Below are 72,089 nucleotides of genomic sequence, written 5' to 3' on the forward strand. Positions count from 1 at the left end.
ATTTCTGCACAAACTGTCAGAAACTGTCTCAGGGAAGCTCATCTGCATGCTCGTTGTCCTCATCGGGGTCTCGACCTGACTCCAGTTCGTTGTTGTAACCGACTTGAGTGGGCAAATGCTCACCTTCGTTGGCGTTTGACACGTTGGAGAGGTGTTCTCTTCAACTCTATGCGAAGGAGATGTGTTGCACTGCATGAGGCAAATGGTGGTCACACCAGATACTGACTGGTATCCCCCCCCAATAAAACAAAACTGCACCTTTCAGAGTGGCCTTTTATTGTGGGCAGTCTAAGGCACACCTGTGCACTAATCATGGTGTCTAATCAGCATCTTGGTATGGCACACCTGTGAGGTGGGATGGATTATCTCAGCAAAGGAGAAGTGCTCACTATCACAGATTTAGACTGGTTTGTGAACAATATTTGAGGGAAATGGTGATATTGTGTATGTGGAAAAAGTTTTAGATCTTTGAGTTCATCTCATACAAAATGGGAGCAAAACCAAAAGTGTTGCGTTTATATTTTTGTTGAGTGTATATTGAGTTGCTACAATTAAATGTATAATCTGTTTCCCATTTAAACAGCCAAAAAGTGTTCTTTCACCTTTTCACATACTCGATCAGTTAGAGAATGGAACCAACAACCTTTAAAAGCTGCACCCCCACGCTTGAGGCCACCACATTCACATTATAGCGTAAAAACAAGGCCAGCAGCAGTCGTCATGGAAAAGTGATCTTTATTTAACATCTTAATGCACATATTTCAAATGTACATATTTACATCTTTTGTACACTGATCTCATGTGTGTAACCTCTGCAGACTAACAGCCTCTAGGTTTTGTCACAACTACATAATTCACAGTGCAATATGAAGTTTGTGCACCCGTGTCAGTTTACATGTCGTGAATGTGTGACTCACTCCACATGTATGAAATAAAATAAATTGTCCTTCTGTGAGGAACAGTGTAGATTGTCGTAGAAATTCCGCAGATGATGAGAAATAAGGGAGAATTATTATTATTATTTTTAACTATTGTTATGCAAAACTTAAATGCACATGTCTCAGACAAGTCTGATTATTTAATGCCATTACAAGAAAAAGACACAAAAAACAAGTACCAATGTGAAACAGCCAGCTGCAGACCTACGGGTCTGTAAAGCTCGATGTTATTGAAACTGTGCTTCAGGATTGGAGATAAAAGCATCTTTCAGAAGCTTTCTTTCACTAACTGATGTCTGGTCTCCATGGATCTGCAGTTTGTTTGTTTTTTTTTGTTTTTTTTTAAAGGGGGGGGGGGTATAACAGGTGAAACTGTCTGAATAGATTCTTCCAGCCAAGGTCAGGTTCATTCTCTCTGCAGACACGCTGAAGTACTGAGTCATCAGCAGACAACCAACAACAAATATCGCCTGACTGCCGCTGATTCAGAGCCACTCAGTTTATGAAACACACAGATATGGGCACAACACGAACGCAACGCACGGTGACACAATGTTCCAAAAAGAACAGGACAGAATGGTTTCAGCTGTTCCACTTAAAAGTTTTCATGCATCTATTATTCAATTTGATGATCTCCTTATCTAGACGTCTGACACGTGAAATGGTTCTTATTGCAGTTGGTTTGTTTTCTCGCTGTGGATGCTGATTCCTCTGTTTTCTAAATGCATCAAACACATTAAATTGAAGGGATTCATCCAAAAGTAAGGGGACACGTTAGTAATGTAATCGCCCGTGTGGGTGCGTCTCGTGTATCAAGGTGCATCAAACTCTTCTAGGACTTTGTGATATGTGTTATAGAACACATATATGGAAGTAAATCTGTGCCAATGTGGTGGCTGCACTCTGTTATGACTCCGCCCATTTGCTCCCCTCGGGACGTGAAGTCATGATCTTCGGCATGGGAGTCAGACTCTCTAACCAGAAGGCTAAAACCCAGAGCTCTGGCCTTGTGACCAGAGAATCCTTTTGAGCTGTTGGGAGTGAGGTTTACTAACTACATATGCACAACGACACCTGCTGGTCTCCGTTACACCATCAGAGTTTGAAGTTGAATTTCTAAGGTTGAAGTTGTTTAGCATCAAAATATTGAGCCTCAAAAACTTCAACCTAAAATTAACAATGAAAAATAAAAATTCAACCTCAAAAAATAGAAAAGCAGGGAGAAGCAATCAATCCCTGTCTCAATCAGCCAACATTTACCCAATCACGTTTTGCTCCATTGGTCATGAGACACGAGACCAAATTGAAAGAAGACGTGATACACTGCTGAACATTGGCTGATTGAGACAGGGATCGATTGCTTCTCCCTGCTTTTCTATTTTTTGAGGTTGAATCTTTTTTAGGTTGAAGTTTTTGAGGCTGAATATTTTGATGCTTTAGAAATTCAACTTCAAACTCTGATTTTGGTGCTAAAAAAAAAATTCAACCTTAAAAATTCAAACTCTGGCACAGATTTACTTCCATACACATAGAACTGCAGGACATGAGGAAGTTTTTGCACAACTCGGCCTCCTTAAGCCAGACTTATTAGTGTTATTTTGTCTGTGGATAATTGGATTGTTATTGAATTTAACAATCCTGGAAGTCTGGTAGAACTGCTTTTTTTTCTTTCCTTTCTTTCTTTTTATTTTGAATGTGACTGGCAAACTCTCCTCCCACGTTCCTCTACGTCTTACACCAGTAACACTCCGCCTCTGTCAGCCTTCTGTGCGCGGTGTGAGATTTGTAAATGCGCTCCATTTGTCAGACGTTGCCAGTTTGGCAGCGAGACGCGTCGGTAGCATCTCACTGAGTGTGACACATCAGTCCCAGGCGAAGCGTCTTTCTCACTCTGCCTGCTGTGAGACATCAAGCCCGCGCGACGCCTTCCACTCGCCGCTCAGTGACTCAGCTGGTGTTGCCTCCAGGCTCGTCGGACAGCGAGAGGGGCAGCGTCCCAGCCTTTGTCGTGAGGTTAAGTTTCTCAGAATGCAATGAATGTACCTTGGAGAGATTTCTAACATGAATGATTTCTTTTAGCACCAAATGATTTCTAAACTGCACATATAGAGAAACACAATGAGTGACCATTGTGAACAATGCCCTTAGGAGGTAACACGTATCTGACAACACTATACAGTACAGTAAGTTTGTGTAGAAAGCTTGAGGGTGTGTGTGTGTGTTGACACAACAGTACACAAATGGAGTTCTAAAAAGTGCCAATGGGTTTTTAAAAAACAAAACTTATAGCAATGTTTTTTGTTGTTTGGTTTTTGGTCCTCATTCAGAAGAACAGAGTCCGTCAACAGAATAGATCGTCTTCTTCCTCCACGTCAAATGATGGCACAATCTGTTCTCCCGAGGTCCCTTCCTGTTCACCCGCCGCTGCTTCCTGTGGCGATGGCGGCTTGTGGAACCACGGGTGAGCGAGCAGCTCGCTTGCTGTGAGTCTCTCTCCCGGTTCCTTCCTCAGCAGGCTTTGCAGAAGACACTTGGCTTTGGGCGACAAGCCCTCTGGCAAACAGCACTGGCCTCTGCGGATTTTAGAGAACAGCGTGGCAGGGTCTGGGTCGTGGAAGGGGTAACGGCCCACCAGCATGGTGTACAGCATGACCCCCAGGCTCCACATGTCAGCCATCTTTCCAGAGTAAGGGGCGGAGCCACTCAGGATCTCTGGACTGACGTAGGCGGGGCAGCCGTGCGTGTCTGACATGGAGTCGTCATTTGGGTCTTCCAGGACCCGACAGTCCTCCAGGCTTTCTAGTCTCACCTGTGACCTGTAAAGGGCAGAGAAAAAAAAAGCAAGGTAAAGATTCAATCTGTCTGCAAAAAAACATGTGACAACCCCTGAAGCTGCCAATGAGGTCAAAATTACCCAAGAGCCACTGGGGAAGGTTCTGTCCTCCTTAGTAGTAGCTGAATGTATACTGGATGAGGGTCTACACACGCCACAGTTCATTCTTGAACATCTGCATGCATACTCTTACATACATATGTAACGGAGGCCAGCAGGTGTCGCTGTGCATATGTAGTTAGTAAACCTCACTCCCAACAGCTCAAAAGGATTCTCTCATCACAAGGCCATTGCCCTGGGTTTTAGCCTTCTGGTTCAAGAGTTCGACTCCCATGCCGAGGATTGAGAGTTTGCGCTCCGAAGGGAGGGAATGGGCAGAGTCATAACAACACAATGCAGGGTGCAGCTGCTACAGTGGTGCCGTAACCCGGATGGGAGTGAGTTTAAGTGGTGAGTGTAACGGAGGCCAGCAAGTGTCGCTGTGCATATGTAATTAGTAATCCCCACTCCCAATAGCTCAAAAGGATTCTCTGGTCACAAGGCCAGTGCCCTGGGTTTTAGCCTTCTGGATTTTGAGTTCCGACTCCCATGCTGAGGATCATGAGTTCACGTCCCAAGGGGAGCGAATGGGCGGAGTCATAACACAATGCAGAGTGCAGCTGCTACACATGTAGTTTCACTTACACATGTATATATTCGTCAGTGTTTACTGGTATAAGTATCAGGTCTGGGAGCTGTGCTGGTACCACGTGTTGTCACATCCACCGTACTGGGACTGCCCACCAGTCAGATGACTGCCAGTCCATCCCTACCTTCAGAAAGTGTCCAGGTACCACAGGCATCCCTTTGGCCTTTTTCATTTGCTGGGTTCCTCAATGCTGAGGAAAGTGTTGTAGTATTGCAAATAATATGCCTTGTTTGGTTTGCACTAGTACCCAGGGATTCTTCAGAAAAAACCTGGTATCAGACATTCTGTCATCAATTTAGGTCACTGATTACCATCAAAGTCCAACAATAATATACTAAATCAGGAAACACCAAGACTCTAAAGTTGTGAACCTTCTTTCTCCTGCAAAGGTATTGGCATTGTTAAACACCTCGTCTCATGGCTCTCACAACTCCATAAGTCTGTCAGGGTGATTCTTGAAGTCCCAGACACATCCCAGTCCATCTCTAGACTCTTACCATCAACGAATACACTTCTGATGGTTGAGTCAAATAAGTCATTGAAAGCCTGGGTTTTAGAGCTCCAAAAACCAAATTTGAGGCTAAATTCATATTATAAAAGTTAGTGGCTAGTCAACAGTGTTTCCACAGTAACATCATTAGCAGCTGTGGACAACTTGTTGACAAGTGCTGAATGGAACTAATAATGTTGTGTGGGCCGCCAGAAGAGGAGGTACTGCTGGCCCACCACCAGAGGGCGCAGCCGCCTCACAGGAGCAGCCAGGGTGACAGCTGTCACGCATCACCTGCAACAGCTGTTACCAATCATCTGATGGCAGGAGTATATCAGCAGGACGACGTCTCCACCTCTTTGCCGAGATATCGTTTCTACCGAGAAGGTAATAATCTCGGCTGACTGCTTGACAGTAACTTTTGTGATTTTTGTGAGTGATTGCAGAACTTTCCAACGAGAGGTGGAGGCAGCTTACCTGCCGTTCGGATTCCTGGGTGCGAACGCGCCCTCCTTTAATTGTTCTTTATTCCTCGCCAGCAGTACCAGGTCCGACACGCGGAGGCAGTGGCCACCTGGGAATTCGGGACTTGGCGGCTCCAGTATTCCCGGGGTCTGGTGGTGGAGGAAACCGTGTGGTTCCGGTTCTACTTTGGAGAGGCGTCTCCTATCTTCGAGCCTGCCCACACGACACCTGTGTGAATTTGACTTTGTCCATTATTGTAATCTGTTGTACTTGTTGTGCATATTCACAACAGTAAAGTGTGTTATTTGACCTACTCCATTGTCCGTTCATTTGCGCCCCCTGTTGTGGGTCCGTGTACTTACACTTTCCCAACAGGATATCTTGGCCAACGTCATGGATCCCGAGGGGCGTCAGCCGGCTGTTGAACGGCCAATGGAAGAACAGGGCGCACAGGCGTCCGCAGGAGGAATGGTCGGTGAGTTGCAGCGGATCCTCACCGCTTTCACGGCTCGGTTGGATTTAATAACCGAGCAGAACGTCCTCCTTAACCGCAGGGTGGAGGCTTTCGCCGCGCAGGTGGAAGCGCGCCCTCAGGGCACTGCTGCGGCTCTCCCTCCTGTCGACCCTGTGCGTAACAGTGACGTTCCACAGGTCGTTCAACGACCCCTCCCACCTTCCCCTGAAGCATACATAAGCCCTCCAGAGCCGTACGGGGGTTGTGTGGAGACATGCGCGGACTTTCTTATGCAGTGTTCGCTGGTCTTCGCACAACGTCCCGTCATGTACGCGACTGATGCTAGTAAGATAGCTTATGTAATTAATCTGCTTCGTGGCAAGGCACGCGCTTGGGCTACAGCACTTTGGGAGCAAAATTCACGGCTCCTTCTGACATATGATGGGTTTGTGAGGGAGTTCAGAACAGTGTTCGATCATCCAAATAGAGGAGAGACCGCTTCAGCCGTGCTGTTGTCAATGAGACAGGGGCGCCTGAGCGCAGCTGTTTATGCAGTCGACTTCCGCATCGCGGCTGCGAGGTCCGGCTGGAATAACACTGCCCTCCGCGCCGCCTTCGTAAACGGACTGTCGTTGGTCCTGAAGGAGCTCCTGGTGGCCAAGGACGAACCGCGGGATTTAGACGGGCTTATTGATCTCATTATATGATTAGACAATCGGTTAGAGGAACGCCGTCGGGAGCGAGGCGAAGGACGTGACCGGATACGCGCCGCCCCTCTCCCTTCCGGGTTCGAAAAGGGGCCGCCCTCCCCACGCTCCACAGCCGCAGCGCTTTGTGGGGCAACAGCTCCCCCTGTTGACGTTGTTAGGGAAACGCACAGGGCCAAAATGGGGAGGCTGATCCGTGGAGAGTGTTTTCTCTGCAGCTCAACAGAGCACACACAGAGAGACTGCCCCAAACGGCCAAAACGTCAACACTCGCCCTTAGAGACTGGGCTAAGGGGGGGTCAAGACATTCAAGTGAGACACACAAATTGCCACACGACTCCCAATCACAATCCTGAGCGGGGATTTAACCCTTCAAGCCCGAGCACTGGTGGACACGGGGTCAGAAGGGAATCTGCTAGACAGCAGATGGGCAAAGGAGGTAGGGCTCCCTCTGGTGGCGCTTCCTACGCCATTGCAGGTGCGGGCACTAGATGGCACCCTCCTCCCTTTACTCACACACAAGACACCACCAGTAACTCTGGTGGTGTCTGGAAACCACCGGGAGGAGATTGAGTTTTTTGTAACTCCTTCTACCTCCCGCGTGATTTTGGGCATCCCATGGATGTTAAAGCACAATCCCCGGATCGATTGGCCGTCTGGGGTGGTGGTTCAGTGGAGCGAAACCTGCCATCGGGTGTGTTTAGGATCCTCGGTTCCTCCCGGTTCCCAGGCTAAGGAGGAGGTCAAAGTCCCTCCCAATTTGACGGCAGTGCCGGTTGAGTACCACGATCTTGCTGACGTCTTCAGCAAGGATCTGGCACTCACCCTTCCCCCGCACCGTCCGTACGATTGTGCCATTGATTTTGTTCCAGGCGCTGAGTTCCCGTCCAGCAGGCTGTACAACCTCTCACGACCTGAGCGCGAATCAATGGAGACCTACATCCAGGACTCATTAGGTGCCGGGCTGATCCGGAACTCCACCTCCCCGATGGGGGCAGGTTTCTTTTTTGTGGGCAAGAAAGATGGCGGACTTCGTCCATGTATTGATTACAGGGGGCTGAATGAGATTACGGTTCGCAACCGATACCCGTTGCCATTATTAGATTCCGTGTTCACCCCCCTGCATGGAGCCAAAATCTTTACTAAGCTGGATCTTAGAAATGCGTATCACCTGGTTCGGATCCGGAAGGGAGACGAATGGAAGACGGCATTTAACACCCCGTTAGGTCACTTTGAGTACCTGGTCATGCCGTTCGGCCTCACAAACGCCCCCGCGACGTTCCAAGCATTGGTTAATGATGTCTTGCGGGATTTCCTGCACCGATTCGTCTTCGTATATCTAGACGATATCCTCATCTTTTCTCCGGATCCCGAGACTCATGTCCGGCATGTACGTCAGGTCCTGCAGCGGTTGTTGGAGAACCGGCTGTTTGTGAAGGGCGAGAAGTGCGAGTTTCACCGCACTTCTTTGTCCTTCCTGGGGTTCATCATCTCCCCCAACTCCGTCGCTCCTGATCCGGCCAAGGTTGCGGCGGTGAGAGACTGGCCCCAACCCACTAGCCGTAGGAAGCTGCAACAGTTCCTCGGCTTTGCAAATTTTTACAGGAGGTTCATTAAGGGGTATAGTCAGGTAGTTAGCCCCCTGACAGCCCTGACCTCATCAAAAGTCCCCTTCACCTGGTCAGATCATTGCGATGCCGCGTTCAAGGAGTTGAAACGACGCTTCTCGTCTGCACCCGTTCTGGTGCAGCCCGATCCTAGTCGCCAGTTAGTGGTTGAAGTGGACGCCTCGGACTCAGGGATAGGAGCTGTGCTTTCCCAGAGCGGGAGGACCGATAAGGTCCTTCACCCGTGTGCCTATTTTTCCCGCAGGTTGACCCCGGCCGAACGGAACTATGACGTCGGCAATCGAGAACTCCTTGCGGTGAAAGAGGCTCTTGAAGAGTGGAGACATCTGTTGGAGGGAACGTCCGTGCCATTCACGGTTTTCACTGACCACCGGAACCTGGAGTATATCAGGACCGCCAAGCGGCTGAACCCCAGGCAAGCCCGCTGGTCACTGTTCTTCGGCCGTTTTGACTTCCGGATCACCTACCGTCCCGGGACCAAGAACCAGAAATCGGATGCCTTGTCCCGGGTACATGAAGATGAAGTCAAAACGGAGTTGTCGGATCCACCGGAACCCATCATCCCGGAGTCCACTATCGTGGCCACCCTCACCTGGGACGTAGAGAGAACCGTCCGGGAGGCCCTGGCACGAAGCCCGGACCCCGGGACTGGGCCGAAGAACAAACTCTACATCCCACCAGAAGCTAGGGCTGCAGTCCTGGACTTCTGTCACGGCTCTAAGCTCTCCTGTCATCCAGGGGTGCGAAGAACCGTGGCAGTTGTCCGGCAGCGCTTCTGGTGGGCGTCCCTAGAGGCCGACGTCCGGGATTATATCCAGGCCTGCACCACCTGCGCCAGGGGCAAGGCTGACCATCGCAGGGCTTTGGGACTGCTCCAGCCGCTGCCCATGCCCCATCGCCCCTGGCCCCACATCGGCCTGGATTTTGTCACGGGCCTCCCGCCGTCCCAGGGCAACACCACCATCCTCACGATAGTGGACCGATTCTCCAAGGCGGCCCACTTCGTGGCCCTCCCGAAGCTCCCGACGGCCCAGGAGACAGCGGACCTCCTGGTCCACCACGTCATCCGGCTGCATGGGATACCATCGGACATCGTTTCGGATCGTGGTCCCCAGTTCTCCTCGCAAGTCTGGAGGAGCTTCTGCCGGGAACTGGGGGCCACGGTGAGTCTCTCATCCGGGTATCATCCCCAGACCAACGGGCAAGCAGAACGGGCCAATCAGGAGGTGGAGCAGGCCCTGCGTTGCGTGACAGCCGCGCACCCGGCGGCCTGGAGTACCCATCTGGCCTGGATCGAGTACGCCCATAACAGCCAGGTGTCGGCAGCCACCGGCCTCTCCCCTTTCGAGGTGTGTCTGGGGTACCAACCTCCTTTGTTTCCGGTGGTTGAGGGAGAGGTCGGTGTGCCCTCGGTCCAGGCCCACCTACGGAAGTGCCGTCGGGTGTGGCGTGCTGCCCGTTCTGCCTTGCTGAAGGCCCGGATGAGGACGAAGGCCCATGCAGACCGTCGGCGGACCCCGGCCCCTACGTACCGGCCAGGGCAGGCAGTGTGGTTGTCTACAAAGGACATACCCCTTCAAGTGGACTCCCCCAAACTGCAGGACCGGTACATCGGTCCGTTCAAGATCATCAAGGTACTCAGTCCAGCCGCAGTGAGGCTTCAGCTTCCGGCGTCACTGCGGATCCATCCCGTTTTCCACGTGTCCCGGATTAAGCCCCATCACACCTCACCCCTCTGTACTCCCGGTCCGGCACCACCTCCTGCCCGGATCATTGATGGCGAGCCGGCTTGGACTGTGCGCCGGCTCTTGGATGTCCGTAGGATGGGCCGGGGCTTCCAGTATTTGGTGGACTGGGAGGGGTACGGACCTGAAGAATGCTCCTGGGTGAAGAGGAGCTTCATCCTGGACCCGGCCCTCCTGGCCGATTTCTACCGCCGCCACCCGGACAAACCTGGTCGGGCGCCAGGAGGCGCCCGTTGAGGGGGGGGTCCTGTTGTGTGGGCCGCCAGAAGAGGAGGTACTGCTGGCCCACCACCAGAGGGCGCAGCCGCCTCACAGGAGCAGCCAGGGTGACAGCTGTCACGCATCACCTGCAACAGCTGTTACCAATCATCTGATCGGCAGGAGTATATCAGCAGGACGACGTCTCCACCTCTTTGCCGAGATATCGTTTCTACCGAGAAGGTAATAATCTCGGCTGACTGCTTGACAGTAACTTTTGTGATTTTTGTGAATGATTGCAGAACTTTCCAACGAGAGGTGGAGGCAGCTTACCTGCCGTTCGGATTCCTGGGTGCGAACGCGCCCTCCTTTAATTGTTCTTTATTCCTCGCCAGCAGTACCAGGTCCGACACGCGGAGGCAGTGGCCACCTGGGAATTCGGGACTTGGCGGCTCCAGTATTCCCGGGGTCTGGTGGCGGAGGAAACCGTGTGGTTCCGGTTCTACTTTGGAGAGGCGTCTCCTATCTTCGAGCCTGCCCACACGACACCTGTGTGAATTTGACTTTGTCCATTATTGTAATCTGTTGTACTTGTTGTGCATATTCACAACAGTAAAGTGTGTTATTTGACCTACTCCATTGTCCGTTCATTTGCGCCCCCTGTTGTGGGTCCGTGTACTTACACTTTCACAACAAATAAAGTAAGTAGCAATCTAATTTGGTTATTTTTAAGACTGAGTACTCAGAAAAGTAACTATTAGTTACTTTGCTGAGTAACCAAGTTAGCTTATTAGTTACATTGAGCTAATAGCTAATAAAGTAACTGTATAAAGCTGCTGATAAAGTAACTTTTCAAAGTAAGTGTGGCAACACTGTTAGACAAATGTTTTAAAGTAATCAGTTTAGTTTCATCTCAAGTTAACATTTTCATTCCTGGACTAGCGGTTAGCAATGCTAACTTTTAGGTTAGCTGCACTCAATACAGCTTCAATGACTCTAGTTTCTGAAGCCAAGTTGGCTAACTTCCTGGCACAAAGACAGACACAAACACACAAACATAGACCCACACGGCCCCACTCTCACGTATGATGCTATATTTAACCGTGTTAACGGCGGGATGTATGTGTAGTGCAGCGCAGCAGCTAAAGTTGCCAGTGTGTATTTACAGGCTGAGATATGAACTGCTAAGAGTGCTTAGAAAATGATTAACATAGTAATAAAATATATGATGACAAATGCGTTGACTTCGATTTAAAAGATGCACATATTCCAAGTGTTGTCTCAACGAACGTACTGAGTCACTTCAGTCATCAGACACGGTGGCTACAGAGAGAAACGGATGACGGGATGACGGGACAGGCAGGATGAGAAAACCAACAGCCAGAAGGACCAAGATAGAAAGAAGCTGATATTTTAACATCGAGATAGTGGAGGAGACGAGTCAGGAGAGGACAGAAAAGGAAAGAGAACAGGGAGAGAGAGAGTTAGAGGGCTGGAGAGAGTGACTCATCCTTCTGTTCAGAGTACATATCTCTTCTCCTCCGTTCCTCCTCTCGCTCTTTCTCGAGCAGGGGCTATGTGCACCTGGGTCCCACACTCGTGGCGCCAGCCATCCCATAATTACCCTCAAATGGCTGTTGCTACATCAGTGACGCACGGGAAGGCCGGACCAGCAGCGACGCTCTGCATGCTTGACAGCGCGAGTCACCTTCCCTTAAACTAGCACTGCGTTTATCACATTGTTGTGACTTTCTCTGCTTCTAGATGCTTTCTATTTTATTTGTTGAAAAACCAGATGATAAATGACGTTATGCAGAGTTTAACATGGACGTCTAATCAGCAGGCTCTGCGTGCACGGCCCTGATTTATTTATTTTTTTCCTGCAGTTCTCTGCAGAATCTGCAGCTCTGTTTTTCAAAAACTGCACGTCACACGAGTCGCCTGCTTGTGAATTGCTTCGCCGGCGCGTGAAGTTGTGCCGTCAACGCACAGCTAAATGTGCGGTTTATGGCATTCGAATCCGCTGCTCCGTCCAAGAGCTTTGAACCAGCAAACACACAAAAAAGGAGTGATCTGAATGCGGTGTCCCCTCCCTTCCCCTCGCCACATATACACTGTGACTCATAGTTCTGCAGCCATATAGCTATCAGAGCGACACATCCAACTTCAGCTTCTCTCGCCGGCTGTCTGCTCCCATTCGTCCAAAGTGACCCCGCAAATCCAGAGGTCACGGCTGCACAATGTTACTGTTGAAACTCTTTGTGAAAAAGGTCCTTTAGAAAGATGGAGGGAGGTTGCGCGGGATAAATGGGCGCTTACAGGAAAGTGAGTGATGCAAGGGCAAAGAGGCGACAAATAGTTTTGTAAGTGGGGGGGAAGCTGCGAGTCTTCCCAAACAGAATCTAGCACTCAGGCCTGCGTGGGCGCGAGTTCAAAGGAGGGAGCTTTCACGGATCAAAGTTTGGCTGAATGAATCGTTAGCAGGAGCCGGAGTTATTCCGCAGCCATGATGTCATTTATTAATAAATGAGCCATAAATTCTGCGATTATTGACTGCAGAAGGGCCAATCGTGTCATTCACCGACCTCGTCTAGTAGCTCTGCCAAAGCTACCACCTACTAGTTTCATGCGCGCATAAACGCGTGCAACAAAAAACACCACCACGCACATGCAAAGAGACACAAGAGTGAGAAAAGGAGGCTGACAGACAGGATGAAAAATCTGGGATGCAGTCTGCCTCCGCAAGTACAGAACCTCCTACTCGATCTGTACCCGCACCAATATCTGCACACATGGCCTCTTCTGCTGCCATGTTTGCTCCGTGTCTTCACTGGCACAACCCACCGCACTGTGCATATTTTCAGCTGTGGGTAGCCAAACAGTGGTAACAGACGTGATTGTAGGAAAATTACATCAAGCACCTGTTTAAGGCAACATGAAAAACAGAGGTCTCAAACTGGTGGTAGGAGGGCTGGATGATACCCAGAAGCCAGAAGGTTATGGTCCATAAGGTGCATTATAAATATATATATTGGTTGGGGTGATACCAATATTGGGGAGCAAAAAAATTTACGATATTCATATTTGCCAATATAGATATACATAAGAAAATGGCAGTGATTCCTAAGATTTCATTATCAAACACTTGTGAAAAGAAATATAATTGAGGCTTGAAGTTTTCTAGATTAAGTATAGACTTTTATTCTAAATAACACAATATAACCAGCAAACCAACACGTCATGCGTCTGTCAAGCTGCCTTCACTCAGCCTGGCAGTCGCCGTGTCACATCACTCAGCATTTGTATGAAATAGATTTCTTGTCTGTTTTGGCCCCGCCTAGCTGCCAACGTAGCGATCACTTGTGTCCTGTCACTGTAAAATCCCTCACTCTGACTGTAAATACTACTCCTCACTCAGGGGGAGGAGTAACAGGAAGACAGAGGGCGGGAATGAGAGGAACAGAATTAAACAGTAAACCAGAAATGATCAGTATGTCTGGTATTTATATTTGCAAACTGTTTTTTTCTTTTTTACTTTCATTTTTGATATTCTGTGTGCTTCTTACCCTTTGTGCTGCTACACAATGCGGCTGGAATCTCAATTTCCCTGAGGGAGTCTTCCCAAGGGATCAATAAAGTTCTGTCTAATCTAAATGAATGGCAGCTGGTCACTTGGCCTCTGTCTTGTGGCTAATGTGACCAAGGGGTGCTGGGGGAGGGAGGAGCCCAGCCATGTTTGACAGCATTGTAAACAATGGTGCTGGAGTGCCCTCTGCTGGACAAACTACATAATGACAATTTCCAACAAAGTGTTTTGTGGGTTCTTTATTCTCTAAAATAACAGCTTTGATATCTGCAAAAATAATGCAGATACTGATATGCCTGGAAAAGGCTCATATCGACCGATATTACTGGCCAGCCGATATATCGGTCGCGCTCTGCCCAATACCAGTAGATGTACACATTGACAACACTTAGCGGTGTAGTGGTTTTTGAGTCTGGTAAGCACTGAGAGAGAGATTGTTCTTTCTAGGTATGTTAAAACCTGGCCTTATGATGTCATAATCAGAACCCCGACTTTAAAGGTCTCACTACACACCTTTTACACAAGCAAAAAGAGGTCACTTGATAAAAGTTTTGTATCCACAAATACCGCACAGACACCGAGGTGATGCATCTGCGAAAAATATTTTCAGGTCGAGAACAATTAACCTGCACAACATATGTTCCAGGTGTAATGTCGCGACAATAACAGTTTTGTACTTTTCTGGAGTATAGTTTTGTTTTTTTTACCTTGCTCAGGGGACCTCACTGGGTGACACAACCTTTACTGAGTGGCTCTCGACTATCACTTGAGTTTGACGGAACACTCGTCTGGTCTCACCTTTTCTCATCAGCGAAGATGAACTTGCGAAGTTTGAGGTCACCTAGCACAACACCTGCGCGGTGGCAGTGCGCCACGGCCAGCGCCACCTGCTGAAAGAGACTGCGGGCCCGCTCCTCATCCAGCCTGCGGCAGCTCTTCACCAGAGTATGCATGTCCCCAAAGTCCTTCTCCAGGAACACATATGCCTTGCGGTCACCGAGGATGATGTCCCTGATGGCGGCCACATTCCTGTGCGCTGGTAGAACCCCGTAGGGTCGCATCTTCTCCTGGTAGACCCCCATGTCAAAGACCTGGATGGGATGGAAGGGAGTCTGTCAGTGCGTTTTGAACGATCACATGAGGAAACTTGAGTGACACTGAGTTGAATTTCAGGTTGGTACCAGAGTGTGAAATGATTAACTTCCCTTAAATCTATCAAAGCCTGATTGATGTCTGCAGGTTTGAAGTACAGAATAAACAGATTAGGAGCAGAGGTTGGTTATCGGCCAGTTATTGCATTTCCTCATCCTGTTTGCATTTTTGTGCCACAGCCTGACGTGTTCCAGTGACGTATGTCTGTGTATCCAAATGAGTCGATCTGACAGACTGGGTGGAAAAAAAGAAAGGAGGGGGCCAACGGTAGGTGGACTTCCATCTACAGACAGGTGAATACCAACAATTTGTTTGCGCGTATAATGGATGGCGTGACGCAAAATGTTCCGCTCGACGCGCCAGACTTGCCAATATTGGTTAAAAAATAAAATAAAATAAAAAGGCTGCGCTGATGACATTTCAGACGGTGTGTTGAGCAACGCGGCGGCTCATTCAGAGAAATTGCACAATGAAGAGTTGCGCATTACCTTGCACACCAGCTCGTCGCCCGTGTCCGTGTTCATCGCGCTGTGCACGCTCTCCCGTTCCGCCAGGGGAAGAAGCAGGAACGGTCCTATCCTGGATGGACCCTGGTGGGTCGCCGGGACGGGGTTCGATGCCGATGTCTGGCTCACCGGAGACCCGGGAGAGGTGCCGAGGAGGAGTCCGTGCGCGTCTCCCGCCTCGGCGCTCAGCCTGGCGCATTTAGCCGGCGGCTGGTCGTCCGACTCCAGCCGCTTGTGCGCGGCTCTCCGGGCGCGGATGCAGGGCACCGGACTGCTCCACTGCAAGTTCATCCCGACGCACTGATTTCCCACCAAAAACACCCCCCCAAAAACTGCGGTCTTGTCTCTTTGGGGACGTGTCCTTTGACTCTTAAAATGAATTACAAACGGTGTCTTCCATTTGTGCTCATTCTTGTAAAATCAGGTTTTTACGCGTGGCGCTGGCTGTAATCCAAATCCTCCAGCGAGTGAATGATCGACTTTAGGGTGAGAAATCCTCAGTGAGAGAGAGAGGAGAGAGAGACTCTCACACAGACAGAGGCAAAGAGACAGTGAGCTCCGATGATGTTGCGCCCTGAGCTGCTCAAACACTCCTCCCGACCAGTCCAACCTCCTGGTGACACACAGCCATTGAGCAATCCTGTAACGGCACCGACTCCAGCTCAGCCTTCTGAGTCTGATGAAACAGCCCGGTGACAGATCTGTGATATTTCAGTGTCGCCCCTGACACGTTTCCAAATGAGATCCAGGATGCTGTAATCAGGTGATTTACAGCAGCAGGCGGGTACTGATGCACCAAACTCTTGATTTATGGTGTGGGATTATTCCACCACAAAAATATTCCCTTTCTGATTACGTCATCGTAAACTATGCAGCGAATTTCAGTCTTAGTAAATTAACCCTGCAGCAAGTGTGTATGTATGTGTATATATACATATACACACACCTCTCCCCAAAGTGTAAACTGTTAATGCTGAACAATTTGATTTAACAATGTTCTGAATTTGATTATATGTCAAAGTGGAAATTCAACTCTACTCTTGTTCAACTTTGACTCTGGCAGAGTTAATTTAACATTGTTTTGATTGTTCAATTAACACTGCAACCACTAGATATGGCCCCATTCAAATAATGTTACACTGACTTGATCATAGTGGAATTTGCCTAGTTTTGACCAACTTTCACACTGCTGCAGAGTCAATTTAACAGTTTTGGGAATTGCATTAACACTAATAAATGCATATGGCTCCATTCAAATAATGTTACTGACCTGATCATAGTGGAATTTGCCTCAATTAGTCTTGATCAACTTTAACACTGCCACAGAGTTAATTTAACACAGTTTTGGGAGTTCAATTAACAGTATAATAATCCATATGGCTCCATTCAAATAATGTTACACTGACTTGATCATAGTGGAATTTACCACAATTACTACTGATCAACTTTAACACTGCCACAGAGTTAATTTAACACAGTTTTGGGAGTTCAATTAACACTATAATAAATCCATATGGCTCCATTCAAATAATTTTACACTGACTTGATCATAGTGGAATTTACCTCAATTAGTCTTGATCAACTTTAACACTGTTGCAGAGTTAATTTAACAGTCTTGGGAGTTGAATTAACACTATAACAGTGCATATGGCTCCATTCAAATAATGATGCACTGATTTGATCATAGTGTAAATTAACTCTAAGTCTTGACCAACTTTGAGTGGGGTGCCCAAGTTGTTAGTGCGCTTGGTTTTAGTGCGGAAGGTTCCTGGTTCAAACCCCACCCTTGGCCCATTTCTCCATGTAATGTGCATCAGGAAGGGCATCCAGTGTAAAACCTGTGCCAAATCACTGGTCTTGATCAACTTTGATGCTGCCAGAGTCAATTTAACACAGTTTTGAGTGCATATGGTGGGGACATTTTGCCCAAAATGTGCTTAGGCATCTGTGGCTGAGATATACACTCAACAAAAATATAAACGCAACACTTTTGGTTTTGCTCCCATTTCGTATGAGATGAACTCAAAGACCTAAAACTTTTTCCACATACACAATATCACCATTTCCCTCAAATATTGTTCACAAACCAGTCTAAATCTGTGATAGTGAGCACTTCTCCTTTGCTGAGATAATCCATCCCACCTCACAGGTGTGCCATATCAAGATGCTGATTAGACACCATGATTAGTGCACAGGTGTGCCTTAGACTGCCCACAATAAAAGGCCACTCTGAAAGGTGCAGTTTCATCACACAGCACAATGCCACAGATGTCGCAAGATTTGAGGGGGCGTGCAATTGGCATGCTGACAGCAGGAATGTCAACCAGAGCTGTTGCTCGTGTATTGAATGTTCATTTCTCTACCATAAGCTGTCTCCAAAAGCATTTCAGAGAATTTGGCAGTACATCCAACCAGCCTCACAAACGCAGACCACGTGTAACCACACCAGCCCAGGACCTCCACATCCAGCATGTTCACCTCCAAGATCGTCTGAGGCCAGCCACTCGGACAGCTGCTGAAACAATCGGTTTGAATAACCAAAGAATTTCTGCACAAACTGTCAGAAACCGTCTCAGGGAAGCTCATCTGCATGCTCGTCGTCCTCATCGGGGTCTCGACCTGACTCCAGTTCGTCGTCGTAACCGACTTGAGTGGGCAAATGCTCACATTCGCTGGCATTTGGCACGTTGGAGAGGTGTTCTCTTCACGGATGAATCCCGGTTCACACTGTTCAGGGCAGATGGCAGACAGCGTGTGTGGCGTCGTGTGGGTGAGCGGTTTTCTGATGTCAATGTTGTGAATCGAGTGGCCCATGGTGGCGGTGGGGTTATGGTATGGGCAGGCATCTGTTATGGATGACGAACACAGGTGCATTTTATTGATGGCATTTTGAATGCACAGAGATACAGTGACGAGATCCTGAGGCCCATTGTTGTGCCATACATCCAAGAACATCACCTCATGTTGCAGCAGGATAATGCACGGCCCCATGTTGCAAGGATCTGTACACAATTCTTGGAAGCTGAAAATGTCCCAGTTCTTGCATGGCCGGCATACTCACTGGACATGTCACCCACTGAGCATGTTTGGGATGCTCTGGACCGGCGTATACGACAGCGTGTCCCAGTTCCTGCCAATATCCAGCAACTTCGCACGGCCATTGAAGAGGAGGGGACCAACATTCCACAGGCCACAATTGACAACCTGATCAACTCTATGCGAAGGAGATGTGTTGCACTGCATGAGGCAAATGGTGGTCACACCAGATACTGACTGGTATCCCCCCCCCCCCCCCCAATAAAACAAAACTGCACCTTTCAGAGTGGCCTTTTATTGTGGGCAGTCTAAGGCACACCTGTGCACTAATCATGGTGTCTAATCAGCATCTTGATATGGCACACCTGTGAGGTGGGATGGATTATCTCAGCAAAGGAGAAGTGCTCACTATCACAGATTTAGACTGGTTTGTGAACAATATTTGAGGGAAATGGTGATATTGTGTATGTGGAAAAAGTTTTAGGTCTTTGAGTTCATCTCATACGAAATGGGAGCAAAACCAAAAGTGTTGCGTTTATATTTTGTTGAGTGTAGCAAGGGGTGGCTTAATAGGGGTTAAACATAAAATATTAGCTCATAAAGCACTTTCAGCATCCTGTCGTTGTTGCAAAAGTGCCATAAACACTGAAAGGTAAGTATTGTTGGGGACCCCCCCCCCCCACCCCGCCAAAAAAGTACTTCAATAACACGTAAATTAATTAAACTTACCAAAATGAACTCAACTTTAAGTTAAATGGGATCAACTTAATTCATTTATTATTTTAAACATCTTTAAATATTCTTGTTCTTGGTGTACAGTCCATTTATCATTTATACATAGAAATATTTGGTCATTTGTGGGAAAAGAACATTCAGCTGGATCAAACAAACTTATTTAAGTAATTAAGTACAAGATCTTCATTACCAAGATGTGAGTAAATTTAGTTTTTGTCTGTTACCATGGCAACACTTCATTATCCCAGAACATTTCTCATTTAGTCTGCAGAAATTTGCACCTCCTACATAATTTGCCGCTAAAATTAAGGATGTACAATCTGAGGGAGGCTCATCCAGTGAAACTTTGACAGGCACTGGTGTTAATTTTTCTTCTTTTTGACACATCAGTTTATTTGGACATTTTTATAGTTGGATGTGCCTTCTGTGCAGCTCCTATAGGGATGACTTACCAGTTGTAAAAGTCTATGCACAGCCAGCAGCTGAAGTGTTTTCTCTCCAAATGTTAGAAGTGAAGTGTGAATTAACCAACACAAAGCCCCAGTGTATGAGTCTAAAGTGATATTTTCCCATGCTGGGCCTGTTTGTTGTGTGGATATGACTCACCCCCATAAAAGCCTGAGTGGTGTTAGGCCATAAGCATTCACATAAAATATGCCAGAGCACTTCTGTAAACAAGATCGTAGTAGCAGGCATCCCGGAGATGCTGATCCAAACCTAAAGCGCACTTGTTTACTTAAATACCACATGAAGAGCAAGCCAATACTGTGCAATCTATGTGAAAATTGTGCAATATTCCTGTAAAAATATACAATCAGAAAACTGTGGACTCTGACCTCAGAACATAAGTTGACCTGTGAAGCAAGCAGTGACAGCGTGTGGTAATTAAAAATGCATATGTCTGCATCAGCATGCGCACAGACATGTGACCGTACGTGCATTGCGCAAGCGCCCCCCCTTTCCCCCGCGTTATGTTGAACAAGTGTGTAATTACTGGTGCAGCGGAGTGACAAGTGTATCAAGCAGAGTGTGTCCCTTCACGGAGCGCCAGCTTGTCCGGCTGTCTGTGGATTCATGAATGACTCATGCACAGCTCCTTCCACTAGAGGTCACACACTTAACCAGGTCACGAGTCGACTCGAAGGTGTCATGCAGGCGCCCAAACGCAGATGAGCAGCAAATTGCATAGGAGCGATGACTGCTATTTTTAGGCCTCGCATTCTTTCTTTGTACAGTGGTCTTCCTACAAATAAGGTGACTCACTAGCTGACTTGTATGAGTGTGTGTGTGATCAAGTGTGTTTGTCATGCTGTCAAGCAGGCACAAGAACAGGTTTCCTTTCTTGCTGCGGTCTTGCTGTCTTTAAAACGAGGTTCATTAGCAGGTTGAAGACCTACTGTGGGAATGGGTGGAATGGTTACAGAAGGACAAAACCTTCATTGTAATGTAACAATGACAGAGTATCAAAGGTCTGGTGCTGTGTTTGTAGGTACTTTGTGTGTGCATGAGAAAGTTTAGATGAATGATGAACAAAATGACGTGACTGCATTGAATTCATTCACTCATGCATTCTTTTTCTGACGCTTATCCGGGTCACGGTGGCAGCAGACTAAGCAGCGCCACTCACAATTCCAAACCTCAGCCAAGCCCTCGAACTCCTTTTGGGGAATGGTGAATCATTCCCAAGTCAGATGCGAGATATCAGTCCAGCGCGCCCTGGGTCTTCCACGGGGGCCCTCCTCCCAGTTGGAATTGCCTGGAAGACCTCCCCAGGGAGACAACCAGGGGTCTGAACCACCTCAACTGGCTCCTTTTGATGTGAAGGAGTAGCAGCTCTACTCAGTCCCTCCTGGATTTTTGAACTTCTAACTCTGTCCCTGAGTGTAAGCCTGGATACCTGACAGAGGAATGTTATTTCTGTCACTTGGGTCCACAATCTTGTTCTTTTGGTCACTACCCAAAGCTCAGGACCGTAGGGTAAATCGAGACCTTCATCTTCGGGCTCAGTTCTTTCTATACCATGGCAGTTGTACAGTGTCCACAGGATCTCAAATACAGTCCCAGTCTGTCTATTGATCTCACGCTCTATCTTACCCCACTTGTGAACAAGATCCTGAGATATGTGATCACTAGAAATTAATAGGCTGTACTTATGCAATTCTCTCAGCGTGCAGATGGTGAGAAAGGATTGTGATTGGGTCTGTGTCTACAACTCATATCTGTTGTTCTGATTTGATAATTTAACAATATTTTGGAATTCGTGGAGTTTTGCTCATTTATTACTTTAATATTTGTAGTTGATGTTAGCGAAATATTAAAGTAAAATTGGTTTATTATACATTTTATCACTGTAATCACCTGCTGGAGTCTGTGGCTGCAAAGAAAACCTGCACCCTCTTGGCCCTTTTTAGAATGACTTTGCCACCACTTGTCTCATGGTTGAGCATTGGGCTTCAGACCAGAGGATCATTGGTTCAAACCACAGCCAGACCAGAAAATCACTAAGCGCCCTTGGGCAAGGTCCTTAATCCCCTAGTTGCTCTTGGTGTGTAGTGAGAACCTTGCATGGCAGCACCCTGACATCGTCGTTTGAGTGTCTGTGTGAATGGGTGAATGTGAGGCATAATTGTAAAGTACTTTGAGCTTCTCATGCAGATGGTTAAAGCGCTCTATCATTGCAGTCCATTTACCAGTCCAATATAGCACTAATGCCTTCAGGAAACTAAGCTAATGGGTTATACTAATATTAATTTTTGTTAGACTGTTCACTGTCCTTTTTTGGAATAATAACTCTAACCCTTGGGTAGGGTGGGAGGTGCAATGCTTCGTAGAGTCCCTTAATTCAGAGTAGCAACATGAGTCAAAAACAAAAGGTCATGTGACTCATGGTGCCATCTTAAGACCAAAATAGCGTTCACAATTAATCTGTCTGCATGTAAATCCAGCTATTTTATTTATTTATTCGCTGAAAATGCCGGGTTTGCTGTGCATTTGGAGGACAAATAGACACGACAAGGGCTTTGAGATGTACAGATTCTCTTCAGATCCAAACAGAAGAAAAATTTTGGAAAATCAGCCGTGTGGGATGGAAGCAACTAGAGGTGGGTGGATCGATCCTAATATCGATACCAACGCTGGTATTGATATTGAACGATCCTCGTGTAAAAAGATCGATACTCGAGCATTTTTCTCTCCCACACGCACTGACTGCAGTGCACGCAGATTGATCAAAGTCTACTCTCTGTCTGTAAGAGCAGCGCTGCGCTGTGTTACACAACATGGAGCAACGCACCCTCCCCCCTCTGGTCTTTTGTTGTTGCGCCGTCACGTGGATCAGCGGCGCCAGCCAACAGCTATGCAGGTAGGCTCAGCCAGGCCCGCCCACTCAGCGCTCTCCTTGAGTCAGCCCTCTACCTCAGGAGATTTTGTTTTAAGTTGTGTTGAGTGATATTTTTTAAACAAAAATGTTGATTGTGATAAAGTATTTTGTTGTCACGTACAATGTTTGGCGAAATTCTATCCTAGGTCCTAGACTTTTGAATGGAGTCTTTTTTCCTAGATCCTTTGGATCTATGAAACTTAAATGTGAAAAAGTATCATTATCAATATCGGCGATACTGGGCCTGTATTTACTTGGTATTGGATCAATACCAAAATTCCCGGTATCGCTCACCTCTAGAAGTAACTTCGTCAAAGCTTTGAAGGGTAAATTTATTGTTCAGTCCCATGTACAGTAAAACTTGCCTAAACCGTCATCGTATAAACCAGATATTCAGTCACTGGCAGTGTTGCCACAGTTACTTTCAAGAGTTACTTTATTAGTTACTTCATACAGTTAATTCATTAGCAACTTTATACAGTTACTTTATTAACTTGTTGGCAGCTGCTAAATGTAACTAATAAAGTAACTAGTAATCTAACGGTTACTCTTAAGATTGAGTTATCAGCAAGGAAAATGATAATGATAGTTACTTTTGTGAGTACTCAATCTTAAAAATAACCGAGTTAGATTACTAGTTACTTGATCAGTTACATTCAGCAGCTGCCAACAAGTTTTCCACAGCTGCTAATGAAGTAACAGTATAAAGAAACTATAATGTAACTGTATAAAGTAACTAACAAAGTAACTTTTCAAAGTTACTGTGGCAACACTGGTCACTGGACAAAAAAACTCCCAAAGTTCAGAGGTGCAAAACTCCGGCTTCAGAAAGTAAAAGTCCAGCCACATATTTGTTCCATCCTTCTAATAAACCAGCTGATTGAAATTAGTTCTACTCTTCAGGCAGGTGGATGAGCTAATTATTGAGATCACCTGTTTTAGGTGCACAGGTAGAAACAACACATGGGAGGGTTTTTACTTTCTGAAGCCGGAGTTTTACACCTCTGCCAAAGTTTTTGTATTGTTTTCCATGTAATAAACACTGTATATAACAGATTTTGTATAACAGATTTTTGTTCACATCGGATACAGGGTGGGCCAATAAAATGTCACCACTTTGTAATCAAAAGAAGAGGAGCGTGGATTGAACATGTCATCAATTGTTTTGAACTGTGCGGAAAACAAGAGACAAAGTGGGAAACCTTTGGTATCAAATATTAATGTGATGCTTCTATTACCAAGTCTGTAAATAAATTTTCGAATAAGTTCTGATTTTCAAAAAGTTGTGTACGATCAAAAAGTTGGTAACATTTGATTGGCCCACCTGTAAAATGTCCCGTCCGATCGCAATGTATTTCCATTAAAAACCCTGAGTAGTCTGGTGCTGCATCTCAAAGCCAGAGCCTGCTTGCTCCATAGTACGGGGTGATTGGATGAAACTTTTTGGTGGGCTGGCCGGTCTGTGGTCCCCGTGGTTGCCTCTGGCTTCCTGGTGCCGGCTGGCTGTCAGCTGGATCAGATTGATCTATTCTCAGAGCAGATCAATTCCCAGCCTCTCTTGTTGCTGCTGCTGGTGGTGACTGAGTGAGTCAGCTAATTATAACAAAGGAGAGTGTGTCCTGAATACTGTTTTCTCTTTCTGCTCACTGGAATGAGGATGTAGCCACTCTTCAAAACAGGCACTGATACAAACATGAAACTAAAGTGCAGTTGGGCTAAAACCAGCAGTCCAACTACAGAACATGGGTCAGAGTGACGCAAGTCAAGTCTGGGAGCATGCGCTGGTGCCGCGCTTCACCGCATCCACAACACTACAGAGTGATGCAACATACATATTCTAACATTGGGCAATGACTTAAAAACACTCAAAACGAGAAATCAGATATGAGACACTTAACCCCAGTGAACAGTTGCGTGCGTCTTCAGAACGGTATTTGCAGGTAGCCTCAACTGGAATGTCAGCTCACTAAAAAAAAGTGTCACTCAATCTGTTATATCTGTTGATATACTGTTTTGTTTTGGTAGAAAGTAATCACTTAAAGCAGCATATATTTTTACTATCTGTTATCTGCTTAAACGTGCACGTGGAACTGGATTTAACTGGGTTTAGCGCTTAGAGCATAGAGAATCAAGTTACCATAGGTTTCCTCTTCGCGCGGGTTTTGGGCAGGGGTCTGGACCTCTATGTCCACGGGAGACCAGTAAGAGGATTGCAAATAAGGTCCACCTTTTGTTTTATAAAACTGTTTTTGTTTCTTTGTATTAGTATTTGTTTTGTTTTTTCTTGTTGCTTAATGCTGACAAATTACACTGTATTTGTTGTCTTTTGATGCCTGATTCTGTTTTTTTCTCTCTCTCTGGTGGAGATGTGACTCCATCCAGAGATGGGTGCCGGTGTCTGCTTTGGAATCCCTCCTATCCTGTGTACCGGCAACATTCCTCTATATTGTTTTGTGAATTGATTTGTGTCTGTAGCACGGCCCAAGCAGAGGGTCACCCTTTGAGTCTGGTCTGCTTGAGGTTTCTTCCTCAAATCATCAGAGGGAGTTTTTCCTTACCACTGTTGCCTGTGTTCTTGCTCTGGGGTTGGTAAACTTAGACCTTACGCATGTGAAGCGCCTTGAGGCAACATTTTTTGTGATTTGGCGCTATATAAATACATTGAAATTTCTTTGTTTGGGGTTCTGGATGGGTGGATCTCCTGCGAGAGAGATGTTCTCCAGAATCCAGGCCTGTTTTTCACTGTGACTTTGAATAAATTTAATCTGAGAAATAGTTTACTTTGTAAAGGACAATACAATAAAAACCATGGTAATACTAACCATACAGTTTCTGCCACTTGTCTGGGTTGTGGTGGCAGGAGAGACTGTTACTCATGTAATGCACATAGTAAAATTGGAATGATACAGAGAAGGTTAGCATTGTGCCTTGTGTAAAGGTGGCAGCAGACTAAGTAGCTCATCCTTCAATTTCCGGTCCTCAAAGTCTTCCTGGGGAATCCTGATGCGGTTCCAAACTAATTAAGAGAGATAATCCCTCTAGCATGTCGTGCCTCCTCCCAGTTGGACATGTCTGTAAGACCACCCCAGATGGGTCATGCCCAAACCACTTCAGCTGGCTCCTTTTGATGTGTAGGAGTAGGAACTCTACTCAGGGTCCCTCCTGGATATTTGAGTTTCTCAACCTGTCCCTGAGTGTGAGCTCGGATAGTCTACAGATAAACCTGATTTCCACCGCTTGTACCTGTGACCTTGTTCTTGATACCATGTTGATGAAATTCACAAACAAGATTGGTGATAAGGGTCATTGGAGATGCAACTTCTACTCTGGGCATATAGACAGGGGTGCACATAACTGGTACTCATGGTGCTCATGTGTGCTACAAATCATTGATGCACAGCAGAAGAGGGAACCTTTCTTACACTTTGTCATTGCTTTCCTCCTATGAAGTGCTGCTTTGTGTCTTCTGCTGCGCATCATTTATTTTTAGCACGTACAAGCACCATGAGTACCAGTTATGTGCATGCCTGCATATAGAGACCAGATAGTGCTTGGCAGTGGACTGAGTACACCGTAATCACAGCAACCCCCACACAACACCCCAGGGGACCCGATTGTACACTTTTAAAGTCCACAACAAACATGTAGACTGTTGGGCATATTCTCATAGCCATATAAGGTAAAGAGCTTGTCCACCATTCCACGATCAGGACGGAACCCGCATTGCTCCTCCTGAATCCAAGGTTTGAGTCATGTGCACTGATATTTTTAGACAGCGGAGACATGCATGATTAGCTGTTGTTATTGTAATAACCAAATGGGGTGATACCACACAAGCTTGTCAAACATTTCACTCAGTAAATACTTCAATATAGAACTTACTTCAGTACACTCAGTATAGTGAACAGGATGTGATGCAAAACGTCGGCTGCAGAAATTGCTATTGCCGTTCCTCAAATGCATGAGGATGGTGAGGGTCTAGAGGTGGGCTTGCGAGCAGAGAGTCCTCTGTTTGAATCCCCATCAAACTTGAAAATCTCTCGAGCAAGGATCTTAATTCCCATCTTGCTCCAGTGTGCAGTTGCACGACAGGCAGCCCACTGATACAAGAGCAATCTGAGATTTTTGATGTCTGCCAATACGGATCAACTCCAAAATTCAGTGGAGTCTTTCATGCCCTAATATGTATCTGTAGTGCAAATGTGGTGAGAATCCATGAAGTAATTTTGTTATAATCCCTATAAGCCTATAAAGTGAAATCCTGAGTCAGAATCCATATTTGGATCACCTCTAAAATTCAGCGGAGTCTTCCGTGGCCGAATATGTATCTGTAGTGCAAATTTGGCGAGAATCTGTGAAGTAGTTTTGATGTAATCTTTAAAGTCTAAAGAGAAACTTGATCCGGAAACGCTACACAATTTAATGGGAGTCTTCCCTGGCTGAATATCGATCTGTGGTGAAAATTTTGTCAAAGTCCGTGCAATAGTTTTGATGTAATCTTACAGACAAATAAATAAATGCAGAGATGATTTATACGTCCTTGGTGGACATAATCAGAGCGTGTGTGAGAGAGAGAATGGGTGAATGTGATGCATCACTGTAAAGTGCTTTGAGCATTTGCACCAGATATAAAGGTGCTATATAAATACAGCCCGTCTGTTATTTTTCCATGTGTGCAGTGGGTGTGCACGGCCTCCTGTTGTGCGCTACATGTCTAAAAGGACAACAATGTCCAGACGTGAGTCTCCAGACGTTATCAGGACTTCAAATGAGACAATAACTTAAGTGTCTGCTTTTTCCACAACGCTTTCAGATGACTGACAAAGAAGTTGCGAATGGATTCTGGGCAATAAAAACGAGCCAGCAGGCTTTCAATTAAAACAACTAAATATACAACCCCTGGCAAAAATTATGGAATCACCGGCCTCAGAGGATGTTCATTCAGTTGTTTAATTTTGTAGAAAAAAAGCAGATCACAGACATGACACAAAACTAAAGTCATTTCAAATGGCAACTTTCTGGCTTTAAGAAACACTAAGAAATCAAGAAAAAAGATTGTGGCAGTCAGTAACGGTTACTTTTTTAGACCAAGCAGAGGAAAAAAATATGGAATCACTCAATTCTGAGGAAAAAATTATGGAATCACCCTGTAAATTTTCATCCCCCAAATTAACACCTGCATCAAATCAGATCTGCTCATTGACATTGACCCTATGTGTCTTTTTGCAAGGAATGTTTTTGCAGTTTTTGCTCTATGGCAAGATGCATTATCATCTTGAAAAATGATTTCATCATCCCCAAACATCCTTTCAATTGTCCAAAATATCAACGTAAAGTTGTGCATTTATTGATGATGTAATGACAGCCATCTCCCCAGTGCCTTTTACCTGACATGCAGCCCCATATCATCAATGACTGTGGAAATTTACATGTTCTCTTCAGGCAGTCATCTTTATAAATCTGGATTTGGAAAGGCACCAAACAAAAGTTCCAGGATCATCACCTTGCCCAATGCAGATTCGAGATTCATCACTGAATATGACTTTCATCCAGTCATCCACAGTCAATCAATCAATCAATTTTTTATTATAGCGCCAAATCACAACAAACAGTTGCCCCAAGGTGCTTTATATTGTAAGGCAAGGCCATACAATAATTATGTAAAACCCCAACGGTCAAAACGACCCCCTGTGAGCAAGCACTTGGCTACAGTGGGAAGGAAAAACTCCCTTTTAACAGGAAGAAACCTCCAGCAGAACCAGGCTCAGGGAGGGGCAGTCTTCTGCTGGGACTGGTTGGGGCTGAGGGAGAGAACCAGGAAAAAGACATGCTGTGGAAGGGAGCAGAGATCGATCACTAATGATTAAATGCAGAGTGGTGCATACAGAGCAAAAAGAGAAAGAAACAGTGCATCATGGGAACCCCCCAGCAGTCTACGTCTATAGCAGCATAACTAAGGGATGGTTTAGGGTCACCTGATCCAGCCCTAACTATAAGCTTTAGCAAAAAGGAAAGTTTTAAGCCTAATCTTAAAAGTAGAGAGGGTGTCTGTCTCCCTGATCTGAATTGGGAGCTGGTTCCACAGGAGAGGAGCCTGAAAGCTGAAGGCTCTGCCTCCCATTCTACTCTTACAAACCCTAGGAACTACAAGTAAGCCTGCAGTCTGAGAGCGAAGCGCTCTATTGGGGTGATATGGTACTACGAGGTCCCTAAGATAAGATGGGACCTGATTATTCAAAACCTTATAAGTAAGAAGAAGAATTTTAAATTCTATTCTAGAATTAACAGGAAGCCAATGAAGAGAGGCCAATATGGGTGAGATATGCTCTCTCCTTCTAGTCCCCGTCAGTACTCTAGCTGCAGCATTTTGAATTAACTGAAGGCTTTTTAGGGAACTTTTAGGACAACCTGATAATAATGAATTACAATAGTCCAGCCTAGAGGAAATAAATGCATGAATTAGTTTTTCAGCATCACTCTGAGACAAGACCTTTCTGATTTTAGAGATATTGCGTAAATGCAAAAAAGCAGTCCTACATATTTTCCACAATTGCTTTTCCTTAGCCCATTGTAACCTTGTTTTTTTCTGTTTAGGTGTTAATGATGCCTTTCGTTTAGCTTTTCTGTATGTAAATCCCATTTCCTTTAGGCAGTTTCTTACAGTTCGGTCACAGACGTTGACTCCAGTTTCCTCCCATTCCTTCCTCATTTGTTTTGTTGTACATTTCTCGATTTTTGAGACATATTGCTTTAAGTTTTCTGTCTTGACGCTTTGATGTCTTCCTTGGTCTACCAGTATGTTTGCCTTTAACAACCTTCCCATGTTGTTTGTATTTGGTCCAGAGTTTAGACACAGCTGACTGTGAACAACCAACATCTTTTGCAACATTGCATGATGATTTACTCTCTAAGAGTTTGATAATCCTCTCCTTTGTTTCAATTGACATCTCTCGTGTTGGAGCCATGATTCATGTCAGTCCACTTGGTGCAACAGCTCTCCAAGGTGTGATCACTCCTTTTTAGATGCAGACTAATGAGCAGATCTGATTTGATGCAGGTTTTAATTTCTGGGATGAAAATTTACAGGGTGATTCCATAATTGTTTCCTCAGAATTGAGTGATTCCATATTTTTTTCCTCTGCTTGGTCTAAAAAGTAACCGTTACTGACTGCCACAATCTTTTTTTTCTTGATTTCTTATAGTGTTTCTTAAAGCCAGAAAGTTGCCATTTGAAATGACTTTAGTTTTGTGTCATGTCTGTGATCTGCTTTTTTTCTACAAAATTAAACAACTGAATGAACATCCTCTGAGGCCGGTGATTCCATAATTTTTGCCAGGGGTTGTATTATCCATTTAATACGGAGGGGAGTGTAGGTCTGAAGAGAATGCAACAGCTGTACATCTCGGCTCTTAGACGCTGTGAACCGCATGAACTCACATGATGAGGTCTCATCCAGAATGACTCGTCAGACCACCATACCCATATCTATGAGCGTGCAGTATATTTTAACAACCTTGGCTGTCCTCAGGGACGATTAATCAAACTGCAGCAAACATGCAGTGTTTCGCGTGGATTCACTCCAGAGTGCAGTCTGGCCAAAAAAATTCTGCCTTCTTTTCCTTCGTATTCCAATCTGTCTGTTACTATTTCTTTGATCTGTTTGTTTGAGTCAGTAACAGGAATGTTGGCCGCACAGATGTATTGTGTGATTTTGAAATCTCCTTCCAGCTTAATACATTCTGTTTCACAGAATGCTTTAATATATATATATATATATATATATATATATATATATATATATATTTTTAATTTTTTTTTTGTGAGCTCTCTAAATTTAAAAAAATGCACATTAATGTTGTTGTTTCACACTGATTGAAAGCAACTGCTCTCACACAGGGGAGTTGCCATATACTAAAAAAAAAACAAAAAAAACAAACAAACAAAAAAAACCTGAAAGCCGCCTTAGAAGTTTGCTGAAAGTCAAATTCTTTATCTAGGTTTCACAGTGGAGTCAGTGGCTACATTTACATGCTGTTAATATTCGGGATAAGGTCAATATTCCAGTTTCTGAATCATTAGGAATAACCTGTTTACATGCTTAAGCAGACAGAGTTACTCCTGTATACATGGTCACTGGTATCATTTGGAATATCCCCATCTAAACAGCGACGCACCTCTTCCACCGGTGCTTGATTTCATCTGGCGTTCGTGCAATCCTGCTTCGCATAACTTTTTGGCTACCTTCTTGTAAATGTCACTATCTCTGTACTTTCTACCGTCAATAAGACATTATATTCATGTCTTTCACGATACTAATGAAGTACTCCAAAAGTGTGGTGCTGTGCTGCCACGTCTGGATTTATGTTCCTTTCTTTCCTTTCTATGCAGATATTCCGATGCGCGTTTATGGGTGATTCTTAGACTACGGGCACTTATTATGTCCTTTGATCATATTGTATGAAAAACAGAAAAAAGGGGAAATTTCACACTTTATAGTTATCTTTACAATGAAAGTGTGTTAAGAAATTTGTTCTAGTAGTCTATGATGACTTTTTCACCTTTTTTCAGCATCATTATATGCAAATATTGCCGTTTTGTGCTTGTCCCACACCCAGACTTTTGATCTTCAATGATAAAAATGAATGGTAAAGAAACATTTTTTCAAATATCTCTGAATAAAATATCAGTAAAATAATCAAAACATAATTGGGGTATTCAATGTCATACAACTGTGTGATTTTTTTAAAACAAAATGTAGTTGTCCCACACTATTGCCGTAATTTCCACCACAACACTGTAATGTCCCTAAACAGTTTGTATGAAAGATTGTTTGGGTAGTTTCTATGGAGATAAACAGTGACATCAGAGCACATGTATATAGCGCCAAATCACAACAACATTTGCCCCAAGGCTCTTTATATTATGAGGCAATGGTGTGGTGGAAATTACATTTACAAGGCCAATAGTGCCCGTAGTTAAAGAATCACCCTTATATGACCTGATATTCGGATTAGAAAAGGAGTAACCCAGGGGTCATAGTCAGGTTTTAAAAAACGGAATATGAGCATATTCCGGTTTTTGTGGGTGTTTACATGGCCGTGCTCAACCGGGTTATTGCTAATATTCTGGTTATGAAAGGGTTATTGGCTGCATGTCAAGGTAGTCACTCATGCAAGTGAACCTGACTATATAAAAACTTAAAGTTTGGAGACATGGTCTGATTTTACCTTTGGTTTAATCTATTGATGGGGTGGATAAAAGTTTAAAAACTGAAGTTGCTGAAACCAAAAATAGTGTTCTGTTGTTGGAAAGGTGGATCTATTTGGAGATGGCTGGTTTCAAGGACATGACCTGGTTGGATTGTCTTGCGTAGAATTTGTACATGTTCAATAAAGCCCCCTATCAGTCAATCAAAAACAGTATTTATGTTCTAACAGTGTCTACAGGAGGCCTTACATGTGCATTTACATGAGCTTTTGAAAAGAGCGAAAATTGTGCAAATCAAGGAATATTTATAGAACACCTTCTGTGCATTTGCATGTATAAATGAGACAAATTTACCTCTATAGGAAGTTAGCTTAGTTGGCGAACATTAGCGTGCACGCCAACATCTACTAAATGACTCCAGAGGTGTTATCAGGTTACAGAAACAGCATTTTCAGTTTTAGAAGTGCTATTTCTCACTAGCTTTTACGTAATATATGACAGAGGTTATATTTACACACAAATTAAACAGTTTTACAGCTAACTACCAGCCTGTGGTGTCACCATGCTGACATCTCAAAATGTCTTGTAAATCACTTTAGAGGTGTTCCAACAGCATTTTCAGTTTTAGAAGTGCTATTTCTCGCTAGCTTTTACGTAATATATGACAGAGGTTATATTTACACACAAATTAAACAGTTTTACAGCTAGCTACCAGCCTGTGGTGTCACCATGCTAACATCCTCAAAATGTCTTGTCAATCACTTCAGAGGTGTTATTAGGTTCCAACAACAGCATTTTCAGTTTTAGAAGTGCTTATTTCTCACTAGCTTTTCCATAATATATGAGAAACACGCATATAAACACACAAAACAAAGCGGTTTCAGAAAGACCAGCCACTGGTGTCACGGTGCAGCTCTACTCTGATTGGCTGTCACCACCGCCACTCAAAACAAAAATGAAAACAGATTAAAACAAAATGTGACTTTTTAACCTAGCCATTTTTGAACTTGTCCAAGGTCTGTGTCCCAAGAATGTTCCCTGTGAATTTGAAGACTGGACTTATGCTGAGCACAGACAGACAGACGGATGGATGGACGCGAATTCTTTGCAATATCCGGTGGCTGTATTTTGAGATGGGTTAAAAATCACTCAAGCAAAGTGAGACACATCAATATAAACACAAGTTACCAATAGTAAGCATGGCTGTGGTAGTGGCGCAAGTTTTAAGCAAGGAAAAAAAAAAGTTGAAAACAATTCCTGACTCCTGACATGTGAAAATGTCAATCAACAAAGTGCTCCTGGTCACAATCTGATATAAACTGTGAAGTTCGTGTGATGAAGACTATCAAAATATCAAAATCTGAGTTCAGATATTTGTTCCCCACTGATTTTAATCAGCAATGGTTGGCAATTTATTTTAAAGGTGATCTTCAAAATTTGTATTTTGTGTTTCCTAGTTATTTTTAAAAGAATGAGTGTAAATGATATGGTGGCATTTTCTTGTATTTTATTTTGTGCAGCACTTTATAGGTACAACTGAAAGTACTTCTAATGAATATAATCACTGATGTAATCGTAAGAAGTACATCGTCACCACATAGAAGTGTAAAAAGATATTTAAGAGACCAAGCTTTACTTAATTATAAATAACTTTTAATGATATGAGATAGAAACTTACTTTTTTTTTTTTTTTTTTTTTGCTGAAAAGTTAACTCCGCTGACTTTCGAGCCACAGTCCACCATCTTATACTCCTCATAGAAGCTGTGTGATGACGTGAGCAATGTGAGTGTCCAATCGGAATTGGTTCACCGTCACATGGTTTTCCAAAATCCAATTGTAGGCCAGATTCACCTCACGTGACACACCAAAGATTGTTTTTAGGAGTGATGTGTTACTAGTTTATTATAGTTTGCTGTGTTTTGAATAAATGTTTGTGGAAAATTATTTTCCGCTTTACTTTTTCCTTTCTTATTTCTGATTGTAAACCTTTATTACACTTATAAAACACAACTATAGCATATATATTTTGAAAGTACAGGTTGTCCTGAAAAAAAGAGACATAAAACTTGATTGTGGGATGCAGGGAGAGCTGTAACAGGAATAATAAAACATTTATGCCAGGCAAGTGAACTGTCCAAAAAGAGCCCTCGTACCCCAGAGGGTTAATTCAAATGAATGCAATAAGAAATATTTCAAACTGTTTGAGGAATTCTGAGCACAAAATATGTTTAAAATATCATTACTCTGGCCTTTATATTAACATGAACAATAAGGCTGATGTTGCTTTATAAGTGACACTGCTGGAAGCATTATGTTCTCCATGACCTTGGTCTGTTTGTATGTACATTCACAAAATATCTTCATGTTGAATGTGATTCTTATCAGACTTAGCAGATCTATGGGAAGAAGTGGTCAGATTTCAGTTAAGATGAGTCAGAGATCAAGGTCCAATGTCCTGGCCCCATGTTAATTCTGTTGGAAAAAGTCTAATTTCTTAAAAATGAACAACCACAAACAAAATGAACAAACACTACAACATTTTCTTTACATGTCTGACACTTGCTTTTCGAGTATGATTGACCTTGTTAATTAGAATAAATTTAATGCTTGGAATTCACATTTGTATGTTTTTTAGCTTTATCTACAAAAATGAGGTAAAATATGTTTTAAGTGCGTTTTAAAATAATAATAATAAAAATCTGTCAATTTCTAGAAAAAGAATCAATTTTACCAACACACACCTCGAAACAAATCTGTGAAGTTCATTTTGTTATCTGCAATGAGCGAAAACCACAGATGTGCTTAATCAGTAAAAACTTGAAAAATGTCTGTCTGTAATCTGACTTTGATCCAAAGACTCAGCTAGTATTTAAAACCTTGTCCGTCACTCCCGGGTATCCCATCGAGCCTTCATCAGCACAGTTTCACTGAAAACGTCAACTCACTTTTCCACTTGGTACATCATTTCACAATGTCATTTCACAGCGTCGTCTTTATCAGTTATTCTGTGGCACATGATTTCACTGAAATAGTTTGCTTTATGCTCAGTGCCCCACTGCAGAATGACTCAAGAGGTTTCCTGTCTTTAATGGGAAGTGGATGTTGATTTTATTGTGTGTGTGTTGTGTGTGTGTGTGTGTGTGTGTGTGTGTGTGTGTGTGTGTGTGTGTGTGTGTATGGGTATTTTGTGGCCAAAACACACTCGGACGTCACCGCCATGCTCCATCACAGAGGTTACACAAGACGTCTCCACTCAGCGGGTCTGAGGCTGCTGATGTCATCAGCAGTGAAAAACAGAATTGAGTTTGAGGGCCATTTATGGCCCCTACTAATGGAAAACCAGGTGTAAAGTGTGACAGCGCTTTGATAGGCAAAACAGTGAAAGACTGAAGGGGAAAACAAAAGTTTGTTCTTGTTTTGTGCCCACTTCAGAGGTGACTTTAACTTAGTTCACCAGTGGTTTTAAAAATACTCCTTCACATGAAAGTGCAGCTTTAATATTGTCTCTGCTCCCTGATGGTTCTCCATGTTCATGACGGGAAAGAAACAATGTCAAATACACAAAGTGAACAACACCATTTCTTAAAATTAGTTGAATTCAAGCAGCAACTGCTGCTGCTGAAAAATAAAGCCAATAAGGAAGTACCAAATCTTGCAGTTCCTTGAATGGCCACTTGAGGCTGGCTAGAAAGTAATTCAATCCCCATAGAGGTCCTATTAAAATCTCCAACTTTAATGCAGAAATAAAAATGTTTACAGCCTGGTATGACAACAATTTAGGTAGTGTCCCAGTCATGACAACTTTATATGAGGTAAATTTTTGTATAACTCATTAGTTATAGCTATGAAAAATTAGGGGCATGGTTGCTTTAAGTGACAGCTAGTGTGCCGGCGGATTCAGCCCTGGCTTCTTGCTGGTGTGGACCCTATAATGTTTGTCTTTTTCTAAGCATTTTAATATCTCAGATATTGTGGCCTGCTTTGTGGCTAATTGTACTAACAGACCAGCTAAGAAGTCTGTGCTCCAGTATTTCCACAAAGTGGAACGTTAATTAATTTGCATGTTAGCACTGTTGGCACAAATTAGGAGGTATTGTTAGCTGCACTGTTATTCAACAGTTACTGAGGCAATGTCCTAGTCATACTTTGTGTCCCCTGCCATGAATTAAGGGGGACCGCTAAAATAGACTCTGCATGTGTCAGTTTGTTTGTCACATTTTGAGAGCCCTAGATTTCCCTGTTGCCCTTTCCTGTATCACATTGTAAATGGACACAAATGTGATGTCTAAGCATATGACCTTGATCCAGATTTCAAACGTCATTGAGATGATGCCTACAAGACACCCACCGTCTCACCCCAAAATACTACTTTTTCTCTCAAAATATCAATTCTAGAGTTTACTAGATTTGGCCTTGAACCTGAGTCAAAGTCAACATGCAAATGGATAAAAAAATAGAACTTTTTGGGTATATTGCCTTGTCTGCACCAAATTTCTCTTCTAAAATCTGAATTTCCAATTAACACTTATAGCAAATTATGTATCCTGACTCCCCTTAGCACACTAGATATGACCTTGAACCTGAGTCAAGGTCAAGCATGCAAATGGATAAAAAAATTAGAACTTTTTGGGTATGTTTGCCTTGTCTGCACCAAATTTCTCTTCTAAAATCTGAATTTGTATTTAACATTTATAGCAAATCATGTATCCTGACTCCCATTACCACACTAGATTTGGCCTTGAACCTGAGTCAAGGTCAAACATGCAAATGGATAAAAAAAAAATTGAAATTTTTGGGTAGATTTGCCTTGTCTGCACCAAATTTCTCTTCTAAGTCTGAATTTGCATGAATACCTATAGCAAATCATTCAACCCAGCTCCCTTGAGCCAACTGCATTTGACCTTGGACCTTAGAGTCAAGGTCACACATTAAAATTAATGGAAAACTACTTTTTACTCTTATTTGGCATTTTTCCACTGCCCCCCACCATGAAATAGGGGGGACCATTGAAATGGACTGCATGCGTCCGTCCGTGCTTATTTGTTTAATATATCACCATGCCATATCAACGTAATAGGCAGGTGACCTCAGTCGTGTATTAGCTTGTTAATACTTGCATCCAAGCTAGCTGCTATTAAAGCCACCATTCAGTCCACAAAATGTATGTGTTAATCAAAAACCCACACTTAGATTAGCCTTTTGAACTTTCACTTGATTTGTAAGTCTGAGATAGGGGTTGTTTGGGCTTCATTTGTCCTGCCTAGGACCCACTGGTCTGGCCCACACTTCACCACTTTAACCATTTACAGGTTGGCTGAGAGTTGGGCAGAGTTAGGCAAGGCTAAGATGGTGACATTTGGAACTGGCCCCATTTCAGCTTCAACAATGTTCTTCAGAAAATCTATAGGTAATGTCATAGAGGGTTTGTCACATTAGCTGGATATCTAGTCTCCCTGCTCATCTACCATTATTGCAATGGTTCATTTAAAGCTGGACATCCTTTCAAATTTCACAAAACGTATTTTCTACTGAAATCCAAGCATTAAAATATCAGTTTATTTCTGAACGTTTGGCAAAATTACAGCTCTTTTTTTAATAAAGAGAACATATTTATCTGAGGGGAAGTTCATAACATATTTTCTTCTCTTTTTAACACTGTTCTGGCAGAGGAAATATGAGTCTGCATGCATGAGGTTTGTTAATTACTGGAAGTCACCTTTGACCTTGCGTGATGCATGCATCTAGCCGGCCTTAGCAACGTTCATCGTACCTTACAAAATAAATGGTTCCTTTGTGTTTGATAACAATCTTCTGCTCTGATGTCTTATACTTCTTATGTCTTATTATTTATATATACCTTCTTCTTGAGCTGCTTGGGTGGGTAGGGAGAGTTTCCATGGGATAAAAAAGTTTTTTAACCTACCATCCCTGGTTCTCAAGACCAGGCACCTAAGTGGCTCTACTCTACTCTTTTCTACTCTCTATTTTACTCTTCCTTTTAGATATTTAGATATACCTTTGTATACTGGCATAGTTCCACCTTAGAATTGGAATATAATATATAAGATATACCTTACTGAATTTTCATGTACACGGGGTGTGTACGCTAACATTCGTAATATGCTTGTAAATCACTCCAGAGGTATTATCTGGTTCAGCATATTTAGAAGTGTTTATTTTTTGCTAACTTTTACAAAATATATGAGAAACATATTAGATTTGTACAGAAATAAGCTGTTTCAGAGGATTTTCCATGTAGAATTATTTTGTACGAGTGAGCAGCTAGCAGACGTCAACCTGCATCTCTACTCTGATTGGCTGTTACCATGTGTTTCCCAGCATCTGTCGTGCAAGTCGGGGGAAGCCCCCACGTGATCTCTGACATCATTGTGGTCACTATCATACGGTGGCTTGCAAAAGTATTCATTCCCCTTGGTATTTCACACATTTTAATTTGTTTATGGCATTTCAATTACAAAAGAAAAGGCTTCTCGATATAATTTTTAAAATTAGCTTCCTTAGACTCAAAATGAAAGTAATCTCTACAACTTCACATAAATTAATTAAAAATATAAAAGTCAAGATGATGGGGTTGCATAAATAATCAGCCTCTTTGGTATAATACCTGTACATAATCAGTTTAATTGCCAATTTTCTTCAGACAAGTCAGGGATGGATACATTTTCAAGCACTGACTATGTCTTGACTTTATTTACATCAGTTATGAAGAATACAACAGTATGGCACTCTATGGTAAATCTGTGTGGAGTAGACAGTTCTCAAGACTGAGTGACTGAGGAAAGCCACCAAGACACCCAGACAACCAGGAAGAAGTTATAGGCTTCTGTGGTTGTGATTGGAAAATTGTACATAGTGCATGTTTAGCATTTCTATCTCTAGTTATGTATCAGCTTCATGGCAAAGTGGTACAGAGGAAGGTTTTATTAAAAAGACCTGAAGTTCAGGTACAATTTGCCAGAAGGTACATCTGAGATGCAAGCCTAGATTAATGTTTTGCTGAAAGAAAACCCTCCTTTATACCACTTCATCATGAAGCGGTATAACTGGGGATACAAAAATGCAAAACATGTACTGGTGCACAATTTCTCCAGTCACAGTCACAGAAGCCTGTAACTTCTTCTGAGTAGCTTGGTGGCTTTCCTCATTCTTCTCCTTCTTGCACAGTCACTCAGTTTTTGACAACTGCCTACTCCATTCAGATTTACCATAGAGTGCCATACTGTTTGTATTTCTTCATAATTGATGTAAATAAATTCAAGACGTATTCAGTGACTTGGAACATGTTCATGTATCCATCCCCTGACTGTTTGAAGAAAACTGGCAATGAAACTGATTATTTACAGGTATTATACCAAAGGGACTGATTACTTATGCAACCCATCATCTTGGCTTTTATATTTTTAATTAATTTATATCAAGCTATAGAGATTTACTTTAAGTTTAATTGTAAGGAAGATATGTAGAAATTTTAAATATTGAGAAGCCTGATTTACTTTTGTATTTGAAATGCCAATAAACAATTAAAATGTGTGAAATACCAAGGGCTGAATACTTTTGCAAACCACTGTAGACCGTATGGCTCGCTAACTGAACGTGGTTGTAAAAAAAAAAAAAAAAAAAGGCAGTCTGTTCTTTTGAGATTTTTCCCTCCAAGGGAGCTAGTTATAATTTTTCCAGATGTCAATTTTGTTCACATTGGCAATGTCATATTATGAATCCCCTATTAAAGGCTAATAAATAAATTACAGTCATGCCAAAGAAAATTCTTTTTATGACTTGAATCTTAAAAAAACCCCACAAAAGATGGTACACTTGAAGTTTACGGTCAGTGCGTGCACAAATCAAGGCTACTGTAGTAGATTGGTATTAAGTATTATTAACTGAGCGTGAGGTCTGTACCCCGAGAATAACAGACCGAGGTGTATTATGGACCAAGCGTTAGTGAGGTCTGTGCGAAAAACAGAGGTCTGATATTCCTGTAAAGACCGAGCAAGTGAAGTTAATAATCATTTATTATGGCTACTATATATATCTATAAACACACAAATGTATATGGTATCGCTCAAAGCTGCTGATGGTTTTGGGCTCGTAGTCAGACCTGTTTGCTTCACCTCCGTGAAGAACCTACTAACAGATGGTCCAGTCGTTAGCTGGTAAGCTTTCAATTTTTTTTTCCTCAATGCTGTTTAGATATTTATGGAGTATATTCATCAATCAATCAGTCAATTTTTTTATATAGCGCCAAATCACAACAAACAGTTGCCCCAGGCGCTTTATATTGTAAGGCAAGGCCATACAATAATTATGTAAACCCCAACGGTCAAAACGACCCCCTGTGAGCAAGCACTTGGCTACAGTGGGAAGGAAAAACTCCCTTTTAACAGGAAGAAACCTCCAGCAGAACCAGGCTCAGGGAGGGGCAGTCTTCTGCTGGGACTGGTTGGGGCTGAGGGAGAACCAGGAAAAAGACATGCTGTGGAGGGCAGAGATCGATCACTAATGATTAAATGCAGAGTGGTGCATACAGAGCAAAAGAGAAAGAAACAGTGCATCATGGGAACCCCCCAGCAGTCTACGTCTATAGCAGCATAACTAAGGGATGGTTCAGGGTCACCTGATCCAGCCCTAACTATAAGCTTTAGCAAAAAGGAAAGTTTTAAGCCTAATCTTAAAAGTAGAGAGGGTGTCTGTCTCCCTGATCTGAATTGGGAGCTGGTTCCACAGGAGAGGAGCCTGAAAGCTGAAGGCTCTGCCTCCCATTCTACTCTTACAAACCCTAGGAACTACAAGTAAGCCTGCAGTCTGAGAGCGAAGCGCTCTATTGGGGATATGGTACTACGAGGTCCCTAAGATAAGATGGGACCTGATTATTCAAAACCTTATAAGAAGAAGAATTTTAAATTCTATTCTAGAATTAACAGGAAGCCAATGAAGAGAGGCCAATATGGGTGAGATATGCTCTCTCCTTCTAGTCCCCGTCAGTACTCTAGCTGCAGCATTTGAATTAACTGAAGGCTTTTTAGGGAACTTTTAGGACAACCTGATAATAATGAATTACAATAGTCCAGCCTAGAGGAAATAAATGCATGAATTAGTTTTTCAGCATCACTCTGAGACAAGACCTTTCTGATTTTAGAGATATTACGTAAATGCAAAAAAGCAGTCCTACATATTTGTTTAATATGCGCTTTGAATGACATATCCTGATCAAAAATGACTCCAAGATTTCTCACAGTATTACTAGAGGTCAGGGTAATGCCATCCAGAGTAAGGATCTGGTTAGACACCATGTTTCTAAGATTTGTGGGGCCAAGTACAATAACTTCAGTTTTATCTGAGTTTAAAAGCAGGAAAATAGAGGTCATCCATGTCTTTATGTCTGTAAGACAATCCTGCAGTTTAGCTAATTGGTGTGTGTCCTCTGGCTTCATGGATAGATAAAGCTGGGTATCATCTGCGTAACAATGAAAATTTAAGCGATACCGTCTAATACTGCCTAAGGGAAGCATGTATAAAGTGAATAAAATTGGTCCTAGCACAGAACCTTGTGGAACTCCATAATTAACTTTAATCTGTGAAGAAGATTCCCCATTTACATGAACAAATTGTAATCTATTAGACAAATATGATTCAAACCACCGCAGCGCAGTGCCTTTAATACCTATGGCATGCTCTAATCTCTGTAATAAAATTTTATGGTCAACAGTATCAAAAGCAGCACTGAGGTCTAACAGAACAAGCACAGAGATGAGTCCACTGTCCGAGGCCATAAGAAGATCATTTGTAACCTTCACTAATGCTGTTTCTGTACTATGATGAATTCTAAAACCTGACTGAAACTCTTCAAATAGACCATTCCTCTATTTGAATTTTTGAGAGAAAAGGAAAGTTGGAGATTGGCCTATAATTAGCTAAGATAGCTGGGTCAAGTGATGGCTTTTTAAGTAATGGTTTAATTACTGCCACCTTAAAAGCCTGTGGTACATAGCCAACTAACAAAGATAGATTGATCATATTTAAGATCGAAGCATTAAATAATGGTAGGGCTTCCTTGAGCAGCCTGGTAGGAATGGGGTCTAATAAACATGTTGATGGTTTGGATGAAGTAACTAATGAAAATAACTCAGACAGAACAATCGGAGAGAAAGAGTCTAACCAAATACCGGCATCACTGAAAGCAGCCAAAGATAACGATAACGATACGTCTTTGGGATGGTTATGAGTAATTTTTTCTCTAATAGTTAAAATTTGTTAGCAAAGAAAGTCATGAAGTCATTACTAGTTAAAGTTAATGGAATACTCAGCTCAATAGAGCTCTGACTCTTTGTCAGCCTGGCTACAGTGCTGAAAAGAAACCTGGGGTTGTTCTTATTTTCTTCAATTAGTGATGAGTAGAAAGATGTCCTAGCTTTACGGAGGGCTTTTTTAGAGCAACAGACTCTTTTTCCAGGCTAAGTGAAGATCTTCTAAATTAGTGAGACGCCATTTCCTCTCCAACTTACGGGTTATCTGCTTTAAGCTACGAGTTTGTGAGTTATACCACGGAGTCAGACACTTCTGATTTAAAGCTCTCTTTTTCAGAGGAGCTACAGCATCCAAAGTTGTCTTCAATGAGGATGTAAAACTATTGACGAGATACTCTATCTCCCTTACAGAGTTTAGGTAGCTACTCTGCACTGTGTTGGTATATGGCATTAGAGAACATAAAGAAGGAATCATATCCTATTCATGTCCGACTTCGTTTTTCGAATCATGTTTTTAACTTTCTGGTTTGTAACAAATGTGATATGCATCATGGGCCGATTGGCTAATCAGAGCGCGCGTAGTGTCGCAGCCATATAATAAAAGCAGTTATTAGCTTGTTGACACTTTCCTTGTTACCTTTAAATGTCTAGAATTAGATTTTGTCTACAGAAGATTATTAGCATTTGTCTTGTTACAGTTTAATTTAACTAGCTAAAGCTAACATTTTGGCATTTTGTCTTAGCTAATCCTAGCTAGCTAGCGTTAGGTAAGGACTCCTCCGCCTCTCCTGTTTCATTGTGTTTCACATCCTGCCTGCATTAAACTACATAAACAACTGGGCAGATGGCCGGCTTTAACAGTTGAACACATGAAGCCTGTCTTATAACCAAAACATAATGGGTTGCATCAACTTTAATAGCGTGCACACAGAGAAATGTCTTTCTTCAATGCCTTTCTTACAAGTCCAACACCCCCCCAACTTCTTTCCAGAATGAGTCGGTGTCGAATTTATCAAAGTGCGAGGTCGAGCAGAGCTTAGCGTTTAGCAAAAGCAATTAATTGCGGGATAATACCCCATGTAACAGGATTTCACTGACTGTTAGCAGTGCGCCGCTCCAAAAGGAGATTTATTCTCATAATCCTGTGATGAAAGGAACGGCCAATTATTTTCCCATGCAGCGGAATTCTCAGGCTGAACCTGCGCAAGGCCGGCGGGAGAGCGAGGATCGATGAGCAGACCGTACACTTACTGTCGGCGGCTGCAACAAGCTGCCACTCTTCACAAATTACCTAATGCAAAGCTTTTAATGATACAATTGCGCTCTAACTCACGGGAGGAAGATGAAAGCAAAGTGTGGCTCTATTAAGCGCAGACTCCGTGTCGGTTGAAAATTAGGCACCAAGTTTCTTGGCGTTTCATCAGTTTTGAAGGTTGTTGGAAATATGGGTTAACGTTCATGAAGTTTTGTGTTTGACTTTTGTCAAGAATGTCATCATAAAGGAGTACACATGGTGCTGTTGAAACATGCGCCGAGGTCTTTCATGAGAATTCGGTCACAGACACGCTCGTCCCTGGTGAATCCTGACAGTACGACCCCCTAATTAACGGCAGAGAGAATGTGGCAAATTAATTCTCTAACATTTGGAAAGCTTGTTGCCGATGCTGCACACATCATAAAATGACAATGTCACCACATCGGGAGGCAATGCGTGATTTTGACGACTGTTCGCTGCACCAGTTTGTCGTCGTTGCCCTTTACCTTCGGTGAAAGTTGTGCACAGGTGCGTGAGGGCGCACTGAGGGCCGCGTCCTGCAGCGTGCGCTTGCAGACTGACATCTGCTCTCACTTCAAGCACCTCGTCCGGTGTATATCCTCCACAGCATGTGTTGATGATATGTGAGCTGGTGCTGACTGAAGGTTTGTGTGTGTGTGTGTGTGTGTGTGTGTGTGCGCACAGGGCGTGAGCGGAGGTAATTAAGGTGTCAGGAAACATGCATTATTAATCGAAACAACGTAATAATGGAGAGGCAAGCGTGATCAGTCATGCCCAGCTGCTTTAGCGGCCCTGCGGTGTATGTGTTGAACTTTTAAAATTTATTCCTCGGGTTTATACCATGCAAAGGCATCGTGCACAAAGTAGCATTTGCTGGTTTTATGCACACGTGTGTACATGGTTTGTCTGAAAATGCATTAAAATGCAGCCTTGCTGTTTCTCATCAGGTCATTTTCACCAGTCTGATCTCGACAGAAGCGGGCGGTAAGGGTCTCATAGCGCAGTCGTGACACGGCCATCACACAAACAAGGGTGATGATTTTTCTCTACGTGGCTCCTCGAGTTGAAGAGCCGCCAAGCATGTTTGTGCTACAGTGTTGAGACACAGCTTAGGTGTGAAGCAAGTTACCAGGCTATGACTCAATGTTTGGTGTTGATTTTCGCTCAGTGTTTAGTATTATGTCATTTCTCCTCAGGGTAAATTCTAAAGAGGTTGGTTGATCCGGTCTCCTTGAATCCAAACTGAATGGTGGTTTGAAAAAAAATGACGTGCAGGTTTCCTGGAGGCTTAGGGAAAGTTTGTTTTTACAGATTATGAAGGAAGTCCAATACCACAGAATAAAAAGGTGCAAAAGCTTTCACATGTACCTGTTGTACTATCTCCAGCTGATGACAACATCTCAAATAAATGCAAAAGGTTCCACCCAGGTAGTTGTTTTCGCTGGCGTTTGTTTTCACTTATTGACTTGCCATGATGAAATTTCCATGCTATCCTGTGTACACCTGATACCGTCAGATCTCAGAAATGAAGCAGAGTAGGTGATGTTTAGAACTTGGCTGGGAGACCATCTGGGAACATCAGGGGCTGTGTGCATTTCTCCATGTTGAACTGGAGTTGCGTGATGAAAGGCATCTGGCATATTGTATAACTGTACTGGATATGCTTTGGTGACCTAGAGCAACTACGGTTAGTACAACCCCTGGCAAAAATTATGGACTCACCGGCCTCGGAGGATGTTCATTCAGTTGTTTAATTTTGTAGAAAAAAAGCAGATCACAGACATGACACAAAACTAAAGTCATTTCAAATGGCAACTTTCTGGCTTTAAGAAACACTATAAGAAATCAAGAAAAAAAGATTGTGGCAGTCAGTAACGGTTACTTTTTTAGACCAAGCAGAGGAAAAAAATATGGTCTCACTCAATTCTGAGGAATAAATTATGGAATCACCCTGTAAATTTTCATCCCCCAACCTAACACCTGCATCAAATCACATCTGCTTGTTAGTCTGCATCTAAAAAGGAGTGATCACACCTTGGAGAGCTGTTGCACCAAGTGGACTGACATGAATCATGGCTCCAACACGAGAGATGTCAATTGAAACAAAGGAGAGGATTATCAAACTCTTAAGAGGGTAAATCATCACGCAATGTTGCAAAAGATGTTGGTTGTTCACAATCAGCTGTGTCTAAACTCTGGACCAAATACAAACACATGGGAAGGTTGTTAAAGGCAAACATACTGGTAGACCAAGGAAGACATCAAAGCGTCAAGACAGAAAACTTAAAGCAATATGTCTCAAAAATCAAAAATGCACAACAAAACAAATGAGGAACGAATGGGAGGAAACTGGAGTCAACGTCTGTGACCGAACTGTAAGAAACCGCCTAAAGGAAATGGGATTTACATACAGAAAAGCTAAACGAAAGCCATCATTAACACTTAAACAGAAAAAGAAAAGAAAAGCAATCGTGGACTGTGGATGACTGGATGAAAGTCATATTCAGTGATGAATCTCGAATCTGCATTGGGCAAGGTGATGATGCTGGAACTTTTGTTTGGTGCCGTTCCAATGAGATTTATAAAGATGACTGCCTGAAGAGAACATGTAAATTTCCACGTCATTGATGATATGGGGCTGCATGTCAGGTAAAGGCACTGGGGAGATGGCTGTCATTACATCATCAATAAATGCACAAGTTTACGTTGATATTTTGGACACTTTTCTGATGTTTGAGGATGATGAAATCATTTTTCAAGAAGATAATGCATCTTGCCATAGAGCAAAAACTGTGAAAACATTCCTTGCAAAAGACACATAGGGTCAATTTCATGACATAGGGTCAATGTCAACGAGCAGATGTGATTTGATGCAGGTATTAGTTTTGGGGATGGAAATTTACAGGGTGATTCCATAATTTATTCCTCAGAATTGAGTGAGTCCATATTTTTTTCCTCTGTTTGGTCTAAAAAAGTAACCGTTACTGACTGCCACAATCTTTTTTTTCTTGATTTCTTATAGTGTTTCTTAAAGCCAGAAAGTTGCCATTTGAAATGACTTTAGTTTTGTGTCATGTCTGTGATCTGCTTTTTTTCTACAAAATTAAACAACAGAATGAACATCCTCCGAGGCCGGTGATTCCATAATTTTTGTCAGGGGTTGTATAAAGACAAGTAACTTGCCATCAAGAAATTTGGTGGATTTCAATGCAGATCGAGGAAAGTAAAAAAAAAAAAAAATCCTTTCTAATAAAGTCTCAACATTCTTGCCTTATGACATCATAAAGGAAACCCTAAAATTCTGTTTTGTTGCTGCTTCCTTAATAAGTTACAGTCCTAGTTTACAATTAGACAAAGACAGCAGCTGAAGATATTAAAACCACTAAACATTTCACTCATGGTACCAACATAAAACTTAAGTCACTCATGGTAATAGCAACATCAGACTTATCTAAACTGACTGAACCAATTAAGCTAAAATAGTATAAAATAATATATTAACCTGTTATAGTTTGCGTAATTAAGTAAATTGCCTGTGGCTATTTTGTGTTTGTTTGTCTGTTGTATTACTTTGTATGTTTTACTGCGTTACATTGCTGACTGGTAATTGTTTTTGTTTATTTTTGTTTGTACACAGAAACTGATGCACGGGGTGGGCGTTTAGAAGCTTTTGCTTCTGCCCACACCCTTTCAGCCACACTAAATTGGTAAATTGTTTGTTTTGTTCTATTTTTTAATTTTTGTTTTCTCTTGACTTGTTTTGTAAATGAGAGATTTTGTTCGTGCGTGCAGAATAAATCATTCATTAAATTCATTCATTCAAGCTACAAAAATGCAATAAATTAATAACACTAACAACACTGTTAAAGTATCACAAACCACAATAACAACATTTAAAACCTCAAAACCCACAGTATAGCATCCATTGATTTTTAGCTAGCTAAAATTGCTAATTTCTCAAAAAACATTTGCTCTATCAACTTTCCGTTTTTGCAGCGATCATCCTTGACCCAAATATATGAGCATGACAAATGTCACCTCTCACCTGGTTATTGATTGACCAAAGCCATAAATACGCACACATAATCTGCCATAACGTGCCATAATCTTGTTTTTGACATTTTAGTGATCCTTTCTTCTTCCATGAAGCCCATAATGTTGTCTTATATTTCATGATTTTACTTGGAGGTTTTCCAGAAGACTTAGTTATACTGTGACTGTGGGTATGCCATGGTGTCTACATTTATGTTGTGGTTGTTTTTTGCACACATCGCATTGTACAACTCTAACACACTGACACTCAACTGTGTACTTGACTAGCTCACATTCACATATATGAAACAATGTGGAATGCTTAGTTTCTGGCTCTAGATTGCCTTAGGTTTATAACACTATAGAAGCTTCTAGAACACCAAGAACTATAGTAATTAAGGACTAATTTTGAATACATTTTTACCTAATGGTATGTTAGCATAAAGGTTGTAAACAAAAAAATTCTTCTTGCTTTAGGACATCATAAACAGAAACAAACCTAACATTCTTGCCTTATGATGGCATAAAGGTCTTAAAGTAAAACCTAACCTTTGCTTGTCATAAGGTCAGGATGATTGGGTTTTCTTTGTGATGTCATAAGGTGAAAAGGCAAGGTTTTCTTTGACCTTTGTCATAAGATCAGAACATTCTAACATTCCTATCTTTTGACAGGCACATATCGACTGGTACACGAGGGTTTCTTCACTGTATAAAATTCAAGACCCCAGCGAGAAATGTCGGGATTTTTCTTTTTCTCCTTTCGGCACATTCTTTGTTTTTCTGTGGTCCTCTCTGTTTTGAGCTCCTTTGACACGGTATTATTCTTTAGTGTGCCTGGCTTTGCATCTGAGAGAACAGCTAAACCTGCATGGACCTTTGCCTGGAAAACTGCACTCAAGTATTCACAGTGAAGGAGGAGGGGAACCGTGCTCTGTCTGAAAAAATTTTTTTCTGGACTTCTCAGTAGCTGCTGAGATTCTGAAGAAGACTCTGGCTTATCAGGAAAAGTCTGATCAACAGTTGTGATCATCTCCATACCAGAATGCAGAGAGTTATTTCCAGCAGTTACATTTGACATGTGAAAGAGGAACCAGTTTAATTATATAAATGTACTTTCACAGCATGTGAAATAATACTTCAGTCTTCTGCAGAATTTGAAAGTGTGACGCAACTGCAGTTAATGACTGTGGTTGTTCAGGTTAAGAGTGCAACAGACTTGTTTATGTGAATTTTTCAGTACCCTGACTCAACTATGGGAATTCTTTTATGGTCAAAAAGTTGAGTTTAGGATCTTAGAGTTGGGCCGAGGAAACAAGAGGGACCGGTGCCAGATCCCCAGTGCAAGTAAGAGGAAGGCTGTTACACATGTAATTTAACCTCAGACGTTCTTGCTGCATGTACAAATGGGACGTTTCCCTCTCATGGATCTTCTCTGCTTGCATGCGTACATGCACCTTCAAAGGAAAACAGGAAGAATTACACAAAAATCTCTTCCTATGTTCACACTGGTCCATTGTGTATCTGGTGTTTGTGGTATACTTTGCGGCTCGTGTGCATGTGCAGTTCGCTGCAGCAGACTTCCCCTGTGGGAGAACACAGACAGACAGTGAAACAATACACTTCTCTTATGGTTATTTTGTTCAACACACACCACTAGAACTCAAGTAACACAATCCAGATGTCTCCTGGAACAGTGTCGGAGATGGAAAGTTATCCTCTTCATTTTCAAGAGTAAATATTTTTCACCACTTTAAAGGTAACTAGAAACAGCCAGAGGAGGAGCAGCACAGAGGATGTGAGAGAGCAAGTTCTCCTAGTAATCGCAAGATAAGAAACACAACATTCACCTTGGTACGCGTAAAGACCGCAACAGCCAGATAATAATACAAAGAGACCACCTTCAGCGCTTGCTGTGCCTCCACCACTAGCTGTGCTTGCAGAACGCCTCCTCGACAGACATTTTACAAGCCGTTTGACATGTCCTCTCATGTGCAATTGTGCTTGACATTCGCAAAGAGCTCCCTGACACTGTGCTTGTTGCATGCACACAGTAAATCCTCTGTAAATTTCCTTTCAGAACATTTTAATACAAATGAGATATGGCTTTCTGTATTTAGTTGTACTAAAGAACTGTGAAATTTTAGCACAATTTAATTCGGATGTTGGCACCATTCCATTGGCAATAGTTAGCAGGCGTTAATAGCTAATAGCGGCAAGGGTGGTGACCAAGCGGTTTTTGCGCTTGTTTCTAAAGTGGAAGGTTCCTGGTTCGAAGACCCCTACCTATTCTGGGTGTGTTTAGTTGTGTCAGGGTGGGCATGTAGGTAACCGAGTGTTTATATACTTTTCTCATATTATGTAAAAGCTGAAGAGAAATAAACACTTCTAAAACTGAAAATGCTGTTTTTGAAACCTGAAAACACCCCTGGAAGGATTTACAAACTATTTAGCGGACATTATTGGTGACATCACTGCTAGCTAGGTGGAAACTCTGTTTGTGTGTAAATATAACCTCTTTGTCATATATTATGTAAACACTAGCAAGAAATAAACACTTATAAAACTAAAAATGCTGTTTTTGGAACCCAATAACATCGGGAGTGATTTATAAGACCTTTAGCAGGTGCTAACATGCGCGCTAATGCCCACTAACTCTAAGCTAACTTGCGATGGGTTCAATTTATCTTATTAATACCTGCAGATGCACAGAGGGTGATCTACAAATATTCTTTGATTTACACAACTTCCGCTCTTGTCAAAAGCTCATGGAAACACGTAAATATTGTCTGACTGATAGAGAGGCTTTACTGATCATGTACAAAATGTACGTAACAATAAGATCTTAATAATTAATTAAACTGCAAATTATGAAGAACACAATGCTCATACGGCCGAGGGTATTTTAGCATTGTGTTATTTTATATCCTTTATTCTTGTAGCTAAAGAGGCAAACAAAATGGGAGTAAAAAGTGAGAGACAGGCAATGAAGATGAATAAGACCCGGATTTGAACTTCAGGATGTGTCTTAACCCTCTCACCAACCACTATACCAAATAATTTCAGCAATCTATAATCTATGGGTGATTCTTTAACTATGGGCACTATTGGCCTTGTAAATGTAATTTCCACCACACCATTGCCTTACAATATAAAGCGCCTTGGGGCAACTGTTGTGATTTGGCGCTATATACATGTGCTGTGATGTCACTGTTTATCTCCATAGAAACTATCCAAACAATCTTACAAACTGTTTAAAGGGACATTACAGTGTTGTGGTGGAAATTACGGCAATAGTGTGGGACAACTACATTTTGTTTAAAAAAAAATCACAACAGTTGTATGACATTGAATACCCCAATTATGTTTTGATTATTTTACTGATATTTTATTTAGAGATATTTTAAAACATTAGAAAAAACATTTCTTTACCATTCATTTTTATCATTGAAGATCAAAAGTCTGGGTGTGGGACAAGCACAAAACGGCAATATTTGCATATAATGATGCTGAAAAAAGGTGAAAAAGTTATCATAGACTACTAGAACAAATTTCTTAACACACTTTCATTGTAAAGATAACTATAAAAGTGTGAAATTTCCCCTCTTTCTGTTTTTCGTACAATATGATCAAAGGACATAAGTGCCCGTAGTCTAAGAATCACCCCATATACTGTATGCTGATTTTTAAAAATATGACGTAATCTAAGCGTAAAAGTCCACAGATTCAGTGAGTTACTAGCTCCTAGTAGTCGTAGTGTTCTAGATCTGTGTTGACATTGTAGTTGAGGCAAATGCCGTCCCTGGAGAAAAAGCCTTCTTGTCCCCACTCACCACAGGAAGACGGATCTGTCCAGATGTTACTCAGTGTATCCTGTCCAGCATGAACAAATCTTCTCTCACAGAATACAGGAGACACAGTACATCTCTGTATACTTCTCTCAGACTCATTCTTCCTCCTGCTCTCTCTCTGGTTATTATCTGTCTTCTTTTCCTTGTGCATTTAATTGTTTCTTTCTCCTTGTGTCACATCCTTCCATGACCTCTTTTTAAAACTTTGTGTGCTCGTGTATACATTGCTTGGTGATTGATGGGCTCTAATGAAATGTTCCAAGATGAGGTAACATCCGCGCACATCAAACACACCTCCCTCACCGGGAAAATATTAATGAGCTACAGTTTAGCTGCAGAGTGTAGGTGGTGCCGGAGGTCTGAAAGGACGAGCTGCACAGTTCCACAACAACTGAAGAACATCTATTCCAAGCCCCGCCTTGTAAAGACCGCAACATCTTTATGTGGGTGCATGATAAACATTAAAAAAGTCATTAAAAATTATAGCAGGGACGTGTCAAACAATTCTGGGGGGACTCCCCCCCACACACACACAAAAAGGGGGGGCTACAAGATACAGAATCACCTGTCCACAGAGCAGATACTGCAAATCATTCTTGTCTAAAACCAAAGAAACATGCTTGCACATTTCATACTGTAAGAACGTCATGGAATCAAGATCTGTTTCAAATCCTGCACCCACAGGCATCGGCAACATCCAGCTTTTGTATACTGCAAGACTGGTGTAACCAAATTCAAAAAAGATGGCATATTTTCTAGAGTACAACTTGCTGGGTTAAAAAAAAAAAGAATCCAACTAGTTAGTTTTGTTAAAAAAAAACTTGTGGGTTAGAATAAACCTTGAGTCTTGAGTATTTAATTTTAGTAGAAATGTTTAAAAACAGCCCAAGCTCATGAAGAGTCAAAAGAACCGGTGTCGCAGGCTGAACGGTCCGTCCCTAAAAATCGGTCTGCCTTTTGCATCTGCGTATGTCGGACCAATAGCACGTCTAAGACAGTCTCTTCACCCAAAGCAATCAAATGGATTAATGGAATTATTAACCATCAGATGATAAAGGTAAAACCTCTTAAATAATTCTAAAGTCAGTTGTAAGCAGAAACGAGGCCGTTTTAAGCAGAAACTCGATGAAATTCTGTGACCTTAGTGAATGCATCAGCTAGCAGCTTGTTTAGCTGCGGCACTCCGTTTGCTTCCGCCACATTTTATGATGAAATAATGCTGAATTTATGTGGAAATGATTGTTGTACAAAACCTTCAGATATTTGTCACTGAGATAGATGATAACTGGAGTACAGTTTGAAGTAGAAACCAGGTGAACCGTATCATCAGGGGGACCGATTTTTAGGGGGACTGTTCGGTCAGCGAAAAATATTAAGTAAAATCTTGCAATATCAACATCGCCGCCTGCTGTGCAAATTTGTCTAAGTGCCCCCATGAGTGGGGTGTTGCAAAAAGCAACACATTGGTGTGCCAGAGTGTCAGCTCCCCCACAACATATGTGCCGTGGTGTGAATTGCGCATGTGTTGCGCTCCCACATCCACAACACATGTGGCATGAGGGGGAGTACACTTGCATGAACTGCTGATATGGATGTACAGATGGAGCCGCCAGCCACGTCTGAACACACACAGCACAGCGAGCCACCTCCCAGCTGCTGACCAGAAACTCACTGACGGCTACAAATGGCGGCTCAGTGCACACGACGTGTCACATTAAAAACAGAGACGACAGCCAGGACAGGTATATAAATAAGTACTACACTACCTACATACACAATTACATAAGAAATAACACACAACAAAAAAGATTGCATAACACAAAAACAGAGTGAAACATTGGTGTGTGCACTGGATGAACGGGAAGTGGCCGCCAACAGCAGCAGCTGTGGTGATCTCTGGTTCTGGATGTCACAGCTGGGGAACACTTACCATGTTTTGACAGACATAACCTAACAACTGCCCACTGTGATACGCATTTGTCTTCTTGCTGTCCTTATGTGGACATATTTAAAAACATATCGCTGTTGTGACGGGCTGCAGCGAGTGAGTGCACGGCGCTCACATTGACAGGCTGTCCCAGGTGAAATGGACCGTCAGATCATAACACGCAGTGGACGATCTGAATGTCACGTCACCCACGTGAGCTCTGTTCCACATTACGCAGTGTCTGTCCTGCAGCGTGCCATCCACAGGACGTGTGGTGGACTAGACACGTACACGGGGCATTTAGCACTAATTACTGGAACACAAAATTGGTTTGGTTAGCTAATGACCCTTGACCTCCTTACGCAGGTGAAAATAATCATGGGAAAGGGTATTTATGGTGACCATTTGTAAATGTTTCTCCTCTTTGCATCTCTTCTAATGAGTGGCAATGTGGGAGCCTCTAAACAACTCTCTAATGACCTGAAAACAAAAATTGTTCATCATGGTTTAGGGGAAGGATACAAAAAGCTGTCTCAGAGATTTCAGCTGTCAGTTTTCACTGTGAGGACCATAGTGAGGAAATGGAAGACCACAGGCACAGTACTAATTAAGTCCAGAAGTGGCAGGCCAAGAAAAATCTCAGGTAAGCTGAAGCGAAGGATGGTGAGAACAGTCATAGTCAACCCAAAGACCTACAACATGATCTTGCTGCAGATAGTGTCTCTGTGCATCGTTCAACTATTCAGTGCACTTTGCACAAAGAGATGCTTTATGATGCTGTAATGCAGAGGAAGCCTTTTCTGTGTACACACCACAGAGTCACTTGAGATATGTTAAAGCACATTTGGACAAGCCAGTTTCATTTTGGAATAAGGTGCTGTGGACTGATGAAACTAAAACTGAGTTATTTGGACATAACAAGGGGCGGTATCCATGGCAGAAAAAGAACACAGCATTCCAAGAAAAACACTTGCAAAAACACTTACTACAGTAAAATTTGGAGGTGGTTCCATCATGCTGTGTGGCCAGTGCAGGTACTGGGAATCTTGTTGAAGTTGAGGGTCACATGGATTCCAGTCAATATCAGCAGATTCTTGAGACCAATGTTCATGAATCAGTGACAAAGTTGAAGTTGTGCCAGGGCTGGATCTTTCAACAAGACAACGACCCTAAACACTGCTCAAAATCTACTGAGGCATTCATGCAGAGGAACAAGTACAATGTTCTGGAATGGCCATCTCAGTCCCCAGACCTGAATATTTTGAAAATCTGTGGTGTAATTTTAAGCGGGCTGTCCATGCTCAGAAACCAACAAACCTGACATGTTTTGTAAAGAATGGTCCAAAATACCTTCAACCAGAATCCAGAGTATCATTGGAAGCAACAGGAACCGTTTAGTGGCTGTTATTTCTGTAAAAAGAGGATCTACTAAATATTGATGTATTTTTTCTGTTGGGGTGCCCAAATTTATGCACTTGCCTAATTTTGTTTAAAGAATTATTGCACACTTTCTGTAAATCCTATAAACATCATTTCACTTCTCAAATATCACTGTTTGTCTGCTATATGATGTATTTAACTGAAATTTCTGATCCAGACAACCAATGATTTATAAAGAAAAATCATGGAAATCATCAGAGGGGCCCAAAGTTTACATACAACTGTATGTGTGAAGGGGCCCTAATACAGGCTTCAGTTGTCAGAAATTTTTGTAGTGGCACATTTGTCAAGATAACGTATCTTAAAGTGGAGAGTATAATTTAAGGATGAGTGTACTTTCCCGTATTAGCTCTTCTCTGGACAGATGCTTCTTTGTCTGAGTATGTCAGTTTTGCATTTAATCTTAACAGATGTGTTCTAAAAACACCTATCTGCACACTGCATAGAGTTTTTATTGATGCGGTGGCTGTACAGTTGAATCCATTAGCATTTGGACAGTAACGTGGTTTGAATGCTACAACGAAGGAGCTTAAATCAAATGATTAAGAAGTTGGTCGTGTTAACTTTAAGCTTTCATCTGATTCAACAAATATTACAACAACAAAAAACAAAACAACAAACCTCAACAAAAAAAACCTCCTGTAACAGTGGAATGTGCCGTTCATTTCCAAAGTAAATCCTTTGTTGATCCGGGACGTCGTCTGACTACCAGAGAAATGGCAGAAGAGTTTGACATCAGCACTTTTTCGTCATGAAAGACGTGCGGAGGAATTCGCGCGTCAGGACGGAGGCGCAGGGCACAGAACAAAAAGCAACGCCGTGATGAAGCCTCACAGGACATGTTGTGGCATGTCCAGCTCGTCCACAATTTCTCGGACAGTCACACGACTGAAAAGCCACCGAAAGCCGTCAGAATCTTTCGAATGGTGCAAGAGCTGGGCATGTTAGAACATGTCCTGTGAGACCAACACGGAGGTGCTTTCGTCCCGCACCATGAGCGGCTCCGTAGTGAATTTCTCCGCTCCTCTTTCCATGACAAAAATCCTGTAACAGTGGAATGTGCTGAAAAAGTGCTATGTCCAGCTGTCTTGCCATTTCTCCGGTAGTCAGACGACGTTCCGGATCAACAAAGCGTTCACTTTGGAAATGATCTGGTCGTTTGAGCCTGTCGATCGCTGCTCGGTGCGCGACGTGCCATCCGCCGCTGTGGGCCGTCTTTAATCCAGTTGTAATTGTCCTTAATCTCTGTGATCCCCATAAGATCTTCACTGAAAACCATCTGAATTTTCCAAATGGTTTCCACTTGGCTGTCTCTCACACTTTCTGAAAAAATTTTGATGAAGCAAAGTGGCAGTCGATCAGCCAATTTCCTGACAATGAAAAGCTGACGAGGGGGCTGGACCACTCCTCCCACAAGGCGTGCTCACAGGCGAATGACGCAACCGACAGGCGTGAAAAAACTCACGCATGCACACGAAGGTTCAAGCTTGGCTGATGCAATCACACATGATTCAAATCCATATAGTTTTTGCAAAAAATAAAAAGGTCAGTTGCTTTTCTAACAGACCTCGTAGTTTGAGTTTGTAGCGTCAACAGCAGATGCTACTATTATTGTGAACACCCCCTTTTCTACTTTTTTTTTTTTTACTAATAGCCCAATTTCATAGCCTTAAGAGTGTGCATATTATGAATGCTTGGTCTTGTTGGATTCGTGAGAATCTACTGAATCTACTGGTACCTTGTTTCCCATGTAACAATAAGAAATATACTCAAAACCTGGATTAATCTTTTTACTCACATAGCACTACTATTATTCTGAACACTACTGTACAACTCCTGGCAAAAATTATGGAATCACCGGCCTCAGAGGATGTTCATTCAGTTGTTTAATTTTGTAGAAAAAAGGCAGATCACAGACATGACACAAAACTAAAGTCATTTCAAATGGCAACTTTCTGGCTTTAAGAAACACTATAAGAAATCAGGAAAAAAAATTGTGGCTGTCAGTAACGGTTACTTTTTTAGACCAAGCAGAGGGAAACAATATGCAATCACTCAATTCTGAGGGATAAATTATGGAATCATGAAAAACAAAAGAACACTCCAACACATCACTAGTATTTTGTTGCACCACCTCTGGCTTTTATAACAGCTTGCAGTCTCTGAGGCATGGACTTAATGAGTGACAAACAGTACTCTTCATCAATCTGGCTCCAACTTTCTCTGACTGCTGTTTCCAGATCAGCTATGCAGGTTGGAGCCTTGTCATGGACCATTTTCTTCAACTTCCACCAAAGATTTTCAATTGGATTAAGATCCAGACTATTTGCAGGCCATGACATTGACCCTATGTTGCTTTTTTGAAAGGAATGTTTTCACAGTTTTTGTTCTATGTCAAGATGCATTATCATCTTGAAAAATGATTTCATCATCCCCAAACATCCTTTCAATTGATGGGATAAGAAAAGTGTCCAAAATATCAACGTAAACTTGTGCATTTATTGATGATGTAATGACAGCCATCTCCCCTGTTGTGTGGGCCGCCAGAAGAGGAGGTACTGCTGGCCCACCACCAGAGGGCGCCCTGTCTGGAGTGCGGGCTCCAGGCACCAGAGGGCGCAGCCGCCTCACAGGAGCAGCCAGGGTGACAGCTGTCACACATCGCCGGCAACAGCTGTTACCAATCACCTGATTGGCAGGAGTATATCAGCAGGACGACGTCTCCACCTCTTTGCCGAGATATCGTTCTACCTGGAAGGTAATAATCTCAGCTGACTGCTTGACAGTAACTTTTGTGATTTTTGTGAGTGATTGCAGACTTTTTCTCCAACGAGAGGTGGAGGTAGCTTCCCTGCCGTGCAGGTTGCTGGGTGCAGACGCGCCCACGTTTAATTGTGTTCTTGTTCCTCGCCAGCAGTACCAGGTCCGACACGCGGAGGCAGTGGCCACCTGGGAGTTCGGAACTTGGCGGCTCCAGTATTCCCGGGGTCCTGTGGCGGAGGAAACCATATGGTTCCGGTTCTACTTTGGAGAGGTGTCTCCTATCTTCGAGCCTGCCCACACGACACCATTGTGAATTGGATTTTGTCCATTGTTGTAATTTGTTGTATTTGTTGTGCACGTTCGCAACAGTAAAGTGTTGTTATTTGACCTATTCCATTGTCCGTTCATTTGCGCCCCCTGTTGTGGGTCCGTGTACTTACACTTTCCCAACATCCCCAGTGCCTTTACCTGACATGCAGCCCCATATCATCAATGACTGTGGAAATTTACATGTTCTCTTCAGGCAGTCATCTTTATAAATCTCATTGGAACGGCACCAAACAAAGGTTCCAGCATCATCACCTTGCCCAATGCAGATTCGAGATTCATCACTGAATATGACTTTCATCCAGTCATCCACAGTCCACGATTGCTTTTCCTTAGCCCATTATAACCTTGTTTTTTTTCTGTTTAGGTGTTAATGATGGCTTTCGTTTAGCTTTTCTGTATGTAAATCCCATTTCCTTTAGGCGGTTTCTTACAGTTCGGTCACAGACGTTGACTCCAGTTTCCTCCCATTCGTTCCTCATTTGTTTTGTTGTGCATTTTCGATTTTTGAGACATATTGCTTTAAGTTTTCTGTCTTGACGCTTTGATGTCTTCCTTGGTCTACCAGTATGTTTGCCTTTAACAACCTTCCCATGTTGTTTGTATTTGGTCCAGAGTTTAGACACAGCTGACTGTGAACAACCAACATCTTTTGCAACATTGCATATGATGATTTACCCTCTTTTAAGAGTTTGATAATCCTCTCCTTTGTTTCAGTTGACATCTCTCGTGTTGGAGCCATGATTCATGTCAGTCCACTTGGTGCAACAGCTCTCCAAGGTGTGATCACTCCTCTTTAGATGCAGATTAACGAGCAGATCTGATTTGATGCAGGTGTTAGTTTTGGGGATGAAAATTTACAGGGTGATTCCATAATTTTTTCCTCAGAATTGAGCAAGTCCATATTTTTTTCCCTCTGCTTGGTCTAAAAAGTAACTGTTACTGACTGCCACAATTTTTTTTCTTGATTTCTTATAGTGTTTCTTAAAGCCAGAAAGTTGCCATTTGAAATGACTTTAGTTTTGTGTCATGTCTGTAATCTGCTTTTTGCTACAAGATTAAACAACTGAATGAACATCCTCCGAGGCCAGTGATTCCATAATTTTTGCCAGGGGTTGTATTATGTTTCATTTCAGCTCCATTCCAGTGGACTGCAGAGGAAGAATTACCAAAAATGATGCTGCTGTTAAAACACCTCTGGACCTGAATGTATTGATGCTATTTTCAGGGGAATGTGTTCCTTATGACTTGTGGTTGTTTATTTGCGTTGGTTTTGAGCTACAAATTTGTTTGACTGCTGAAGCCGACAGCATCATTTCTCACTCGGTGTAATGAAGCCTTAGGAAGCCAAACGCTTCATCCAGGTGGATAATGAGTGTAATTCTCAGAGATTTTGATGTTTGAGAATAAAGGACGTGCACTTTGAATTAATCTTCTACAATCTGCAGCCTTAATGTGCTTTGATGATTCAGACATGCCTGAAACATGAATACGAATGAAAAGGAAAATAGCCTCTTTTGACCTGAAACATGCTTATTAGGGAGAAACTTTCACCACTCCCCCACATGCCGCGTGCAATCTGGGGCATTAATCAAACAACAACAAAAAGAGAGAACATTTTTCCATTTCAAATTAAGTGCATTTCAAAAGCTCTGTGTGTGGGGGATGCTTCACATCGGGCTGACGGACAAAGAATCGCACAGGCTGAGATGACTCAAGTGACATATGGGTGGCGAGGAATTTAAGAAATCTGTCATTACTGTAAATACGAGTGAATCAGAAATGACGGCCAATTAATACTTGACCCTGGCTTTTTGTGCTGGAGAGGGTCACATACGTATGAGAAATATTTTGCATTATGCTGAATAAGTGGACATGTGACAGAGTTGAGATGGAGTTTGTTTTCGCCGCCATATTTCATGATTTTATGTAAAAGATCTGAGATCTTGCACACTAAAGGTTTATTTCTCTAGAATTTTATTCACACATTTGTCAAAATCTGTGTTGGTGAGCAGTTGACCTTTGCCAAGACAATCCATCCACCTGACAGATGCGCCATATTGAGATGCTGATTAAACAGCATGATTATTACACAGATGTGCCTTAAATCGATTACCAAAAAAGCCCACTCTAGAACCTGCAGTTGATCTTATAAAAAAGACCTTTATTGTTTGTAAAAGCAGGATTTGGCACACCTGGGTGGGTGTAGTGGCAGTTTATGGTAGCGGCATAAACATTCAGCTCTGGTGGCCATTCCAACTGCACATTTCACCAAGATGTGTGACATTTGTGGCGTTGCTTTGTGATAAAACTTCACATTTCAGAGCGAGTTTTCAGTGTGATCAATCAAAGGCACGTCTGTGCAATAATCATGCTGTTTAATCAGCATCTTGATGCGCCACACGTGTCAGGTGAAGATGAACCGCTTACTAACAGAAATTTGAATACATTTGACCAAAATTGGAGAGAATTTCGTGTATAGAAGAAATCTAAGATCTCTTATGACAATGCATAAAAAATGGGAACAAAAGCAGAAATTTAATTTTGCATTTATATTTTTATGGCGTGTGTGCAAATTTTCAACAATTCAGAAACAAATCGTGCTTTCTACAGCAATTTATTTACAGTATAAGAAACTATAATGTAACTGTATAAAGTAACTAACAAGTAACTTTTCAAAGTTACTGTGGCAACACTGGTCACTGGACAAAAAAACTCCCAAAGTTCAGAGGTGCAAAACTCCGGCTTCAGAAAGTAAAAGTCCAGCCACATATTTGTTCCATCCTTCTAATAAACCAGCTGATTGAAATTAGTTCTACTCTTCAGGCAGGTGGATGAGCTAATTATGAGATCACCTGTTTTAGGTGCACAGGTAGAAACAACACATGGGAGGGTTTTTACTTTCTGAAGCCGGAGTTTTACACCTCTGCCAAAGTTTTTGTATTGTTTTCCATGTAATAAACACTGTATATAACAGATTTTGTATAACAGATTTTTGTTCACATCGGATACAGGGTGGGCCAATAAAATGTCACCACTTTGTAATCAAAAGAAGAGGAGCGTGGATTGAACATGTCATCAATTGTTGAACTGTGCGGAAAACAAGAGACAAAGTGGGAAACCTTTGGTATCAAATATTAATGTGATGCTTCTATTACAAGTCTGTAAATAAAATTTTCGAATAAGTTCTGATTTCAAAAAGTTGTGTACGATCAAAAAGTGGTAACATTTGATTGGCCCACCCTGTAAAATGTCCCGTCCGATCGCAATGTATTTCCATTAAAAACCCTGAGTAGTCTGGTGCTGCATCTCAAAGCCAGAGCCTGCTTGCTCCATAGTACGGGGTGATTGGATGAAACTTTTGGTGGGCTGGCCGGTCTGTGGTCCCCGTGGTTGCCTCTGGCTTCCTGGTGCCGGCTGGCTGTCAGCTGGATCAGATTGATCTATTCTCAGAGCAGATCAATTCCCAGCCTCTCTTGTTGCTGCTGCTGGTGGTGACTGAGTGAGTCAGCTAATTATAACAAAGGAGAGTGTGTCCTGAATACTGTTTTCTCTTTCTGCTCACTGGAATGAGGATGTAGCCACTCTTCAAAAACAGGCACTGAATACAAACATGAAACTAAAGTGCAGTTGGGCTAAAACCAGCAGTCCAACTACAGAACATGGGTCAGAGTGACGCAAGTCAAGTCTGGGAGCATGCGCTGGTGCCGCGCTTCACCGCATCCACAACACTACAGAGTGATGCAACATACATATTCTAACATTGGGCAATGACTTAAAAAACACTCAAAACGAGAAATCAGATATGAGACACTTAACCCCAGTGAACAGTTGCGTGCGTCTTCAGAACGGTATTTGCAGGTAGCCTCAACTGGAATGTCAGCTCACTAAAAAAAAAAGTGTCACTCAATCTGTTATATCTGTTGATATACTGTTTTGTTTTGGTAGAAAGTAATCACTTAAAGCAGCATATATTTTTACTATCTGTTATCTGCTTAAACGTGCACGTGGAACTGGATTTAACTGGGTTTAGCGCTTAGAGCATAGAGAATCAAGTTACCATAGGTTTCCTCTTCGCGCGGGTTTTGGGCAGGGGTCTGGACCTCTATGTCCACGGGAGACCAGTAAGAGGATTTGCAAAATAAGGTCCACCTTTTGTTTTATAAAAACTGTTTTTGTTTCTTAGTATTTGTTTTGTTTTTCTTGTTGCTTAATGCTGACAAATTACACTGTATTTGTTGTCTTTCTGATGCCTGATTCTGTTTTTTTCTCTCTCTCTGGTGGAGATGTGACTCCATCCAGAGATGGGTGCGGTGTCTGCTTTGGAATCCCTCCTATCCTGTGTACCGGCAACATTCCTCTATATTGTTTTGTGAATTGATTTGTGTCTGTAGCACGGCCCAAGCAGAGGGTCACCCCTTTGAGTCTGGTCTGCTTGAGGTTTCTTCCTCAAATCATCAGAGGGAGTTTTTCCTTACCACTGTTGCCTGTGTTCTTGCTCTGGGGTTGGTAAACTTAGACCTTACGCATGTGAAGCGCCTTGAGGCAACATTTTTTGTGATTTGGCGCTATATAAATACATTGAAATTTCTTTGTTTGGGGTTCTGGATGGTGGATCTCCTGCAGAGAGAGATGTTCTCCAGAATCCAGGCCTGTTTTTCACTGTGACTTTGAATACATTTAATCTGAGAAATAGTTTACTTTGTAAAGGACAATACAATAAAAAACCATGGTAATAACTAACCATACAGTTTTCTGCCACTTGTCTGGGTTGTGGTGGCAGGAGAGACTGTTACTCATGTAATGCACATAGTAAAATTGGAATGATACAGAGAAGGTTAGCATGTGCCTTGTGTAAAGGTGGCAGCAGACTAAGTAGCTCATCCTTCAATTTCCGGTCCTCAAAGTCCTTCCTGGGGAATCCTGATGCGGTTCCAAACTAATTAAGAGAGATAATCCCTCTAGCATGTCGTGCCTCCTCCCAGTTGGACATGTCTGTAAGACCACCCCAGATGGGTCATGCCCAAAACCACTTCAGCTGGCTCCTTTTGATGTGTAGGAGTAGGAACTCTACTCAGGGTCCCTCCTGGATATTTGAGTTTCTCAAACCTGTCCCTGAGTGTGAGCTCGGATAGTCTACAGATAAACCTGATTTCCACCGCTTGTACCTGTGACCTTGTTCTTGATACCATGTTGAGAAATTCACAAACAAGATTGGTGATAAGGGTCATTGAGAGTGCAACTTTCTACTCTGGGCATATAGACAGGGGTGCACATAACTGGTACTCATGGTGCTCATGTGTGCTACAAATCATTGATGCACAGCAGACAGAGGGAACCTTTCTTACACTTTGTCATTGCTTTCCTCCTATGAAGTGCTTGCTTTGTGTCTTCTGCTGCGCATCATTTATTTTTAGCACGTACAAGCACCATGAGTACCAGTTATGTGCATGCCTGCATATAGAGACCAGATAGTGCTTGGCAGTGGACTGAGTACACCGTAATCACAGCAACCCCCACACAACACCCCAGGGGACCCGATTGTACACCTTTTTAAAGTCCACAACACACATGTAGACTGGTTGGGCATATTCTCATAGCCATATAAAGGTAAAGAGCTTGTCCACCATTCCACGATCAGGACGGAACCCGCATTGCTCCTCCTGAATCCAAGGTTTGAGTCATGTGCACTGATATTTTTAGACAGCGGAGACATGCATGATTAGCTGTTGTTATTGTAATAACCAAAATGGGGTGATTACCACACAAGCTTGTCAAACATTTCACTCAGTAAAATACTTCAATATAGAACTTACTTCAGTACACTCAGTATAGTGAACAGGATGTGATGCAAAACGTCGGCTGCAGAAATTGCTATTGCCGTTCCTCAAATGCATGAGGAGGTGAGGGTCTAGAGGTGGGCTTGCGAGCAGAGAGTCCTCTGTTTGAATCCCCATCAAACTTGAAAATCTCTCGAGCAAGGATCTTAATTCCCATCTTGCTCCCAGTGTGCAGTTGCACGACAGGCAGCACACTGATACAAGAGCAATCTGAGATTTTTGATGTCTGCCAATACGGATCAACTCCAAAATTCAGTGGAGTCTTTCATGCCCTAATATGTATCTGTAGTGCAAATGTGGTGAGAATCCATGAAGTAATTTTGTTATAATCCCTATAAGCCTATAAAGTGAAATCCTGAGTCAGAATCCATATTTGGATCACCTCTAAAATTCAGCGGAGTCTTCCGTGGCCGAATATGTATCTGTAGTGCAAATTTGGCGAGAATCTGTGAAGTAGTTTTGATGTAATCTTTAAAAGTCTATAAAGAGAAACTTGATCCGGAACAGCTACACAATTTAATGGAGTCTTCCCTGGCTGAATATCGATCTGTGGTGAAAATTTTGTCAAAGTCCGTGCAATAGTTTTGATGTAATCTTACAGACAAATAAATAAATGCAGATGATTTTATTACGTCCTTGGTGGACATAATCAGAGCGTGTGTGAGAGAGAGAATGGGTGAATGTGATGCATCACTGTAAAGTGCTTTGAGCATTTGCACCAGATATAAAGGTGCTATATAAATACAGCCCGTCTGTTATTTTTCCATGTGTGCAGTGGGTGTGCACGGCCTCCTGTTGTGCGCTACATGTCTAAAAGGACAACAATGTCCAGACGTGAGTCTCCAGACGTTATCAGGACTTCAAATGAGACAATAACTTAAGTGTCTGCTTTTTCCACAACGCTTTCAGATGACTGACAAAGAAGTTGCGAATGGATTCTGGGCAATAAAAACGAGCCAGCAGGCTTTCAATTAAAACAACTAAATATACAACCCCTGGCAAAATTATGGAATCACCGGCCTCAGAGGATGTTCATTCAGTTGTTTAATTTTGCTAGAAAAAAAGCAGATCACAGACATGACACAAAACTAAAGTCATTTCAAATGGCAACTTTCTGGCTTTAAGAAACACTAAGAAATCAAGAAAAAGATTGTGGCAGTCAGTAACGGTTACTTTTTAGACCAAGCAGAGGAAAAAAATATGGAATCACTCAATTCTGAGGAAAAAATTATGGAATCACCCTGTAAATTTTCATCCCCCAAATTAACACCTGCATCAAATCAGATCTGCTCATTGACATTGACCCTATGTGTCTTTTTGCAAGGAATGTTTTTGCAGTTTTTGCTCTATGGCAAGATGCATTATCATCTTGAAAAATGATTTCATCATCCCCAAACATCCTTTCAATTGTCCAAAATATCAACGTAAAGTTGTGCATTTATTGATGATGTAATGACAGCCATCTCCCCAGTGCCTTTACCTGACATGCAGCCCCATATCATCAATGACTGTGGAAATTTACATGTTCTCTTCAGGCAGTCATCTTTATAAATCTGGATTTGGAAAGGCACCAAACAAAAGTTCCAGGATCATCACCTTGCCCAATGCAGATTCGAGATTCATCACTGAATATGACTTTCATCCAGTCATCCACAGTCAATCAATCAATCAATTTTTTTATATAGCGCCAAATCACAACAAACAGTTGCCCCAAGGTGCTTTATATTGTAAGGCAAGGCCATACAATAATTATGTAAAACCCCAACGGTCAAACGACCCCCTGTGAGCAAGCACTTGGCTACAGTGGGAAGGAAAAAACTCCCTTTTAACAGGAAGAAACCTCCAGCAGAACCAGGCTCAGGGAGGGGCAGTCTTCTGCTGGGACTGGTTGGTGCTGAGGGGAGAGAACCAGAAAAAGACATGCTGTGGAAGGGAGCAGAGATCGATCACTAATGATTAAATGCAGAGTGGTGCATACAGAGCAAAAGAGAAAGAAACAGTGCATCATGGGAACCCCCCAGCAGTCTACGTCTATAGCAGCATAACTAAGGGATGGTTTAGGGTCACCTGATCCAGCCCTAACTATAAGCTTTAGCAAAAAGGAAAGTTTTAAGCCTAATCTTAAAAGTAGAGAGGGTGTCTGTCTCCCTGATCTGAATTGGGAGCTGGTTCCACAGGAGAGGAGCCTGAAAGCTGAAGGCTCTGCCTCCCATTCTACTCTTACAAAACCCTAGGAACTACAAGTAAGCCTGCAGTCTGAGAGCGAAGCGCTCTATTGGGGTGATATGGTACTACGAGGTCCCTAAGATAAGATGGGACCTGATTATTCAAAACCTTATAAGTAAGAAGAAGAATTTTAAATTCTATTCTAGAATTAACAGGAAGCCAATGAAGAGAGGCCAATATGGGTGAGATATGCTCTCTCCTTCTAGTCCCCGTCAGTACTCTAGCTGCAGCATTTTGAATTAACTGAAGGCTTTTTAGGGAACTTTTAGGACAACCTGATAATAATGAATTACAATAGTCCAGCCTAGAGGAAATAAATGCATGAATTAGTTTTTCAGCATCACTCTGAGACAAGACCTTTCTGATTTTAGAGATATTGCGTAAATGCAAAAAAGCAGTCCTACATATTTTCCACAATTGCTTTTCCTTAGCCCATTGTAACCTTGTTTTTTTCTGTTTAGGTGTTAATGATGCCTTTCGTTTAGCTTTTCTGTATGTAAATCCCATTTCCTTTAGGCAGTTTCTTACAGTTCGGTCACAGACGTTGACTCCAGTTTCCTCCCATTCCTTCCTCATTTGTTTTGTTGTACATTTCTCGATTTTTGAGACATATTGCTTTAAGTTTTCTGTCTTGACGCTTTGATGTCTTCCTTGGTCTACAGTATGTTTGCCTTTAACAACCTTCCCATGTTGTTGTATTTGGTCCAGAGTTTAGACACAGCGGACTGTGAACAACCAACATCTTTTGCAACATTGCATGATGATTACTGACTAAGAGTTTGATAATCCTCTCCTTTGTTTCAATTGACATCTCTCGTGTTGGAGCCATGATTCATGTCAGTCCACTTGGTGCAACAGCTCTCCAAGGTGTGATCACTCCTTTTTAGATGCAGACTAATGAGCAGATCTGATTTGATGCAGGTTTTAATTTCTGGGATGAAAATTTACAGGGTGATTCCATAATTGTTTCCTCAGAATTGAGTGATTCCATATTTTTTTCCTCTGCTTGGTCTAAAAAAGTAACCGTTACTGACTGCCACAATCTTTTTTTTCTTGATTTCTTATAGTGTTTCTTAAAGCCAGAAAGTTGCCATTTGAAATGACTTTAGTTTGTGTCATGTCTGTGATCTGCTTTTTTTCTACAAAATTAAACAACTGAATGAACATCCTCTGAGGCCGGTGATTCCATAATTTTTGCCAGGGGTTGTATTATCCATTTAATACGGAGGGGAGTGTAGGTCTGAAGAGAATGCAACAGCTGTACATCTCGGCTCTTAGACGCTGTGAACCGCATGAACTCACATGATGAGGTCTCATCCAGAATGACTCGTCAGACCACCATACCCATATCTATGAGCGTGCAGTATATTTTAACAACCTTGGCTGTCCTCAGGGACGATTAATCAAACTGCAGCAAACATGCAGTGTTTCGCGTGGATTCACTCCAGAGTGCAGTCTGGCCAAAAAATTCTGCCTTCTTTTCCTTCGTATTCCAATCTGTCTGTTACTATTTCTTTGATCTGTTTGTTTGAGTCAGTAACAGGAATGTTGGCCGCACAGATGTATTGTGTGATTTTGAAATCTCCTTCCAGCTTAATACATTCTGTTTCACAGAATGCTTTAATATATATATATATATATATATATATATATATATATATATATATATATATTTTTAATTTTTTTTTTGTGAGCTCTCTAAATTTAAAAAAATGCACATTAATGTTGTTGTTTCACACTGATTGAAAGCAACTGCTCTCACACAGGGAGTTGCCATATACTAAAAAAAAAACAAAAAAAAACAAACAAACAAAAAAACCTGAAAGCCGCCTTAGAAGTTTGCTGAAAGTCAAATTCTTTATCTAGGTTTCACAGTGGAGTCAGTGGCTACATTTACATGCTGTTAATATTCGGGATAAGGTCAATATTCCAGTTTCTGAATCATTAGGAATAACCTGTTTACATGCTTAAGCAGACAGAGTTACTCCTGTATACATGGTCACTGGTATCATTTGGAATATCCCCATCTAAACAGCGACGCACCTCTTCCACCGGTGCTTGATTTCATCTGGCGTTCGTGCAAATCCTGCTTCGCATAACTTTTTGGCTACCTTCTTGTAAATGTCACTATCTCTGTACTTTCTACCGTCAATAAGACATTATATTCATGTCTTTCACGATACTAATGAAGTACTCCAAAAGTGTGGTGCTGTGCTGCCACGTCTGGATTTATGTTCCTTTCTTTCCTTTCTATGCAGATATTCCGATGCGCGTTTATGGGTGATTCTTAGACTACGGGCACTTATTATGTCCTTTGATCATATTGTATGAAAAACAGAAAAAAGGGGAAATTTCACACTTTTATAGTTATCTTTACAATGAAAGTGTGTTAAGAAATTTGTTCTAGTAGTCTATGATGACTTTTTCACCTTTTTTCAGCATCATTATATGCAAATATTGCCGTTTTGTGCTTGTCCCACACCCAGACTTTTGATCTTCAATGATAAAAATGAATGGTAAAGAAACATTTTTTCAAATATCTCTGAATAAAATATCAGTAAAATAATCAAAACATAATTGGGGTATTCAATGTCATACAACTGTTGTGATTTTTTTAAAACAAAATGTAGTTGTCCCACACTATTGCCGTAATTTCCACCACAACACTGTAATGTCCCTAAACAGTTTGTATGAAAGATTGTTTGGGTAGTTTCTATGGAGATAAACAGTGACATCAGAGCACATGTATATAGCGCCAAATCACAACAAACATTTGCCCCAAGGCTCTTTATATTATGAGGCAATGGTGTGGTGGAAATTACATTTACAAGGCCAATAGTGCCCGTAGTTAAAGAATCACCCTTATATGACCTGATATTCGGATTAGAAAAGGAGTAACCCAGGGGTCATAGTCAGGTTTTTAAAAAACGGAATATGAGCATATTCCGGTTTTTGTGGGTGTTTACATGGCCGTGCTCAACCGGGTTATTGCTAATATTCTGGTTATGAAAGGGTTATTGGCTGCATGTCAAGGTAGTCACTCATGCAAGTGAACCTGACTATATAAAAACTTAAAGTTTTGGAGACATGGTCTGATTTTACCTTTGGTTTAATCTATTGATGGGGTGGATAAAAGTTTAAAAACTGAAGTTGCTGAAACCAAAAATAGTGTTCTGTTGTTGGAAAGGTGGATCTATTTGGAGATGGCTGGTTTCAAGGACATGACCTGGTTGGATTGTCTTGCGTAGAATTTGTACATGTTCAATAAAGCCCCCTATCAGTCAATCAAAAACAGTATTTATGTTCTAACAGTGTCTACAGGAGGCCTTACATGTGCATTTACATGAGCTTTTGAAAAGAGCGAAATTGTGCAAATCAAGGAATATTTATAGAACACCTTCTGTGCATTTGCATGTATAAATGAGACAAATTTACCTCTATAGGAAGTTAGCTTAGTTGGCGAACATTAGCGTGCACGCCAACATCTACTAAATGACTCCAGAGGTGTTATCAGGTTACAGAAACAGCATTTTCAGTTTTAGAAGTGCTATTTCTCACTAGCTTTACGTAATATATGACAGAGGTTATATTTACACACAAATTAAACAGTTTTACAGCTAACTACCAGCCTGTGGTGTCACCATGCTGACATCTCAAAATGTCTTGTAAATCACTTTAGAGGTGTTCCAACAGCATTTTCAGTTTTAGAAGTGCTATTTCTCGCTAGCTTTTACGTAATATATGACAGAGGTTATATTTACACACAAATTAAACAGTTTTACAGCTAGCTACCAGCCTGTGGTGTCACCATGCTAACATCCTCAAAATGTCTTGTCAATCACTTCAGAGGTGTTATTAGGTTCCAACAACAGCATTTTCAGTTTTAGAAGTGCTTATTTCTCACTAGCTTTTCCATAATATATGAGAAACACGCATATAAACACACAAAACAAAGCGGTTTTCAGAAAGACCAGCCACTGGTGTCACGGTGCAGCTCTACTCTGATTGGCTGTCACCACCGCCACTCAAAACAAAAATGAAAACAGATTAAAACAAAATGTGACTTTTTAACCTAGCCATTTTTGAACTTGTCCAAGGTCTGTGTCCCAAGAATGTTCCCTGTGAATTTGAAGACTGGACTTATGCTGAGCACAGACAGACAGACGGATGGATGGACGCGAATTCTTTGCAATATCCGGTGGCTGTATTTTGAGATGGGTTAAAAATCACTCAAGCAAAGTGAGACACATCAATATAAACACAAGTTACCAATAGTAAGCATGGCTGTGGTAGTGGCGCAAGTTTTAAGCAAGGAAAAAAAAAGTTGAAAACAATTCCTGACTCCTGACATGTGAAAATGTCAATCAACAAAGTGCTCCTGGTCACAATCTGATATAAACTGTGAAGTTCGTGTGATGAAGACTATCAAAATATCAAAATCTGAGTTCAGATATTTTGTTCCCCACTGATTTTAATCAGCAATGGTTGGCAATTTATTTTAAAGGTGATCTTCAAAATTTGTATTTTGTGTTTCCTAGTTATTTTTAAAAGAATGAGTGTAAATGATATGGTGGCATTTTCTTGTATTTTATTTTGTGCAGCACTTTATAGGTACAACTGAAAGTACTTCTAATGAATATAATCACTGATGTAATCGTAAGAAGTACATCGTCACCACATAGAAGTGTAAAAAGATATTTAAGAGACCAAGCTTTACTTAATTATAAATAACTTTTTAATGATATGAGATAGAAACTTACTTTTTTTTTTTTTTTTTTTGCTGAAAAGTTAACTCCGCTGACTTTCGAGCCACAGTCCACCATCTTTATACTCCTCATAGAAGCTGTGTGATGACGTGAGCAATGTGAGTGTCCAATCGGAATTGGTTCACCGTCACATGGTTTTCCAAAATCCAATTGTAGGCCAGATTCACCTCACGTGACACACCAAAGATTGTTTTTAGGAGTGATGTGTTACTAGTTTATTATAGTTTGCTGTGTTTTGAATAAATGTTTGTGGAAAATTATTTTCCGCTTTACTTTTTCCTTTCTTATTTCTGATTGTAAACCTTTATTACACTTATAAAACACAACTATAGCATATATATTTTGAAAGTACAGGTTGTCCTGAAAAAAAGAGACATAAAACTTGATTGTGGGATGCAGGGAGAGCTGTTAACAGGAATAATAAAACATTTATGCCAGGCAAGTGAACTGTCCAAAAAGAGCCCTCGTACCCCAGAGGGTTAATTCAAATGAATGCAATAAGAAATATTTCAAACTGTTTGAGGAATTCTGAGCACAAAATATGTTTAAAATATCATTACTCTGGCCTTTATATTAACATGAACAATAAGGCTGATGTTGCTTTATAAGTGACACTGCTGGAAGCATTATGTTCTCCATGACCTTGGTCTGTTTGTATGTACATTCACAAAATATCTTCATGTTGAATGTGATTCTTATCAGACTTAGCAGATCTATGGGAAGAAGTGGTCAGATTTCAGTTAAGATGAGTCAGAGATCAAGGTCCAATGTCTGGCCCCATGTTAATTCTGTTGGAAAAAGTCTAATTTCTTAAAAATGAACAACCACAAACAAAATGAACAAACAACTACAACATTTTCTTTACATGTCTGACACTTGCTTTTCGAGTATGATTGACCTTGTTAATTAGAATAAATTTAATGCTTGGAATTCACATTTGTATGTTTTTTAGCTTTATCTACAAAAATGAGGTAAAATATGTTTTAAGTGCGTTTTAAAATAATAATAATAAAAATCTGTCAATTTCTAGAAAAAGAATCAATTTTACCAACACACACCTCGAAACAAAATCTGTGAAGTTCATTTTGTTATCTGCAATGAGCGAAAACCACAGATGTGCTTAATCAGTAAAAACTTGAAAAATGTCTGTCTGTAATCTGACTTTGATCCAAAGACTCAGCTAGTATTTAAAACCTTGTCCGTCACTCCCGGGTATCCCATCGAGCCTTCATCAGCACAGTTTCACTGAAAACGTCAACTCACTTTTCCACTTGGTACATCATTTCACAATGTCATTTCACAGCGTCGTCTTTATCAGTTATTCTGTGGCACATGATTTCACTGAAATAGTTTGCTTTATGCTCAGTGCCCCACTGCAGAATGACTCAAGAGGTTTCCTGTCTTTAATGGGAAGTGGATGTTGATTTTATTGTGTGTGTGTGTGTGTGTGTGTGTGTGTGTGTGTGTGTGTGTGTGTGTGTGTGTGTGTGTATGGGTATTTTGTGGCCAAAACACACTCGGACGTCACCGCCATGCTCCATCACAGAGGTTACACAAGACGTCTCCACTCAGCGGGTCTGAGGCTGCTGATGTCATCAGCAGTGAAAAACAGAATTGAGTTTGAGGGCCA

General features: G+C 42.1%; 1 protein-coding gene and 1 non-coding gene across 2 annotated transcripts; one reads left to right on the plus strand and one right to left on the minus strand.

The window, feature by feature from the left end:
• Positions 1 to 718: 718 nt before the first annotated feature.
• On the minus strand, positions 719 to 16,169 carry trib1 (tribbles pseudokinase 1). Its single transcript, XM_034160505.1, has 3 exons — positions 15,373 to 16,169; positions 14,531 to 14,823; positions 719 to 3,754 (listed from the first exon to the last, which is right to left on the minus strand). The coding sequence occupies exons 1-3, from the start codon at positions 15,679 to 15,681 to the stop codon at positions 3,280 to 3,282; spliced, it is 1,077 nt and encodes a 358-aa protein (XP_034016396.1). The 5' UTR covers positions 15,682 to 16,169; the 3' UTR covers positions 719 to 3,279.
• Positions 16,170 to 62,418: 46,249 nt separating this feature from the next.
• On the plus strand, positions 62,419 to 62,520 carry LOC117502511. Its single transcript, XR_004558319.1, has one exon. It is a non-coding gene; the product is annotated as a U6 spliceosomal RNA (small nuclear RNA).
• The last annotated feature ends 9,569 nt before the right edge of the window (positions 62,521 to 72,089 follow it).

The sequence above is a fragment of the Thalassophryne amazonica genome, chromosome 20, assembly GCF_902500255.1.
Source record: "Thalassophryne amazonica chromosome 20, fThaAma1.1, whole genome shotgun sequence".
Lineage (NCBI taxonomy): Eukaryota > Metazoa > Chordata > Actinopteri > Batrachoidiformes > Batrachoididae > Thalassophryne > Thalassophryne amazonica.

Coding starts and splice junctions, on each gene's coding strand:
- trib1 (XM_034160505.1), bottom strand. CDS start 15,681: ATGAACTTGCAGTGGAGCAGTCCGGTGCCCTGCATCCGCGCCCGGAGA. Junction 14,824..15,372: donor GCGACGAGCTGGTGTGCAAG/GTAATGCGCAAC, acceptor CATCCCATCCAG/GTCTTTGACATGGGGGTCTA. Junction 3,755..14,530: donor ATCTTCGCTGATGAGAAAAG/GTGAGACCAGAC, acceptor TGCCCTTTACAG/GTCACAGGTGAGACTAGAAA.